Genomic DNA, 62,341 nt, shown 5'->3' on the forward strand with positions numbered 1-62,341 from the left:
GTGCAAAATGGGATTAAAAACATAAACTGTGGGTGTGGCGGAGGTGTGGTCCGGGGCGCGGCTGCAGGGGAGGAGTGGTGCAGTGAGCTCAACGGGGCGATGCTGGTAAGAACAGCTGATGGCGATTTTGGACTGATGGTGGTTTTCCTTTCCTTTATATAGTGAGGTGGAGAGGAGCGGAGGAGAGAGACGCTGGGGAAACCGACCGCTGTCAGACGGTGTTCTGTTGTAATTCAGTGCACACTCTTAATAAATGTGGGATCTGATGACAACGACCTGTGTGTGGGTGTATCTGTGCCTAGCGTGTGTCACAGTGGGATACTGTTATTCCGTGATTTGAACCGGGGGAACAAATCGTGGCAGGATCAGCCTGATATTTTTTGTATCCCACTCTAACTTTACTGTATAAAGAGCTAACGTCTCCAAAATGTCAGGAGTAGTTAGTCATTACAACAAGTGTTTGTGAACTAAAAATCAAGAATGTGGGATACTGTTTGTCCGTGATTTGAACAGCCCAGCGCTGCTCCCGACGAAGGGAAAACCAATTCTGCAGGGGAGACCTACCTCAGCGCTTGTGCAGGTGAAACCAAAGGGCAGATATGCTTCACCATATTTTCTAGTCTTTGGCTTGGAATAAAGTTGGTTTGGAAACCTATTCAGCGATGCTTCATCTCCTGCTTTGCGTTTGTGTAGGCGCCCCGTGCTAGCAGTGTCCAAGCATTTTGTTTTTTTCCCCTTTTCATACCGCCCCCCCTCCCCCCACCCTGCAATGGCTCTGCGCCCCCCCCCCTAGGAGGCGGGCCCCACACTTTGGGAAGCTCTGGCCTAGCCCCATCTTATCTCTCTGAGCTGCTGCAGCCTTATACACCCACCGGCTCTCTCAGGTCAGCTGATCAGCTGCTCCTAAATGCATCTGACTGAGCGTAAACTTAGAGGAGATCGTGCTTTTGCCGTAGCAGCTCCAAAACTGTGGAACGATCTGCCTTTAGAGATAAGACAGGCCCCTTCTCTGCCTGTTTTTAAATCACTCCTGAAAACCCATCTATTCACCCTGGCCTTTCACTCCTTGTGAGATGTTGGTTTTTAGTTTTACTTCAGTTGTTTTAGTTGATTCAATGCTGTTTTAGCTTGTTTTTAAATATAGGGCTGTTTTAATTTTTATGTACTATGTTTTATTTTTTACTGTTTTGTTTTATTCCATTGTTCTTAACTTATTTACTGTACAGCTCAGTTATTCTCCTGACTGAAGTTTGATCTGTTTAAGGCATCCTGCCATGCGATTGCATTTGTCCCTGACCACCAGAAACCCTCATGCTAACTTTTATCGAGTGGAAAAAAGTTAGCATTCATCCTCCAGCTTCACTGTGTTTCTATGCTAACATAGCTGTGTCGCTAGCGATCATGTAGCAATCAATCAATCTTTATTTATAAAGCACTTTTCATACAAAAAAAAAAAAAAAAAAAAAAAATGTAGAACAAAGTGCTTTACATGGTTAAAAGCAGCCCACCCCACCCTCCAACTCACTCCCCACACTGTCATTAACATAAACGATGTGAATACACACACACACACACACACACACACACACACACACACACACACACACACACACAAAGAGTAAAATTGGGCTGGGTACGCATGAGCCAAGTGAGGAAACACTATAACAGGGAGCCGTCTGCACCGGGAGCCGGTCACAGACCGTAGCCTCCAGGCTGGGCACACAGCAGGAGGGAGGCAAAGAAGCCCCCCCAGCCAGGCTGAGAGGACCCCAGAGCCCCAGCAACCACGGTCGATCACAGCCCCGGTGCAGGGAGCGCCCTCTGAGGAAACACTGGAGATATGACACAATAGGATATATACAGGGTAAAACGATAAAATAAATGAGAACGGGATACAATATAAATAGAGTAACAAGATTAAAAAATAAATCAATAAATATTAGGTAAAGCCTAAATTAATAATAGAATAACAGGATAGAATAAATAAGCATAAAATAAATAAACGTTAAGTAAAAGCTAAATTAAAAAGGTGGGTCTTGAGCCTGTTCTTAAAAACATGTACGTTCTCTGCGGCCCTGAGCTCCTCCAGCAGGCTGTTCCACAGATGAGGACCATACCACTGAAAAGCTGCCTCTCCGTGAGTATGTGTCCTGACTTTAGGGACAATCAATAGGCCAGTACCAGAGGACCTCAGGGTCCGCGAGGGTTCATACGGTAAAAGCAGATCTGAGAGATAAGGCCCAAGACCATTAAGACATTTAAAAACCAATAAAAGAACTTTAAAATCGATCCTGAAACACACGGGGAGCCAGTGCAGCGATTCTAAAACCGGTGTAATGTGGGCCCGCCCTCTGGTCTTCGTCAGCACACGAGCTGCCGAGTTTTGTAAAAGTTGTAAAGTTGAAATATTCTTTTTAGGAAGACCAGAGAGCAGGGCATTACAGTAATCAATGCGACTGGTAATAAAAGCATGCATCAGCATCTCCGTGTTTGCCCGAGAGAGAATAGGGCGGACTCTGGCTATATTTTTTAGATGATAAAATCCAATTTTGGTTACATATTTAACATGTGGGATAAAACCAAGCTCAGAGTCAAAAATAACACCCAGGTTTTTCCACTTGTAGCGAAGGACATAGTGAAAATGCCGGTAATTTAGACAAGAGTTTCTCTCTCTGAGCCTCAGGACAGATGATTAAAACTTTAGTTTTGTCCTGGTTAAGCTGTAAAAAGTTTTCTGCCATCCAAGATCTTATATCTAAAATACAGTTAAAAAGGGCATCCATTGGTCTGGTGTCATCAGGAGACACGGAGATGTACAGCTGAGTGTCATCAGCGTAACTGTGGAAGTTCACTCCATGCCTCCTGATGACACCGCCGAGAGGCAACGTATACAAATTAAAAAGTACAGGGCCTAGAACCGACCCTTGAGGCACACCACATGTCATTTTATGGATCTTAGAGGAGCATGTATCCATACTCACCATAAAAGATCTGTCAGAGAGATAGGAAGTGAACCAGTTGTGTACAGCACCAGAGAGGCCCACCATGTGTTTCAGTCTGTTTAAAAAAAAAAAGAAAAAAAAAAAAGCGTGGTCTACTGTATCAAAGGCTGCACTTAGATCCAGTAGCACCAGGACTGAGAGCTTTTGGGAGTCCCAGTTACATCTAAGATCATTTAAAACCTTTAGGAGAGCCGTCTCTGTGCTGTGGTTCACCCTAAATCCAGACTGGAATATCTCCAGGATCTGTCTATCATTCAAAAAGTCATTAATCTGAGTAAAAACAAGTTTTTCTAAGATTTTACTTAAAAATGGTAAGTTGGATACAGGTCTGTAGTTATTAAAATCATTACAATCCAAATTGCTCTTCTTCAGAAGGGGCCTCACCACTGCCGTTTTAAAGGCAACAGGGAAGACACCCAGCTGAAGAAAGCAATTCATCATGTATAAAAGCTCAGCTTCAAAAAATCCATAAAGTGTTTTAAAGAGTGAAGAGGGGATTGGATCTAAAAGACATGTGGTGGGTCTCACTGTGGAGAAAACTTTCTTAAGGTTTTCAGCATTAACCAGGACAAAGCTGTCCAGTGTCTCCTCAGGTACAATCGAGCCCTCAGATGTGTTTAAAATCATATCGCGATTAGATAAAATGTCAGATCTGATGGCGCTGACTTTTCCCCTGAAGTGGTCTGCAAACTGCTCACAGAGTGACTCTGTGGGGGTTCTTTGGGAGCTGTTAAAATCAGGGTTAAATAAATGATCACATCATTATATACCAGCTAGTCCAACTTCAGTAACCCTACAAAAGTTACTGCTGTTTAGTGTTCTGTCTTCATTTCCCATATGGAAAAGAAATAGTAAAAACTAAAAGACTTGCATCAGATTTGGCCTACTTTATATAGTGAGTCATATTCGCCCATCCTTTTCTTCTTTAAATGTGAAGTGGTGTTGGAATTTCCAAGTAAGAAATGCATTCCTGCCCTGCTGCAGGCTCTGTTGTGCTGGCTCCGAGTCCATTGTGTAACTGATAGCATCAACATCAACAGTACATTCGAGCTTCTTTGTTGCGGCTCTTCCAACCAGTGGCCGCGGCAGGCTAAACATGAGGACACCGATGACGCGCAACAATTAACGCACAAAACACTTCTGTATCATTTGCTTCTTTATTTTCACATGCAACTGTCCAAACCACAAATCAGCATATGGGATTAACTATCAAACAAACGCACAGACTGCACAAACAAATAACTGCAACTTACGAATAACTGCACTAGCTACTATGTCAAAATTACAAACTGGTCTATGGCATCAATTAGTGCACAAATATACAAACACCATCAAGTTACAGTCCAAATATATCACAATCATTCAAGCTGCTATCAATTGCGATCACGTTGTGTTCAATTTGCATTCATATTGCGATAATATTACGATCATGTTGCGGTATGTTGCAGTCAACAGAAAGTTTTGCCTCGTGCTCACCCTACCTTCTGCTCATCACATTAGGTGCTGTGAACAAGTGAGTGCAACCACATTTATCTTATACCACACCCATGAGACACGCCCCACACCCATGACCAATACAGTGAGTCCATTTAAACCAACCCACTTAGTCAGACGGAAACAACTCATATGGCTCCTACACTCTTATTACGTGTTTTATTTGGGTTTCCGGCAATGCGTTTAATTACCAAAATTAGAGGTGGGATAGCCTAACATATGAAACAGAAAATGACCGCTGTGTAATCCATTTATTTCAGTAACTGTATTCTAATTATCACCTATTTAAACTGTAACTGTGACGAACTGGTTACTCATATTTTGTACTTTACATACCTAACACCTGTACATGTATTACTCCCCAACACTGCACTCAATAATGTTAATGTGGTTGTGTTGAGTAATACTGCGAGTGCTGATGTAAGAGCTTTGAGATGCATTTGTAGATATTATTACGTGTTTTACAGTCTTTATGGTGCTAGCTTAAAGTTACGGTGTAAAGGTTATCTTATATTGTGGTAAAGCGGTTACTATTTAAATGGTGTCTAGACAGAAATATTAACTCCTGTTATGACTAAGTTGCTAAGTTACTAGTTAATGAAGTTACCAGTAACATGGTTAAACGCATTCACAGATTCACAGTAAATATCCCGATTAGCTTCAATGGATCTATAATAAATTTCTGCTAGTTCTAGTGCTTCATTTAAACCGTATGATACTCATACTTACCCAGAGTCAGTGTAAAATAAAATTCTACCTGTGTGAACAAAGTCTGGCTCCTTTAATCCTGCATGACAAACTTCAGGATGCAGGTTTATTGACCCTCTTTCCTGCTGGCACACCTGTGACACCTGAGAGTCAGCTAGAAACTTACAGGAATGTTTACTTCATGCAAAGACTGATAGACTCTGTAATACTGTAAATGATCAGTAACTTAGGTTAATACTAAACATTTGTGCCTCTCTGTCTGTGCTGAACCATTTAGAATCAGGTTTTGAGTCAGGCTGCATTGAGTGTGGGACTTAAAAGCATTAGGCTTGAAGATGGTATGAAAATCTCTACTTACCTTCTACGCTATATTTTTGTTACTGATTTATTAATACATTTTACATTGTTTCTTTTGTTTATCAGTAGAGAGAACACAGATTTCAGAGGCACAAAGAGAAGCACTGTTGCTTCATACTTAATACTTTAAAGCTGCATTAGGGGAAGACAAGAAGCAGAAGTACTTCCAGGCACAGCCGCAGTGAGGGAGCAGACACCTTACACTGAGTTCAGAGAAGTCAGAATTTCAAGAAGCGTCTGAAACAGCTCAGGTTTGGAAAGAAGCCTTTTATGTTGGGTGTTATAAAAAATATACACATATTTATAAATACATTTTATAATAACAACTATAATATTATTATAAATTGTAGTTATTCTCTTATTATTATAAATAAATATCAAACATTTCAGTTGATTTTCTATCACATATATTGTGTTAGCCCTGTGATAAACTGGCAGCCTGTCCTGCTTTTGCCCTGTGGCAGCTGGGATAGGCTTCAACCTCCCACTGTCACGATCCTGGGTCTTTTGACCCAGCGTTTTAAGTTTTAGTTTATTTTTGATGTTTATGGTTTATTTTTAAGTTCATTAGGTTATCTAAGCTCATTTGTTTATTTAGATTCCCCTTGTGTCTTCTACCCCTGTGTTTTAGTCTCCCTTTGCCCTTTATGTGTTTCATGCTGCGTGTCTTATGTTATCAAGTTTATATTGTCTTGTCTGCGTCTCATGTTTCCTGTTTTATTTTGAAGGTCTGTGTCCTATGTCAGTGTAGTCAGCTTTGCTTCCTTTGTCTCGTTATGTCAGAGTAGTGTCAGCTGTTTCCCCATGTGTTTCCACTTCCCCCTAATCACCCTTGTGTGTATTTATTCTGTGTGTTTCTGTTCATTCTTTGTCAAGTTGTCTGTTGTTCCATGTCTCCAGGAGTTTCCATGTTTATGTTTTTTGCAACGTTCAAGGTTTTGTTCTTTGCCTTTTGTGTTTAGCATTCAGTTTTCCCAGTTTAGTTCTAGTTAGGTTCTTTCTTGTGTGCATCTGCCTTTTGTTTTTGTACTCTTTTATCAGCCACATTAAACGGCTCGCTTTTAACCTGACCATGTTTTACCCAACAGACATTTATTTCAGTGACTCTTTTGAATTTAACGGACTTTGGATTATTTCCTGTGCAGGAGGAGGAGAAGGAGGCTATTCGGTAGTGATGGGCAGATGAAGCTTCATGAAGCACTGAAGCTTTTCATCCAATTGGTTCATCCCAGCGCAAAGCTTCTTGAAGCTTCATTTGCTCTAGTAGGACACCTACTGGACGTAAAAATATTAGTTGGCATGAATTTGAAGAGTGTGGCCTTTTGCACACAGCCTGTAAATGTCAACAACAAAAGGAGTGTGTAAAACATGTATATTGTAGTGATGGCAGTATACTGTGTATATTTATACTGGCAGTATGGAAAATGATCATTTACTGTGAGGTGAGGTGTGGTTGGGGTGTGGACAGTAGTTGTGCTTTTGTAACGTTGAGGTATGGACAGCTACACACTTCTGCCTGTTCACATTCTGTAAAAACTAAATGTTCACTGCTTTTATGACCTTTTTAGTGGGGAGAACATAGCTAGGATTTAATGATTTAACAAATCTTTTGAATCCTTTGTCCTTCACATTGCTAAATGGCTGGGAGTCCTCGATCACCATGCTGACCAGGTCTTCATCTATTTGAGATTGTTCTCCTGAGGAAAGACAATAAAGACAAAGCACAAATATAAATATCACACACATAACTTATAACAGTTGTATAATATTGTTATATCATTTAGCAACATTACTGCATGCTATATTATCATTGCATTTGATGGCTCACCTGGTCTTGCTCCTCAATCGGCGTTCCCCTTATTCTCATGCAAAGCTCTGTAGTGCCTAAGCATGGATGAGGTGTTGTTGTTATATCCCAGCTCCCTGGCACATAGCAAACACTTCACCTTGTACAAAAGTAAAGACAGCTTAACATAAATTGTATTGCACCATCAGTATTATGGAAATACATCTTCTGTAGAAATTTACATACCTTGTTGGGAGGAATAAGATCAAAATGTTCCCACACAGGTCAGGATATCCTCCTCTTCTTAGCTGGCTCCATTCTCTCCTGACTTTCTCTCATAAACCTCCAAACTGTCTCCAAATTCTCACTAACCGCAACTCTCCATCAAACACCCACATTTTTGAATGAAGTCTGAGGGGTTTATATCGCTGTCGTAGCTCGCGGCAAAGTTCGAACCACTTCCTGAACCAGTCACGTGGTACAGCCGGGCAGCGAGGCTTCAGACGTCATCATTTTCAGCTCCTCCCATAAATGAAGCAAGCCTCGATACGCGCATTGCAGAAACGCTCCCTCAATTACTCGACACAAGCTTTGAAGCCTCGATAGAGAACGTCACATCACTACTATTCGGGCTCAGATGACCCGGATAGCCACGGCTAACCCAAGGTTTCTGGATTTTCTTGCCTGATGATTTAAAGAACTTTGTTACTGCCTCAACCTCAGTAGTAATATAAAGGCACTTTTTTAACTAGTTTAGGAGCACTTTTCTTTTGTGCTCTGAAAGACACAGAGGCTAGTAGTTTTTAAAACAGAGTACCACAAACAACATGTATCCTTTTAGAAATAAACTTTTCTTGTGATACTTCTAAAAACCACATATTCTTAACTAGCCACAATAGCACTGTATCGACCCCCCAATGTTCCTTTAATGCAACCTATAATTGTCTAGTAGCCACACAAACGCACTGCAACAGTAAGACTTGATGAGACAGAGGGGGTTACAGGTAGGGCCCCAACAGTCAGCAAAACAAGTCATAAAACAATAAAAGCTGCATACTTATCAAGAGCATCCCAGCACACACATCCCAACTGTAGTTCCATAGTTTTTCACCTTTTTTCTTTACAAACTGCTCTTTTCATCTCTCCATGTCAGAGGTCAACTGAAACCAAGTCCACCTATATAAAAACACCCCATCAGACACACAGTATTTTCCTCAGCACTTCACAACTTTCGCAAGGTATATCGTTTTAACCTTTTTTTTTCGGACCCCGGACACAGCGCTGTGAGGTAGTTAGCACACAATTTGGCCATGTAGAAAGCATCGTTTGTTTGGAACGCGTCATCACTGTTCATACGAGTTTAATTTAATCAAACCTCATTTTAGGATCTACGTGGCTCCTCATCACTCGCCGATTCATCATTTTATTTAAATATCAGAATTTTCAGAATGGTGATCCAAGCGGGACACAGAGGCTGCTAGTTTTAACGCACCAGAATGCCGCAAATATAAATAAAAGCCTGACTATCCCGAGAGCCTAGCCGCAGCGACACCTTTCTTTCAAATGGATGCCTGCAGGTGCGTTGGAGCCGACTTTGCTACCCGCACAGAGCGTTTCGGACAGTCGGGCACTGCTTATGCAATAAAGAAAAACAACAATACAGCATGTTTCTCTGCTCCAAGACATCCGCGGTCCTTTCACACGGTAAGCATGTCTGTTATACCCAGCGCATAAATGTCTGTATGTCAGCGCTGATTAAACCCTGTTTAAAATGTGACACGTTTGTTGTCCAAAAACATTTCCTCTAAATTTGCAAAGTTACTGATTTAAAATCTGCTCTAAGAAATATTTCCTGTGATCTAAAATTTGGCACATTTATATTTGTGTCTGGTAACAACAGCAGCAAATGTGCTGTACAGCTGATTCTTTTGAGGGTGTAGCGCCTTCAAAGGTTGACGTAGGCACCATGTAGAGTTATAAAACGGGGTTTATTCTGGTCTCGGGAGAAATGCTCAAAGAAGAAAACGATTTTTTTTTAAAAACATCACATCAAAATGCATTCTTCTACTTTGTGTAAATCAATCACAACGTAATTAATCACAGAAAATAAAACATTTAAAGAACACAAGCAAAGTAAGCTGACCTCCAGGAGGGGCTAAATAGTCCTTTGTGGCCTTACTATCTTTTTCTAACTTATTTCTTGCACTTATTTAATTTTGAACATTACTTTTTCCATGTGTGGAGCTAACCATGTGTGCTAGCAAAAAAGGGGTTGGGTGGAGACCCAAAAATGCAACCAACTCTACATTCCACTGTTCATCACCAGATGGTGCAAAAGCGCAAGATCCAGACATAAAGCATCAAATCCAAAAGTCCTTTACAGAGGGTTTTTATCATTATTATTATTATTATTTATTATTTAACTAACTTTTTAAATGTTTCACACATTAAACATTAATGCATGAATGGATGTGTATTTTAAAATGAAATACTTACAGAAGACATTGTTAATTATTAACAGCTTAATTATTGTGCTTTGTATATGCTACATGTATATATAGTACATGCAGTATGACAGGAACACAGAGGTTTAGTGCCAGACTTCACATAAAAAGTAGCAACTACACATGATTATCATGTGTGGTGTTAGTTTACATTAGTGGCTCCTCTCATGAAGGTGTGTGGATCTCTCACCTCTCTCCAAATTGTGGTTGTGTGTTTGATGCTGAAACAGATGAAGACTGCTGATTGGCTGAAGTAGGGTACAATATATATTTTTGGTTTTTGGTTTGGGCAGTGCTCACCGCTACATTAAATAAACTGCTGCTCGTGTGTGTTTGTAGGTTCTCAGTCATCCAGCTCATGGTTGTCTAAGGAGCCTGGAAACACTTCAGCCACCTGGAAATACCCAGCCTGCAGAGTACATCATATGATTTATTGATTTATTTTGTGTTCATGTCACATGGATGGATGTGAAATTAATTTATGATTGTTTTGTTTTTTGTCTGTTTCTAGAGGAGACGTCGTTCAGGTTGCAGGACTTGGTGGTTATAGAGTAAATGCCACCGGCCACACACGTAAGACCATATTTTGTTTGATTATTTCACAGTTAATGCTAGAATCTGATTTCGGTTTCTGTGACTGTTTTATACTTACATTTATGTTTTTTGTTTAATACTGAATGAAGAACAAGTTTTTTTCTTTTTGTAAATTTTGGAGTAGATATACTGTGCGCCAAGTTCCTTGTTTAAAAATCATTTGGAAACATAAGAAAAGATGAAACATCATTCTACTCACAATTTTAGCTTTTGAAAGATTATGAATAACTTTTGTTCTTTTCCTTTTTCTCTAGTCCCTGATGAACCACCTAATCTTCAGTGTGCAGACATGTGTGTTGCTGACTGTGAGCCTACCAGATACTCTCAGTGTACTGCATATGTGCCATATAACAACAGGCTGTGTCTGGAAGAACATCAAGTAGATGCACGTGGGGTTAGTTAACTGCTAATATTACTGTATATCATCTGTGTATGTTTTAGATATTTTGGGGAGCACAAACTACATTTCTCTTCTCTCAGGGTGATTCTGGTGGTGGAGTGATTTACAACAACATGATTTATGGTGTAATCAGTTCTGGTTTTGAACGTGTCTGTACTGGACCAGCTGTTACTGTGAATGTTTGTTCTGACATGAACTGGATAAATCAGAAAATTGCTCAAAATAATGGAAAATAACTGAATGAAAATAACATCCAGAATAAACAATCATCTCTACATGAAACTTGTGTGCTGTGTGTTGTTTCTACTCTAGAATATCTTCATGTTAACTGCAAATTGTGAACCTTTTTCTTTGGTCTAAAATATTGTGTCAGATTTGCAGCTTGTGTGTGTTTGAATGTGGTGTCAGGTGTGTAGCAGCTCATCCTGTTGTTCAGAAACTCTCAGACTCACACTGTGAAGATGCAGAAAGGCTTTCTGATCAGACATGCCACCAATCAGCTGCAGGGCCTGAACATGATAGACTTCATAAATCTGAGTTGATTGTTGGGGGTGGAAATGTTTACGTGGAGGCTGTTGGCCTCCGTGCACTGAGGGCATTAAAATAAATACAGTAACCATCAAAATAAGTTTTGTTGATAAAATACATTTCTTGAAACCGTCCATTGTTTTGTCCGAACTCTAAAAACTGAATCCAATTTTCAAACTAAAAGCAGTGCTTTCAAAATTTACACTAAAGCAAAAAACCTACAAGAACAAAAAATAAACAAAATAAAATTATAGTACATAGCGACATATGTGTTTTATTTCTCATAACACATCATTTCCATCTTGTCTTCAGTCCTGCATTTTTATACTTCTAAGACCAAAATGAAAACTAAACTCTTCATATTCACAAACACTATTTGTTTCAGGATTTCATCATGATTCATTTTCCATATGAGGCAGTGCTTTCAAATTACTTTTGAAGTAGTACAGAGAAATTACTCTTCTCCTCGTCTTTTAAATTGCATCAATATTTTCCAACTGAGCAGTAAAAGGACACGGAACTCAAACATGAAGCATCAACGTGATGTTTAGATGTCAATTAATATTACAATAAGAGACTAAAGTAACTCGATTTGAACACTTCAGTTTTCTCTCTTGATGCTGCTGTTTGTTTCCTCCCCCACTTGTATTTTTCTGCACTTCAGTGAATGTGCATAGCGCCCTCTGTTGTATGTTTGGGAGAACTGCACTACATTGTCATCAAACGAAACTGTGCAGAGGTGGAAAATGAGCAAAGGAAGCACATCAACTGAAGAAGCTTCTTGGATCAGAAGTTAAACATCATCCAGAACCTTAAAGAAGTAAAGTCGCTTTCTTTCCAGGCTCCTTAGACAACCATGACCTGGATGACTGAGAACCTACAAACACACGAGCAGCAGTTTATTTAATGTGGACCTGAGCAGTGCCCAAACCAACAACCAAACAATTTTTACTGAATCCTACTTCAGCCAATCAGCAGTCTTTATCTCTTTCAGCATCAAACACAAACCACACCTTGAAGAGAGGTGACAAATCCACAAACACCTTCAAATGTAAACACACATCACACATGATGAACATGGATCCTAACATAGTTGATACTTTTTTTTGTAAAGCCTGATACTAAATGTATGCAGGCCACCTGAACTGCTTTTTCTCGAGTGCCGCCCACTGGGTTGGTCACTAGAACTGTGTGTTGCCATCACTGGAGCTGTGGTTGGTCTTTTAGATTATTTAGACTGGGACTGTTTTTTGTTGATTAGGCGGCATGGTGTCCTGACGGCTGCCTCTGTTGTTTTTTTTCCCAGGAGGAGGAGAGTGGAGCACAGGTGGACAGCAGCCATGGGAGCAGAGAGCACAGAGTTTTGGGTGAAGACATGACACAGGAGTCGAGGGAGCTCAAGGGATTATTGTGTTGTCTTATTTACTCCACTGTAAATAAAGAGCACTGTCCATCATACGAGTCCTGCTTTTGGGTCCTCCTTCCCCACTTCACAAACACTGAAACTAATTATACAGGTAATAATAAAGGAACCAGAAGTTCACATCTATAGCTTTAAATTTGGATAAATCTGTCAACACAACCATCAATAATAGAATAAAATACAAACAAACACTGAAACTAATGAAAAATTACACATGATATATGAACTGTGGAAACTAACTGAACAATAAAACTCAGAATAAACAAATTCAAACATTATATGAAAGGTATAAACTGATTTGCATCTTATTGATTTGCAGGCTCACTTTGCTCCAGGACTTGACGACTGGCCCAACCCGTACAGTCTTTGGCTCTTAATACTGAATGTTGAAAACTGATACTCATGGACACCTTATTTCAGCCTCTTTACTTTGCATAAGAGACCCAAAGCATTACATTAACATGATGTTGTCTAGTGGACCAGCACGTCCATTACATGTTTTGCCGTTATTGCTGTTTGTTACGAGTTCAAATATTGAGGGTGAGCACAAAACAATAATGGTCCAGAAGAGCTTCGGTCAAACAATGATTTTAATGAACACGGGCGTGGGGAGATGAACACTGCCCACAGACAGCATCGATCTCCGCCCAATGATACACAAGCAGTTGTTTTATACCATCAGGGTTTACGTTTATGACGCCCCCTCATGCGTCAAGCAGATACAATACATGCATAAGTTTCAAAACCACAAATGTTCTGTTGACGACTTTGGACACATTTAAAAGGACATCTTCTCCGTCTCGAGGCCAGGTGCTTCCTATTAATCTTCTAACTCTCGCTTATCTCCTGGAACAAACTGTCCCTTAGGCAGACACAATTTTGCAGTCACAAGCTTTTGCAAACTATTATTTGAACTCTTACCTAAATATGAGTCTACTGTTTGTGTGTGTGTGTCTCGACCTCCAACGCACTCAGCCTCACCCCGCCCGTTGATGCTTCTAACCTTTTACCAGACAGCTCTCTGTGATAGGTGTAATAATCTTAACTAAGAACATGTGTAATCTATTGAATAAATGCTTTGATGAAATGATAATTAATGTAATGGTAATGATGATGGTTATGAATAGTAGCAGTAAAATATTTCCCTGATCTCCACACTCCCGCTTTTGACCTCTTGACCACAAGAGGTCACCATACGTTGCTTGTGTCACTCCTCGGCCCACTCAGCTGCTTCCATGTCCATCAATGGCATCATGGGCCCGGGTCACCGTTCCCTCTCTAGCCGTCCTCTGGCCCAGGGAATGAGACAACACCCTCTGAGACATCAGACAAAAACAAACACCTTTCCCTACTACGCCTCCCACACTCATCTCCTCAATTGGTCTCTTAATTCTTCAAACTTGGTTCAAGCTATCATGTTTGGGACTCTCTAATCAAAAGCGAGCCTGACTTATGGCCTTGGGTCCCTATTTCGTCTACCTTTAACAACGGTGGGAGTGAAGCTCCCGTGGAATGTGCTCTCTGTCTCCTCTATTATCAGAAAAAGCAAGGTCCTGACTCTCTGAAAACAGTATTTCTTATAACTCAGCAGTATAATGCATCATAAAACAATATCATTCATTCACAATAAATCAGCAGCCTAATGTAATACAAATCAGTTTAACAAATGTAATAGTTATCACCTTCTTCTAATTCAGGAGAATAATGCAAACTAAAACTACATAATAATTTCACAATCATTAATCAGGGGCATAACGTGGCATAAGATAATATAATAATCTCACAGTCCCCCTTTGATCTCTTTTAAAAGAGATCACTTACACCCTAGAATCCAGGTTTGCGAGGTCCATTTCTTCTTCTTAGTCCTGAGGCCCTGTGTCCCCGTTTAACGATTGGACCATATTGGATGACCTCTGTGTTTGCACAGTTCAGATGCAAGAAAAACTATGATTACAACAACAATAGTAGTTACAGATGACACTCCCATCGCTCTCCAGTTCTCCCACAGCTTTATCTTGGTGCTCCAGTTTCCCCAACCTCATTTTGGTGCCACCTTGTACCTTTCAAACGTACTCAGACTAGAACCTCTGTCCAAGGAGCTTTTAACCTTTACTTTATTGCTGCAGCTATCAGTGTCTTCCAGTCGGGTGATTCTCTGCTCTTCTTTCTTCGACCTCAGGGGTTAGACCACCCTTCAGTCGTTGCACAGATCAGGGGATTATTCTGCCCCGATTTTCAAACAACGATCTGTGTATTCTGGGGTCACAGCCGTGTCCCCCTTTTTACCAAGAGCCTCTCGAACCTCGTTGGTCTGGTGTTCCTGGTTTTTTGCCAACCCCTTCATGGTTATTGCTGTGTTTATGGGATCCATCCTTTTGAGGTGACTAGCTAGAGCCCAAACTGCATGACCCTTGGCCCCAGTTGCTGTCTCAGCAGTCTCCACGCCTATCTCTGCTGCGAAGGATCCTCATATCTCCGTGACCTCGTCTGGTGTCTGTTCCTTTCTCTGTAAGACAGAAAACCAAAACACCTCTCTGCCTAGCCTTAATAATCTAATGTTGTTATTCATTGTTCCTCGAGTGATTCAAAATTGGTTTAGAATATTCAGAATGTTCAGGACTCTCTGGCCCAGGGACTTATTCTAATCATAATCTATGTGTGTGTAAGCGTGTTTGCATTTAGCCCTCTGCACTCAAAGTCAATACCTGCAATATATCAGTCCGGTCCATCACGCCGAACGAAGCTTATGACCTTCTAAAGACTGAGTGCCAACTCATTATGAGCACATTTGCAATGCGTATATGAAAATAAAAATAACCACTTATTTTAGTAAAAGAAATCAAAAACAAATTAACCATTTTTACTTCTAATCTTTGCCACCTTTTTACAAAAATCATGTGTTTCTTTCAGCCTTCCGTCCTACGATTTCCTCTCCAGTGCGATGCTCAGCTTCTCATGAACACAGGGATTTTATCCTCTAAACCAGGGGTCACTAACAGGCGGACCGGGGTCCGAGTCCGGACCCAGTCGCCATCCTATATGGACCCAGACCTATAGTTAACAAAATATTAAATTATATTTAATTTTGACGGGGCGATTCAATTTTAAGCGGTAACCTTACATTGTATTAGACCAGGGAACATACTAACCAATTGTGTGCGAGTTACGCCACCCACGTGACACTACTTAGCCAATCACATCTGCGCATTCAAGGCGATCGCAACGCTGAGTGCAGACACAGACAGAGGAAAGACATGGTGAGAGGTGAATGACAAGCGAGACGATTAACGATACAGTGAGACAAGACGTGAGCGGGAGTCACAAGAGGTAAAACAACTATGGCGCTTTCAAAAAAGAGAAAAGTAGACACCGAAAATAGAACTTTCAAGACTGAATGGACTGACGCATATATGTTCATTCTTCCGGCCGCAAGCAGCAAACCAGTGTGTCTCATATGTTCAGAAACCGTGGCACTGATTAAAAGTGGCAATGTCAAACGCCACTATGAGACAAAGCACAAAGCTTTTGAACAATCATACCCACCCAAGTCTGAACTCAGGTCCCAGAAAATTAGCAGTCTCAGAGCCCAATATGATCAGTCCACAAGGATCTTAACCAGTTCTTTCACCGCCCAACAACGTGCTCATGAATGTTCCCTCAGAGTTGCTTGGATTTTAGGTCAACACAAAAAGCCCTTTGCAGGTGTTGTCAAAGAGTGCATGAGTGCAGTAGCAGAAACATTACTTGAGGGTAAACAAAAAGAAGAGCTTCATGACAAAATAAAGCAAATACCTATGTCAGCATCAACAGCCACAAAGAGAAGTGAATTATTAGCTCAGGATGTGCTATCCCAGCTGGAAGAAGCTATTCATAAGACACCATGTGTAGGCTTGGCTGTAGATGAGTCCACTGATGTGTCTGACAATGCTCAGCTGTTAGTTTATGTAAGGTTCTTCAACAATGATAAGAAAGAGTTCTGTGAAGACCTGCTAGGTGTAACTTCCCTTCACAGCACTACAAGAGGAGAGGATATTTACCTGGCCATTAAGGAAATGTTAACAAAGCGAGGAATAGAGCCAAACCAAGTGGTTTCAATAACCACAGATGGAGCCCCTGCTATGATGGGGAGAGAGAAAGGAGCTGTAGCAAGAATGAAAGAGGACAATCCCGAGCTAATCTCTTATCATTGCATTATTCATCAGTCAGTGTTATGCTCCACCCTGTCAGACGAGTATGCTGAGGTGATGAAAACAATGATGAAAATGATTAATTTTCTCAGGGCATCTTCTTCTTGTCAGCATCGCATGCTCAGGGAATTTCTCAGAGAAGTTGATGCACACGCTGATGATCTTCTGCTTCACAACAATGTGAGATGGCTTAGCAAAGGCAGGGCATTGGAGCGATTTTGGTCCATCAGAAGTGAAGTAGCAGCTTTCTTGGAAGAGCTGGAAAGTCAAAAAGCAACAAACTTTTCTCTCTTTTTAAATGATGGGAAAAACATGGATATTGTGGCCTTTTTGGTTGATATCACTTCACACCTGAATGAACTGAATTTGAAGCTGCAGGGCAAGGACAATTCAATTTGTGAACTGATGACAGCTGTCCACTGCTTTCAGAGGAAACTTGAAGTGTTCAAAGAAGACCTGCAAGGAGACTATGCACACTTCCCAACAGTGAAGGAACAGGTTCAGGGACAGAGAGATGTGTCCTCTTTTGTTGACTTTGTTGATAAGCTGATTGAAAACTTCAGCAAACGTTTTGATAGCTTCAGCTTTGGACAGCAGCTCACCATGTTCATAAAGAACCCATTTGCCATCACTGATGTCAGAGGGTTCTCAAAGGAAGTCACACAGCACTTCAAGTGGGCAAATGCTGGGCCTCTTCAAATGCAACTAATTGATCTCCAAGCAGATGTGGCCCTGAAAGAGCAGTTTGGAAGAACTGAACCTGCCACTTTCTGGCCCCAATTGGTCTCTGAGACAGCTTTCCCAAATCTGAGGAAAGTAGCCCTGTACATCTTGACCATGTTTGGCTCCACATACAGCTGTGAGGCAGCTTTCTCCACAATGAACATAATAAAAACTAAATATCGTTCCAGGATCACCAATGAGCACCTACACATGTGTATGAGAATGGCCCTGACACCATTCCAGCCCAGATTTAAAATCCTAGTAGAGCGAACTAAAGCTCAGTTCTCTCACTGAATAACAGAAAGTTGGGACGTGGAATATAAGGGGGAAAGAAAGAGAAACTGTAAAATTGTTAAAATGTTTTGATGTTATCTGTTGAAAATGTATTGAGACTGTTTAGTCGAGATGTAAAATGTAAAGAAAAAGGGAAACTTTTTTTTTCTGAAATTAAGCACTTTGTTTTAAGATGCACAATTTAGCCATTTTATTTATTTTCTCTAATTCATTTTAAACAGCAGCCCTATTTCTAATGTAGGCCTACTGTGTGTTTCAGTGTTAACAATAAATTTTGTTGAAATGTTTTAACTTGTATTTTCATTGATTTGACAATCTATTGTTCATACGTTCAGATATAAATTAAAAAAAAAAAAAAAGGTTGCTTCTCTATCACAATCATAACGTAAGTTAGACATTATGATGTCCCGGACCTCTGCTTGAGAAGATTTTCTCCAACTGGACCTCCTCAAATTTTAGTTTAATACCCCTGATCTATAGGATAAGATGCACTTGTATGACCATTTGTTTTGTTGCGGTAGGATTCCAAAATAACATTTCTTTTCTATAAAGTAATTTAGCTTAAAGCTGCAATGACATATTCCCATTTTAAAAAGAAAATGAACTATTGAAACAAAGGTGCAGGGTTTAAAAATGTAAATCCTTACTATACGTCTTCCTTTTCTGACCTGTTTTTGATCTTAAACTCCTCTTATATATCGTTGTTCTTTCGAATGAAACATCAAATTCATCAAATTTTAGGAAAAATTCATGTCTTATAGCCAACCCCAGCCCTCCAGCTTAATGTCTTCCACTAAGTGCTCATATAAACTACCGCCGATAAATGAGACGTGTGATGTCAAGAACGTGATCAGCAGCAGCACGCCCACCTGCAAAAGTCCTTATTATTTTTTTGGCAGAGTATAAAAAGCCAACATAATATTTTCATGGATAGAATCATTTTTTTCTATCACAGTCAGACTAAGTGCAAGAAAAAACTGAAAGATGTGTATTTTCATTTCATGAAATGACACAAAGTTCAAAGAGTCCTTGATTTATTCTTTTTTTTTTACTATTTGAAAAAAAACAACAACAAACACACACATTCCTGGACCCAAATTGGCCAAAACTTAAAAAAAAAAAAATCCTAACATGTATTAGAAATGTTTTTAAAGAGACAGCTTTGTGAGTCCTGGAAGTCATACAGTGGCAGCAGCACCAAGATAAAGAAAAGCATTTGTGTATGATGAAATAATATATTAAATACATATCACAACAAAAATACACATTTCTGCGAAACAGTTTCAATTTCTAATCATGGAAAACTATAATGTTTTCAGTGGATTATTCATTCACATAATGAATGTAGTTGATATTTTATCACTGATTGCACATTTCCTGCAATAGCTGTGGAGTGTGTGTTCATTTGAATCAGTCACTTCTACAGTTTAGTGTTGAACAAAAAAATTCAAAATGACTAACTCGTGATTCTTCGTTTAAGCCTCTATCAAATACGCTTCCTATACGTTGATTCAGGAAGCCTGAACCTCATTGCATTAGTCCATTGTTGCATTGCTTCAAAAATATTGCACACCTGTGTAGGTCCTACCTTCCATTTTGGACAGAGATACACAAGCAGGCTAATAATTTCCACATGGGGCCAAAATGTCATTTTCTGTGTCCATCGTGACTCTGTATGCTACAATAATTTACCTCAAAACTGATTTTGTTTTTTGTGCTCACAACCTGTCAGTTTTCCCCACCGTTTTTGAACCACTTTCATCCACGGTGTTTGAGTACGGGTCCTGTTTTATTTCATTGCCTTCGTAGCTGATGTTATCATAAACTTGTCTCATGTGGCTGTTCGTCTCCGCCTTTTCCCTGTCCTTTTCTTTTTCCTGCTGGAACTGGAGCAGCACCGCTTTATTTACACCGGGACCTGAGAGAAAGGAGCACGACACAATGCAACAGCGAGACACTTAGTCTTCACCTTCAGTTTTAATAGTTTCTCTACTACACATAAAGAACCCAGAGGAAAATGATGTACGTACCGAAATAACTGAGCACCACTGGGAGGAATATAAGTCCGTGAGCCATTCCCAGGAGTGTAATGACGAGGTTCAACCGGAAGAAGAAAATCTGGATGAGCTGCGCTTTGGCAAACGCCAGCACGATGATGCCTGGCAGGTTAGTCATAGCAACACCAGCAAACACCTTGAGGGTGCAAAAAAAGGGAAAATTCATTTGAAAACATGTCTTTATTTTCCTTTTTTTGGTTCAAATTTTTCTTTAATGGGTGATTAACAACATCAGCTCTTGCTTTACTTACTGCGCTGCCCATTTTGGCTGTAGCCTCGATTGCTCTTTCCACACGTGTGGGCTTGGTGCTGAGTGCAAACGATCTCGTCATATGCGACACAAACTCAACAGAGATGCCCACCGCCTGCAGATTGCACAGAAGATGTGAGACTTTCACTTTCATTTAAACCATCAAAAATGAATCTCTGCAAAGCACGGGAAAAATACAAAAGGCTAGCAAATTTAGTAAAAATATCCACACTCAGTTGATTGTATAGGTTGGTCTCCAAAGAAACCCAGTGATGCAGCTAATCAGCACCTGTTATTAGGCAGACTGGTCAACACAATGTCTTTCCATAACTGTGTCCGCACTTGAGAAAATGAGCCTCCTTCAGTCCCAATGATCTGATTTGCTCTTACCGTGACCAGATTGATGAGAGCCACTGCGTTATAGTCGATGCTCCACAGAGTCATGACACCGACTGTATCCACAACGATCATGACAATGGTGAGCAGATTGAGCAGGCCGGAGCGCAGATCCAAGCCGAGCAGCAGACAGCAGACCACGAAGGTCGGCAGCAGACACAAGGAGATGTTGAAGAGTCCCTCATTCACAATAGTCAGGTACTGCTCATAAAATACGTAGGTTATCCTGGAAGGAGGAGAAACATAAAACATTGATCAGAAAATACAAACCGCTTAAAGACGAAAACAACTTTCTGGCAGAGTGGTTGGAGCTGAGTTGCAGGGAAATGGGGAAAGCACATACGTGTAAGGGAACACTTCAAAGTCAGGCGAGGTGCCTGGCACGAGCCTCATGCCTTGGGTGATCTTGTCAGCAAGCTCCCTGGCCATCTTCAGGGCAGCGGTGAACTCCTGGGAGTTGGTTAGAGGTGTGTGGTAAGCCATGAACCGAGAGGCTGGAGAGACAGGGGGGTAAAAAAGGTTTTATTTCCTATTTTTTAAATCTGTTTTTGAATGAATAGAATCACTTCCACTGCTATGCGGTGTTTTTGGGGACCTACCTATTATTTCCCCACTTTCATCTCTTACCACTGCTTTGTCATACGCTCCTAGACCGCTGTTTAAAAAAGACAGTAAGCCATGAGATTTCCGTTTTGATGCTGGGATTTATTAGTGTGTATGCGCGCATTTACAATACAAACCCTTTGGAGCACTGCAGGTCAGGCCTGTTAGTCAGAAAGTCAGGAAGGTAGCGGTTGAATTGTGCCACAGTGGGCCTCACCGTATCATTATCAGGACGTGCCAGACACCTTTTAGCACAGATTAAACCAGCTGTTAAGACAAATAAGAAGAGTAGGGGTTATTGAAGTCATGTCTTTGTTCATGTTTAGACAGTAACATCAAAAACTGCATGCAAGTATGTTTTTTTAATGCTTTTTTCATTTAAGAAATGATTCTCACATTCATTTGCAGGACAGAAATGTCCTACATTGGGACCGTTGGTGTACAGACGACAACATTTGGATTGGGGGTTCAACCAGTCAATGAAATCATCCACCCACGAGTTCGCAGGGATAGCCACATAGGATCTAAAGTTGAGATCATATAAATAATTATTTATTCTCATAATCATCAAATTCAGAAAAAGGTAAGAAACAGCAATACCTTGTTAGTCTGTTGCATTAAAAGTAACATTATCCAGCACTTCCAAGCAATAATTGATCATTTTATTCAAAATTGAAGTTTAAAAAACCACTTCAGTTTGTGTTTTAAGGGGTTCTGTGCTTGAATATTTGGCCATTTTTCTCTGTCTTTCTCTATGCTCAGTATGCTTCAGGAAGCTAACAACCTGTAGCTACTTCAAATGTAATAATATCAGTCTCATACTTAGTAAATTTCAAACCATCTATCTGGATCTGGGATTATGTACTGAATATTTCTAAATAACTACAGCTGTGTTTAAGAAGGCTCAGCAGCACTTTCACTTCCCGAGGTTGCTGAAGAAGTACTGTGTAGATGAGAAACTGCTGGTTTGCCTTCTTTCGCTCACTGAAAGCATGCCAGCGTACTGTGTTACAGCGTGGTCTGCCGGATGCTCTGCAGCAGATAAAAGAAGCTACCCCCAGGGTAATAAAGACAGCATGAAAGCTCACTGGCTCCGCTCTTCCCTCCTTGGAAGAGACTGAAAAAGCAAGATACCTCTCAAATGTCTTAAAAACCCCTAAAAACAGCTGTCACACTGGATACTTGCTATTTGACCTGTTCCCCACTGGTAGACGCTACAGCTCCACCAAAACAGAGGCAAACAGCTCAAGCCCTAACTCAAGCAGGGTTGCTGTAATGCACCATGACACTTTCTATTTAATTCTTTGCTCCTTTTTCATTCATAATCATTCATTGTCTTCTACTGAAAGGCCTGACTTTACTGTGGGAATGACTTTGTTGTTTTATTGTGTGAATGGCTTGTTTTTATGCTTGGGGCACCTGCACAATTAGCATCTCAATTTAACTATTTTATAACACAAAGATTATTAAAGGCGTTCTGATACAAATCTTTCAGTTAAATTTATTGGAGTTCTTAATGATAGATTTATTGTTCCTGTTTTATGAGATGCTGTTTGCCAGCTGATAAGGCTGCTGATAAATACGGCTCCATAATTCTGCTTATCTTGAGGAAACAATTGTGTTTTGTTACCTAAGACGGTCTCAGTCCGATCGAATATATCAAAATGTAAAGTGTTTAGGTGAATCACAGGCAAGCTGGGAAGATTATTTTGTGCATCAGAAGTTTCAAATCTGTCAGAACACAGTTTCTGATTGCAAGCATATTTCGAGAATAATTATAGGGGATATCTCAGTGATTGCTTTCACTAACTGGCACTATCACTCAGAGACACCCTTCATCTGCTCTGTGGCAATTATGTTGCTGAGTTTATCATTAACTGATCTGACTGGAAAGTGTGTAACAGGTTGCTACTACGATATCAGCAAGGTCAAGGATATGTTGTGATGTGAAGGACACATGCAGAGTATCAGAACTGTTGCAAGCAACTGGTAGATACAGAGTTTAAGTGAGCAACAATGGTACAGAGTTTGCTTTTAAAGCTTAAAGTTTCCCGTGTTCAGATTATAAACAATAAATCCACTGACTCACCGTTCAGGGTAGTTTGTGGCGTACTGGATCTTCTGAGTCAGCGAGAACTGATCACAACCCACGCTGGAGCAGACTGCATTCATGCCCTCCACAGAGGTGAAGTTGAACCCCTTTTTTGTTACAAAATAAACAGGAACGCCAACTTCAAAGTACTTGTTCAGGTACTGGAAATAGGTCAGCATGTATGAGTCCTGCATCGAAAACAGAAATATCTTTGTGAACAGGTTTAACAGGAAGAAAATAGTGTCATTGCCATTTATACATAATTGTGCTTACTGACCTGGGGCATAGCCAGCTCCTGATCCAAACCCACTTTCACATTCATCATGAGGAATAAGGCTCCACAGAACATAAAGATGAAAACTACTATCTGAGGAGAACATAGAATAGAGTGAATTTATCAAACATCTGTTTAAAAACACACACATCTCAATATGAGTTTGTGTTCATCTCATTAAATTTCATCTCGCAAGATTTAACATCAGTGAGACAGCTGAGGTCAGCGGTTTAGAATAACTGTGGACTGAACATATTTTATGTTGTTGGTGAGGCATTACCACTATGATCCTGGTGTAGCGGTGCAGTAGAACAGGGGCATAGTATTTCTTCATGAATGGCATCAGAAAACCCTTATTTGGCTTTTTTGGACGCTGTTTTGACACTTTAATGCAACAGAGAAGTTCACAGCGGTTGTTGTCTTGGCGCCGGGCATCCAGGGACAACAGCGCAACAAAAGCTGTCATCTGGAGGGCAAAGTCCATGAGCACAGCCAGAGCAGCATATAGAGCAAAGGACTTCACTGCTGGCATAGTGGACAGGGCCCCTGAAACAAACATGGATAGAGGGTAACGCACCAGACAAAACACCAAGTCCAGCTTGGTGTAAAAAAATTTTATTACATTTTTAAAACTAAGGATTCAACTAAGGATATCAGATTATATACCTAGGAAGAAGCAGACAGACTCAGAAAGACTGCACAGGAGCATGCTGGGAGCCACGTTTCCAAGGACACGCCCGATCTGCTCCTCTCGCGTCTCGTGAGGCCTCCGCACATCTCTCTGGAAGACAGGAAGAGTAACTTAATAAAAATTCCACCATGTTAAAAAAAATGGCACCATTGTACATTTATGGCACACATAGATATACAATACCTGGTACTCCAGAACAAAGATGAAGATGTTGTCAGCTCCCACGGCGAGCACCAGGAAGGGAACGACCTGAAGGATGACCAGTGAGGAGGGTATGCCAATCCAGGAATAAAAACCCATTGAGGCCAGGACAGAGCAGGCGACCACCAGGATCCCACCCAAACCAACCAGAAACTTAGAGTCCACCTACAGGACAAAGAGATGCAAATGTACAAACGTCTCAGTGAACCCATTGACATTTCTTTATTACGCTGTAGTAAGAACAATAATCCTGACATAGGCATACTGTATCAGCTTCTCCTTATCACGTACAGTAGGTGATATATACCATTCTATCATTTTTTCTCTCTGTACAGAAGCCAGTATAACCCAGGGGCATATTTTATGCTCACATTTTTACAGCAACAACTAAATTCATGTTTTAGCAACTTAAAAAAAAAAAAAAAAGCTCCGATCATAACGCTTTCAGCTCTTGGTCAGAGGGTTTAAAAAGCATGTTGTTTCTAGTCAAATATGGCTTTATTTGCCATGTTATCAAGGTTACTGCACACTATTATCTAATCTAGGTCAAATGGACAGCAGCTAACAGTTGCATCCAGCACCACACTTAAATGTTAGCAAAAAATGACATTATTCTGATACCAAATGAATGCACATTAACACTTATGTTAAATCCAAACTTAAGTGTTAAAGTGTAAGCAAACCTAACCCATAAGTGTGTATTCTTATGCTTTGCAGTTACTAGTTAGCATCAACGATGTTACCGAACATTTTTAGCATGCTAATCAGCACGAAACAAAACATACAGCTGAGGCTAACTGGAAAGTAATTTCTTTTGCAGATGCTAGATTTGGAAAAATGAAAATACTGACATAACTGTGCTACCTAAAAATGTTTGGGCTCCATCCTGGGCAGACCATGAAGGTAGGTGTTAAGACATTTCACCTAAAACCACACAAGTGAAAAGGCAGAGTGTGGCAGGGTTTATGAACACCCGTTCAAAGACTAATGGCACTAAAGGGATTAACTGCTGATTTGCAAGTTGCAATACCCGGGAATACCTGATGCTACCCATTCTGCGGAGACGTACCAGTAAGCGTTTCCATGAAGAGTGCTCTCCAAGTGCCACAGCGATGTAAACGAAAATTACAGCATAGCTGATCATGAAGATGGGGATATCTTCTGCAGTTGTTCGATTGATCTCGTCCTCCAGAGATCTCTATTAACAGAGCAGAGAAGTGAGTGATTAGCAGAGGTGGGACCAAGTCATTGTTTTGCAAGTCTCAAGTAAGTCTCAAGTCTTTATCCTCAAGTCTCAAGTCAAGTCTCAAGTAATGTCAGGCAAGTCAGAGTCGAGTCTCAAGTCACTGGTGTAAAAGTCCGAGTCAAGTCACAAGTCTGAAACTTTGAATTTCAAGTCCTTTCGAGTCTTTAAAAAAAAAAAAGAAAAAATAATGTTGCAGTTATGCTAAATGTAAATATTAGACCATGTAATTTTAAAATCTGTGTTTTTCTCAACACATGACAAAATAGTGAACTTAGAAAATATACACAAATTGTGAAATTGCACCTCTTTAAAATGCAGCTCAATTAAACCTAGCTCCAAGAATAATTTTCACCGACAGTTCTGAGATAAGCTGCATGTTATTCTTGGATGCGGTTGTAGGACCAGCTTTAAAATCGCATGACAAAAATATCATACACATTAAAAAAAACTGTATCACCAACGTAGCCTGGACAACATTTGCTAGTTAGATGAAGTCAGCTATCTCATCGTAGCATATTTATATGCATATTTATAATCATACGGTTCTTGGAGTGAGTGCATACACTCATGAAGTTTAGTAACTTCAGGTCACTGCAACAAGCCCAGGTACAGTTTACCGACGGATGGGTACAGGACCTTGAAATGCACCGTGTAGAAAGTAAAGACCATCGTACGTATCATAAGTTTACCAGTCTCACAAATTGTCGTCATAAATACACATTCCTTAACCGTTTATTAATAGGACCTTTGAGCTCAACGGTAATTAATTAGTAGTGGAAATAATTTCTGGTACCCATCACAGAAATGTAGCAGTGACAATAATATTGTATGCTGTAATCGTACTGGGCAATTAGTGATACAAAAAACCTGTTTTATCCTGTGAATAAAAGTATATGTTTTTGTCAATGTACCATAATAACAGAAGCGAAACGCAATATTGTGTCAGGATAATTTACTATTTATGCACAATAAATAAAGGAGCATAGCGCGACAATTTCTGTTCAGCGCCAGACTTGCTTGTAACCTATATCACCAATTATGTTATGAAAGTGACGCATTAACTACAACAGCAGACTGACCTTTGTGTAAATGCTTGGAGCAGACTAACCTGTGAGCTGGAGTGTTCTGGGATGTTATATTTGATCTTTGAATGGCTGCGATCCAGGCCATCCGTCGCGTCTTTGTTACTTCGGAAACATGGCTTGAACAATTTCTCTTCAACGACGTAATCCGATAACAACCGATCTCTTTACCCGTCAGCTTCTCGTGGCTGTCATGCGACCGGCTATTGCAGTTAATAATACAACAGCTTCTTGACATTTTTGTGTTTCTTTTTATCGCTGTATAACTGATTTTAATTGAAAGCCTGCGTGCGCTAGTACCGCTTGCCACGAGTTCCCAGAATCCTTTGCGGTTCTACCCGTGAATGACGTCACATTTTCAATCTCTATATAATATGCATGTTAAATTTTATATTTGGGGTAAAATATCAAGTCTTTTCAAGTAAACCGGTTCAAGTCCAATTCAAGTCCCAAGTCATTGGTGTAAAAGTCCAAGTCAAGTCACAAGTCTTACAACATTTTTTCAAGTCAAGTCTAAAGTCATAAAATTAATGACTCGAGTCTGACTCGAGTCCAAGTCATGTGACTCGAGTCCACACCTCTGGTGATTAGATGTGTTAAAGGTCACAGAGAGGCCAACTTAACGTTTCTTAGAAAAACAGCAACAGCAAGTCTTTGTCAGTATGCCTGGTAATTGCTTCATTTTGCTTTCTTGAGCATTTTGATCTTTATTAGATAGGACACGACTGTGAGCAGGCAGGAAACGAGTGCAAAGATGGTGTAATGACACGTACAAAGGTCCCTGGACCACCTCAGACAAGTGACACGCGGCCAAGGCCTTAATGGAGCTTTTCTACTCTGCTTCATCACTCAAAGCATTTTACACCTCATTCACCGAATCACTTTTTTCTAAGTGATTCATTTCTATTTCACATTCACACACATGTGCGATTCTTACTCAGCACAAAGCATTGGGAGGAACTCAGAGTTAATTATCTTGCCCCCAAACACTTTGGCCACAAACCCTCAAACCTGCCAATTCTACTTCTTGAGCCACAGTGACTCACGTAAATCACAGGTAACTGCCCCAAAATCCACACAAATTTCTCATTTGAACTTAAATTTTGTAAATATACGAATAATGCATACTCATAGAGTTTTTACCTCTGCCATGTATGCAAAAGTGAAGCTGTTTTTCCGGTCTTTCTGGTATTCTTGGACAATTTTAAGAAACTCTTTCTCCCATTGCATAGCCACTTTGAATTTAGGGTCACTGCGAGCATAGTTGTTCAGGGAGAAGGTCAGGATGAAGGCCTCAGCACTGCTGAATGCATCATCTGGGAAAAGTCAAGTGTAAATTGTTCAAGTGAGTTAGAAGCGCCTTTTTGTGTGTTGTACAATAATTTCAGGGATAAAACAGTGGTTCTAAAAGTCTCTTACCCTCATATCCTCCCACAGCCAGGAATGGGAAGACTGGAGCTCCATAGTCAGCCATGCAGCTCATACCTAAATCTGTGATGTCTTTGAAGGACAAAGGAGAGCTTGAGGAGAAGTGGAAAAAGGGGGAGAAAGGATGGTTTTATGTGCCGGAAGGTGAAGTTTATAAAAATGAGCGGTGTTGGTTGCAGTTTTTTTTAATGAATGCTTACCCAAGGCAGTAGATGAGGTGGTCTCTCCAGTCCACCTCTTTGGTCACTCCCAGCTCAGTCATGTTCACTTTAGCGTTAATGTGGTCTAGGCTGTTCTGGAAGTACTGTGGCAAGCTGTTGACTGCACAGTCAGTCAAGGAAGGGTTGTTGGGATTTAGCGGCGCAAAGCACACATCCTTCAAACTTGCTGTCCGGTTCAGATCATCTGACCAAAACTGAATATTCTAAAAACAGAATGAGGGGGGTTTCAGTTAGTCAACATGGAATGATGCACCTTTTCAAACACTGTCAGCAGTCAGCTTTGACTTTGAGTACCTGTATTCGTGTCTGGAGTTCCAGCAGCTCAATGATGAGCTCTTTGGACATTATCCCACTAAAGTTTTGCGGTCCAAACAGCAACGAGTCATAAATGTGGCTTTTTCTGCCTGGTGCTGTCAAGATTACTTGATTTGTCCTGTAGAAGGGATCAAAGTACGTGTCGTGGAATTCTTTCTCTTGGCGAGCCCGGCTGTTAGGGGCAGACCAAAGTTCAACTGGATCGGTGGTGAGTTTGATGTCTTTGAGGCCAACAGATAAAACAGCCACGACAATAAGAGACAGGAGGAGGACCTTGAAAAAAGATCAAATATTCTTCAGGCGTGGTGTCTTCGTCTGGCTAACAATATACTTTCTCTTAAATCCACTGTGTAAGGTAAGGTTAACGCAAGAAGTCAGAAATGTGCAAATTCTTTGAAATGGGAACATATCTATACTGAATTAGTAAATAAAATATAGATAATAGGGAATTATTAGTATTCTTTATATTCCAAATGTCACTTTGAACAATAAAAATGTAATCTTCCTCATTTTAGTCCACTCAGAGGATTTGTTGCTATAGCATAACTGGGTTTGGTATGAACAGCATTTATTTTATTTAAAATAAATGCTGCAGAGGGCTCAGGGGTGTGTTCTGAGCCCTCTGCTATACACTCTCTTCACCCATGACTGTATTTCCTCCTGCGCGTCCAATCTCATTGTTAAGTTTGCAGATGACACTACAGTGCTCGGACTTATATCCAACAATGATGAGACAAACTATAGGACAGAGGTGCAACAACTAGAGTCATGGTGCCACGACAATAACTTGGTCTTAAACACCAAAAAGACCAAGGAGATCATTGTAGATTTCCGGAAGAGGGGTCATAACAACCATCTGCCTCTCTTCATTGGCAGTGAGGCGGTGGAGAGGGTGAGCAGTTTTAAATTCTTGGGGGTAACTGTGACCGAGGACCTGTCCTGGGGCAACCATATCACCTCAGTTGTACGGAAGGCCCAACAGCGCCTCTACTACCTGAGGAGACTGCGGAGCGCACACATTCCCAGATCTCTGATGTTGAACTTCTACAACTGTGCCATCAGCAGCGTTCTGACGTATGGATTTCTAGTGTGGTTCCCCAGCTGCACCAAGGCCGATCAGCAAGCACTCCAGCGGGTGGTGAAAGAAGCTGGCAGAATTATTGGAACAAGTCTGCCAGAGATCAGTAATATCTTCCCCACTCGCTGTCTGCGGGACCAACATCACCCTGCGCGCCACCTTTTCCATCTGCTGCCCTCAGGGAGAAGGTACAGGTCTATACAGGCCAGAACATCCAGACTGGCCAACAGCCTGTATCCACAGGCTGTGAGGCTCCTGAACTCTCTGCCCCCCTCTCACGGACAATAACCATATCCAACTTCTTAATAGCAATGAACTGGTCTGCATTGGTGCATCATATCTTTATTCTCTTCCCCCTCCTGCCCCCCCCCCTCTTTCTTAAATAGATAACTATCATATCTGATATCATATCTCACAGTACAATAATATTGAATGGGTTGCATTGTTGTATTTTGTCATGTTTCTCAGGTCTTTGTCTGAATTTCTACGAACATTATTGCTAAGGATTGTCTTATTGCATTGGAGTCACACTGGGTTAAATATGTACACTTGGGTTTTAAGGGGTATTTATTATTTTCTTCTTTTTTTTTGGGTTGTATGGAAGCCCCAAACGCAATTTCATTGTTCTTGACAATGACAATAAATAAATAAATACTAAACAGCATCTTATGATTTGACTTTAATTCTTCCACTAAAGCTAAAAGAAGGCCTAGTGGGTACATACGTCCTACTTTTACTGGATCAAAGTACTTACAGTGAGGGGATAAGAGGCCATGATGGTTCCCCAAATCCGGAACTGTGAGCTCAGGTAAGCCTGAGCAGCCAAGCTGTTTGTCTCAGCACATGTCTCCTCTGAGGGATGGATGATCTTCTCAGTCACTTTATCACTGTCCTTGTCTTTGCCTTTACCTCTGTGTATTCCTTTCTTTTTATTTTTTTGAGATGCCACCCACCAGGAGACAGAGAGGTATAGGACAAAGGAAAGTATCAGGAGAATGAGCAAGATGATAGAAATTACAAGGTAACCATTGGTGCCCAGCAGTGTAAAGGGGCCAGCGACCGGTGAAGGAGGTAGCACACTTGGACACGATTCTTGGCAGTCCTGGCAGGAGCAAACGTCCCCTCCTGTAGGTGTGGTCTCATTACACATGAGAGCGACCCCGTTGTAGGGAATCACACCTTCTGGCAACCCTGTGGTGTCTCCTTCTTGTATTATTTTAAAGTCGATGTCCAGAGGAGCCAAACCGTTACTCGAGTCCCCTTGGAAATCGTACCAGCGCTGGGGAGTGCATAGCTTTGACCCATAGCGACCACACATGGTGGCAATGGCATAGCCTCCAATCGTGGCAGGAATCCGGACATTTTTACATGACTGGAAGGAGGTATCAGCAAAAGTCTTGCCGATGAATGCCTGGTAACCCAACACGGCCTCCCTCGTCCTATTCTGCTCAGTGACATTCATCACCCTTGTGACCTTAACTGTTTGGCTCTGGTTAGGACTGCAGGTGTTGATGCAGTGCAGGTGAGCAAAGTTGTAAGCACAGGAAGGGCAGCGGACGAGAACAGCCTTGGACAGGGTCAGGCTCTTTTCCAGTGATCCCAGCTGTTTGATCGTACAACAAGCATATGTGCTGCTCTCTCCCTGGTCAAACATGGGGCACACCTGCAGCAGGAACAAATGTAATTATAAAAGGATTGTAACACGCACTTATTGAGAATAGACAGAAATCTACCTCTGCCACACTTCATTCAAACTTCTTCTCTTACAGCAGTTCACTCCACCAAGAAGAAGGATATACACACACCTGTTTGAGTATCTTGTAGTGGTCTCCAGTGACGAGTTTGGCACGAGTGTAATTCAGACATGGGACGATGGGATCAATGAGGGTGTTATTTAGCAGCGGGTTACGACCACACTCATCATAAAAAACACAATATCCCGGCTCATGCTGGGCCTCTGATAGACTCTGCGTGGACGAGACGAGTTTTCAAGAGTAAGTACAATAAAGGCAGCAACAGCGCTTTTAATGTAGAGTCTGCTTAGAAATCAAAAACTTCTCAGCACAGATGTTCGATTATAAAAATTATTTTCCTACTCACAAACATTACAGTTAACACGAAGCGATAAGCTCAATGATATGTTTTCCAAAAACTTGTATAAGTTTGATAGTGTTTATTATAATGCCTATAACATTTTCTAAGGATAACTCGTAACATCTCACAGCCCTGTCACAATGACTCAAACGCTACACGGTGTCCTGCCAGCTCAGCTTCTTTATTGCCAATTTGCAACAATAAAATGGAGATTGTACTAATAAATTGCACACGTTCAAGGTTAATTATAACCACAAACTACATGCGTGCCTACAATACAAGATAAAAAAATGTAAATACTAAGTACAATAAACTTTTAAAACTAGAGTTTGATTTCTGTTGGAATATAAATTGACTTTTATTTTTTATAGCCAAACACAATGTATTCTTGTAACATGCAATGTGATTAAAGGTGACTGTTGCCAAACCTACGGGGCTTAAAAATGTCATCTCTAATTTTTTACAGTTTAAAGCAAAGGCAAATAAAATGTCATGATATAAATTTAATCACCTTTAACACGAGAATAGAAATTTGGGGGAAAGTCACAAATGTGTGAAGGGCATTACCTTTGAAAGTTTTAAATATAATAGAAATAATAATAATAATAATAATAATAATAACAATAATAAAATGTTATATCATACTTTGCATGAGAGTATGTGAGATAAATATAATTGTGACGACTACATTTGAATGGTCAGTGATGTAAAATGTGTGAAACAGCTTTAAAAAATCACCCATATAGAAAAATATTACATGCACATATTTATGTATGCATTATGTGCATATGTTCAACACAGTTTAAATCTAAAACCACAACAGTGATTTTACCTGAGACGCTGTTTGCACACCTTCTTCTCTAACCTCAACTCTGGACATAAAAATCACTACTTACTTATATTTATTTATTGTATTGCTTTTAATTTGGGTTTCTTATCTGCGAATGTACTATAAAAATACATATTGATTGCTTGTTTAAACAGTTATATTCATTTAGGATTTTAATTAAACGTTAATCTTTCTAGTTTTAAGTGCTGATCACAGATCAAATGATTAATACATTTCAAACCCCCCCCCCCCCCCCCATCATGCTGTTAACTGAAAAAATGTACAGTATTACATCTTCAATATATTATAGAAACCAGTGCACAACTGCAATAAATTCCCCAATAAAAAAAGAAGAAAAAACTTACCACAATATTTATAAAAATGACAAGGGCTGCAAGACGCATCATGATTCCTGAGCACGATTCAACAACAGAAGAGTCAGATTCTTAAATTTCAGTAAAATAGGAGTGTAAGGAGTGTTTCACTGTTGACCTATTAGAAGATGCATTAGGAAAGAAGGTGAGAGGTGATGTGGGTAGTCTCTGTTGTCTGTCTGTCTGTCTGTCTGTCTATCTTACAGTGTTAGGGCTACGTAAGGAGAAACGTGTTCTGGTGTGATGTTGCTGCCGGCCAATCACGGGCGAAAGCTACCAGTTGCTCCGTTTGATAATTAACACAGAAAATAGATTTTGATAGGGTTGCTGGGGTGATTCAGCAGAGCTGGGAGAAACAAAATCCCACCCAGACGTCTAAGCCACACCTAGTTCTTCACTTGTGCTTCATCTTACATTGATACTTGAACTGATACCACCTGGAAATTTGTAGTTTTATTGACGATAGATAAACATTCTGAGTGATTTGAATCGTGTCAATCCCTTTACAGCAAGAAGCATGTGTAGGCTGTTGTTGCTTGTTTTCAGGGCAGTGCATGTAGGAAACATCCAAAGTACAGCACACTACTACTGAACCTTTAGACCATCATCAAAGTGACTATCTGATCTATAGGGTACAGTGAGAGAACAATACCTGTGTTCCTGATATGATATGATGGATCATTTTTCTTTAAATCAAAAAGTCATTTAGTGCTTTGAATGGTCAGTAGGACTAGAAAAAAACTAAATGAATACAAATATATTACTTTCAAGTCCAGTGATGGTCTGTAAGCATGCCAAGCCGACATGATCAACTTTGTAATTAATGCTCTTATCATATGTCAAGGTCACAGCTGAGATAAAGAAGAGATCCGATGGTCCAGATGCTATCGTCTGAGCTTTCAGGGTGAAGGTGCGTGAGCATTTAAATTTGTGATAAACAGACATGGTGCAGAAGATGGGAAGAAATGGCAAAGATATGAGGATGTTTATTGTTCTTTCGTGATAAGTGGCAGCATAACAGAATTTTGTAACTATTCATAAAGTTTAGGATTTATCAGCATCTCTATCTATCTACTTTGCGCCGATTTTCAGAGCGATTGCAGCAGTTCCTGTGCAATTCCAGAGTCATAACGGGAGCAGGTTTCATTCAGCAGAACAAATCTATTTCTGATGCTACACCGTCCAAACGTTTATCACTAAATTATTTTATTCTCATTCTGTTATATCATGTTTTTGTGACGTTGGTAGATGCGGTGCACCCTGGCATTTATTCTTTATGAGCGCTATTTCTTAAAGGACTCTGCCCAACCATAAAATGATTTTGCAAAGATTAGCCAAAAATTAATAAGCCTCTCTGTTCTTAAAAGGAAAAACATCTTCATGGAATAGATTTATATGCTGCTGCAATTTAGACTTTTGTAAGTAATGACAGAGTCTATGTACATGTTTTAAGGTCCTATCACATTTTCTAGAATGTGCAGACCTGCAGAACTTACTGAAAAACTAACTTCAGGTAAACACTGTTCGGACTGGAAATCCACTATCACCGCTTCAATTGGTTCAACTAAACTTGCACATGAGTCGGGCTGGAAACAGCACTTTACTTCATATCATTTATGTTTGGTGCCAATCAAAGTGATTCTGTGGTTTGTTTGTTTTTTCAAATCATTTATATTTTTTATTTTGTTTTTGTGTGTTTATTTAAACCTGTTTCTTTCATTAGCTTGTGTTTTTGCTGTGCATTCCCTTGCTTATATGAGAAACAACTGTGCAGACCTTGAGAAATTGAAAACATTTACTAATTTTGGAAATAAAAATGAAGAACATTTTAAAGTTAAAATTATTAAAATTATTAAATTAAAAATTATGATCAATAAATCAGGATTTGAAAGCAGTTCCTTTGCAGGACTGGTTGTTGTGCATGTTTTTTTTTTCCTTTTTTTTTTCAATTCGGTTTCGATACTTTTCATGCACGAAAGACATGAACATAAATGTGATGTTGTCAGTAACCTGCATTTAAAACAAAATAAAACACCAGGACACCCGATTGTCGCATAGAAGGTGACAGCAAAGGACCAATAAATTAGTGGGATGACCCCCACTGGTGGGCAATCCAGCCACTGCAGGTGGGGGAAGATAAGCAGGGGAAACTGACGGGACAGGTGTGAACCTTTTTGCTTCATGCTAGAAAAGACTGAGGACTCTCTGCACTAAATCAACATTTCTCTGACAATCCAAAAAAATAACTTATATTAAAGAAAACAGAAGTATAAAATATAAGTACTTCATACATATAGGTATAAGTATCGCATTATATGTTTGCCTTTATGTTGTTGTTTCAAAACAGCAGGAGAAATGTTTCATTTAACTTCTGTTTTTGATAATGTTGTAACTGATCGCATCAAATTGAATTAGGCATTAAAAACTATCTGTCATGTGACCTAATGTGATGCATTTTGATGAGTATGATTTTGTTTAACTTAAGAACACAAAGCACATCTTTCAGTGTGGGACACCAGTATGCAATAAACAGCTGAATCAATTTTATGCATGGGTCTGTTATATATAGTAGATCATTTAAATACTGTAACAGACTCATGTGCAATTATGTAATTATTTCTAATGATGGCAAAATACTAAATGTTACACAACAAACGTACAAATTTCTCTAAAAGGGTTATTGGAAATAAAAAGAATGTACCTACTGAAGTTAACACACTGACAGTAACAGTATATTATATATTATATATATGTTTAAGTTTTTGAAGATTAATAATATTATCACATCGACATGTACTAATTAGCAACAGCACAGACAGTTGTGAGTTTAATAGTCTTAGATTTTTATGGCATAAAAAGAAAAGAGAAAGAGCTGTAGCATTCAGGGTGCAGTCTTCAAATAATGCCTATCTAAACCATTTTAGAAAACAGATTTTGCATCCAGATAGCGTACATTGTCCCCTTTTTATGATGGGCTCCTTATCATTATTTATGGACCTCATGTTAAGCTGAACTGATCTGGGGAGAGCCAATCATCTTGACTTGTTGGACTCAGATAAAGGTGAAAGGTAGTTTCCTTAGAAAACCCTCAGTATCAGATTAAAAAAACAACTGTATTAGCAGATAAATCTGTTTCTACATGAGGGAGATTCAAGTTGTTTAAGTATCTGCAAATAATATCAGTGTTTTTCCCAATAACAGTAGAAATATATATTTATATTAGCTGTATTATTTAAGATGTTATTCAGACACTGATATTTTACATGTAGTTGATTTTTCCTCCAAATTTAGTGGTATTTTTACTTAAACTGTACCTCACCTATACAAATTTTACTTGTATTTTTTTTCTTTATTCCCACAACCGTGCACCAATGCAGTGTGTGCATATATATGTATATATATATATATATATATATATATATATATATATATATATATATATATATATATATATATATATATATATGTATGTATATAGTACTTGTAATTTACGTTTGTTTCATTTTGTTCAACTTTACAGATCTGCTTCACTACTCTCATAACTAAATATTTCTCTTTTTACTCCACAGCTTTACCCGTTCACTTTTCAGCTCATAGCCAATGAAAACCATACATATGCAAATGTTATATTTTCATTTTTCTGGATAAACTGAAAGATTAGATCTTCTATTTTTCCCTGAAATTTCTGAAATTCTTGTTTAGATATCCTCCTGAGGACCGAGGAAAAAAGAATCTTCCCATTGAACTTTCTTTGTGATTTTCTTCCTCGTTGGAGTTGAAAGAGGCCACCCAAACACATGAATTATCGATGGAAAGCCTGGGATGTCCTCTATTTAGTACATCAGGACTTAGTAGGGTAGTTCAAATAAGTCGAAAGATATAGACCAAAAACAAATGTCCATTACAGAAGACAGAGAATAAATGAATAGGCTGGTTCTCAGGAGGATATTAAAAAATGAAAAGATTCTGGAGTCGCTGAAGGATTGTGTTTCAGTGCCTTTTAAATATATTTGGTAAAATTTATTTGTGTATTTATTTATTTTATTGATTACATAAATGTGTTATATTAATATTACTTTTCTGGGGACCACCAGAGGTCAGTATTCAATATACAAGGGTTCGTCAAAGTGTTTCTATAAATTATGGTCTACTGTGCTTATTTTGTTCTTTATATCTTTGGAAAAACCTCATGTTACATACATATGAAGTATTAAGATTTGATGCTAGAAGACACATAGTTGTAACACCAACAGACTGTAATGACATCAGGATCATAAGTTTGTGCAAACTAACAAGGAATTTGACTGGGCTTCACTTTGTTATCTTTGTGCAAAAAAAAAGAAAAGAAGCGTTTTTTTTTTAAATACGCAGTGAAGTGTGATTATATGACCTCAGCTTTTTTAACTCCTGTAGCTGAAGCTACAAAGTGTTGTGGAACTTAAAGCAATTTCACTCCATCAATACAGCCCTTACTGACAAGTCTGATTTTTTCAAACGAAGAAAGTTTACAAGACGGTTGTGAGGCCTGCTATGATGTAAGGTTTGGAGACTGGAGACTTGGCTCTGACAAAAAGATGTGAGGCTGAGCTGTCGAGCTGAGATGGTCACCTATTAAGACTGATGTGGACAAGGTTAGAAATGAATATATCAGAGTGACAGCTCAGGTTCAGCAGTTTGGAGACGACTTTAGAGAGATTGTTTGGACATGCGCAGAGGAGGGATAGTGGATATTTTGGACAAAGGATGTTGAATATGGAGCTGACGTGGAAAAAGAAAGAAGATTACGGAGAAGAGAGAGATGGAGGCAGACAATCCACTGCAGTGACCCTTAAATGAAGCAGCTGGAAGAAGAAGAAGAAAACAGATGAAGAAGTTTCTTTATGAAACAAAATCGCATTTGTTTCCATTTAGACTTAAATAAAAAAAATACATGGCTGCACAAAGAACTTGTTACTTCTGCATGTTTGTATCATCCTGATAATAAGAATGTTTTATTAAGTATGACACAAACCAAATGAAAAATATGTCAAAATCAGAAACACTTTCTGTTGTATTTTCTAACTGATACTGGCCTGCCCTCCACCCTCCCCATATGAATCAGTACCATTTACAGCTCTGTTCACATGTAGCTTTGCTGTGATTCTTCTCAAAGGGTTGTTGTCCTCTGTGCCGTTTCACACTGCGTGGGCATGAGTGTTTGGACTGTGCTTTATTTGTCATTGAGCAGTCATCAGTCCTCTGCTTTCTTCTCGGCTAGTTCAGTGATTTTATACTGGGGAGCCACTGAAGGGAAGCCGGAGACAACCAGGAAAATGAAAGGGAGAAATTGCTTTTAAAAGGTATTAGTTATTTACAGAAAAAACAAACAGGAGTTTGCTGATTTTTGTGTTTACCTTTTCTTGCTACTGATAGGAGGAGGGGGAAAAAAGCTTGAATCACTGGGCTTGGCAGTGGATGAGTCACAAACAACCTGTGTAGATTACAAAATGGTGAAATCCCCATGCAGGGAGTTACTTGTCAATTAATAAAACACTGTGCTCATAGGGAAAGAAGTGTTAATTATTAAGTGTGATAACAGCTCTTTGCCACACATAATGTTTCAAAGCAGATTTTGTTATTTAAAGGAAGAGTGGTGAAACAAAACCTGTCTGCATTTCTGTATGTCAAAATGCTTTTTCACTAATACTGATGTAACAGATGCTCTCTCTATCAGGCACAGTAAAACTACGATGTCAGTAATTAATGTGTAAAGTTAATTTCCACTGAAGCAAATATCATGTCTTCACTAATAGTGCAAAATCAAAACAGCAGTTGCTTCAAGCTGCTTGTATTGTACAGTAAAGATCCTACAATGAAAGAGAGAAACCCCCAACAATCAAACAGCCCCCGATGAGCAAGCACATGGAGACAGAGGGAAGAAAAAACATTTAACAAAAAGAAACCTCCAGAACAACCAGGCTCAGGGAGCGGCAGCCTGCACAAGGGGGTGAGGATACGCCTTCACATTACCTTCACATCTGCGAGGCTAACCTGTGTTAGATGGCGAGTTTGAGAGCAGAGAGACAAAGAGCGCCAGTAGCGTAATCTGCAGGTGGACGCACCAACACTGCGTCGAGGTAACTGTACACTGTATACGGGGATCGGTCTAAATTATATGTATTATAGCGCTGCAAAAATCAGGTCGGGTGAACCTAACTCACACATAACATAATAACATAATCGCTGCGTTTACTTTTGAGATTTATACCACTGAATGTTGTCGCTAAGGTTGTCTCCTAACCAGCTGTCTGATCATGGAAACCAGTTGACTACGTTAGCTGTAGCGGTGATGAAAAGCGCCTGTTATTGAAGCGGAAAACGCCTTTTGGAACTCTTATCTATCTGAAACATGAACATAACATAAACCACTTTTTTACATTTATTATTCCTGTTTTCAGCGAGGAGGCTGTTGTAACTGTAAAGCCTTGAACTGATCAAAAACGCGCTGCACCCACAAGACTAACAGAGGCTAAAAATAGACATCGTATTTCTCCTGTATCAGCTTCTCCTCGCTGGCTCTCTGGTCAATCTAGAGTTGAATTTAAAATGCTTCCCCTCACTAACAAAGTATTAATTATAATCTGGTTCAATCAAATCTGAAATGCGTGCCCATGAGAGGAGCCTGGCAGCGCTGACTCTACCAAGATGAACATCTCTTAGTTGAGCTGCTGTCAGGATGCTTGGGGACCTCCCAGGATGCACTGAGCATTTCTTCTCTACTCACCTTCCCCCCCCCCCCCCTCACTCTCCAGGTATTTATAGGCTGCTACTACAAGTCTATGACTTCTATCTTCTCTCTCTCTGAAGATTTGTCTCTCTGTGCTCCCCCAACATGCTTCCTCATAGGGGATCATCACCTCATCAGGGTTTTCTCTTATACTGAAGGGTCTTTACCTTGCTATATAAAACGTCTTGAGGCTACTTGATGTGAATTACCACTATAAACAATTAAAAAACACCAACTGAAATCTGTCAATGACTGTGACATTACCGTTTCCACTATCAGTGGGAAGCCAGATTTGGGTATTCAGCAAAACATGCAAGAAGTTCTCAATATGTGTGAGGCATTTTTTCCCCCTAGTTATCAAAATAAAGCAGAAAAACGACCGTGCAAAAGCCCATGTTTCTCGCTTAATATTTAACTGCAACCTATCAGTAAGACTCAGGTTTATGGAGCTTCAAAGCTGTGATAAGATGTACTTGCTATAAATTGCTGACATTTGCATTTCACTTTTTGGTAATTAATAAATCAGGCACAGATGACCAATAATCAATATTGAGTGCCAGAAATGCCACTCTTTACTTTGTTAGTGACAATACTACTCACACTACTGTGCAGACAAAAGTCACTATTGTGTGCAGTCCTGAGCTTGCTGAGGTGATTCTACTCTGAATAAACCAAAGCCTTTATTTAGGGAATCAGGAATTTATTCCAGAAAAGTTATCATAACCAGGACAAAAGCCCTTTCTACCCCTATGAAAATACATTAATGTGAGAAGTAAAGTAAAACACATGGCTCATTTTGGAGTTTTTACATTTCAGAACTAAAAATAATCAAAAGTACAAATAGGCAGGTACAAAAAAATGACATGCAGTTTTCCAAGTTCAAAAGTTAACACTAGCCGAACTTAAAAGTACAGTGAGTATGAAAAGGATGAAAAGGAAGGGGGGGGGGGGGGGGGGGGGGGAATTAAGCTTGCAATTCAAAATCTGCGTTGTTTATTGGGAGGTCCATAATCTCCAGGGCCGGGGAGGCCTCTGGGGAAGCCACCCTGACCACCTCCAGGCATGCTGTTGTTTCCTGGCCCTGGCAACATTGGTGAATTCTCTGCAGCCAAGCCAGGAGTACCAGCTGGACCAGAGCTGCCCCCCAGAGAGTTTCTGTTCATGGGCATCCCATGACCACCCATATGCATCCTCATGTCTTGCTCCCTGTTCTCAGAGAAGTTGCCCCTGAAGCCCTCCTGCTGCCTCTTCATAATCTCCTCATTGCGCAGCCTCATCTCCTCCTCTCTCCTGCGGCGTTCCTCCTCCTGTCGGAGCTCGGCTTGTTTCCTCTTCTGCACTTCCTGATTGTGGAGCTCCTCCATCCTTCGCAGCTCTTCCTGCCGCCTCAGGAGGTCCTGCCTCATCAGCATCACCTGATGCTCGTGTCTGGCTGCCTCCATCTCAGCCTCCAGCTTCTCCTGCGCCTCTTTCATGTTGCGGTCCACCATCTCATACTGCTGCTTCTCCATCTCCATCAGGGCCTTCCATCGCATGGCATACTCATACTCGAAGGAGCCGGGCTGAGCGAATCGTGGCGGCTGCTCACGCTCTTTGTGATACTGCTGGTTTTTGTTGACCAACTTTTCTGGCAGTCCCTCCTCTTCATCAAACTGTTCCATAGGCTCCACTGTAACAGGCCGGGGGAAAGCTGTCAGAAGATAAGCACCATCAGAGCACTTATCCAAAGCCTTTCTTGCAGCTGGCTTTGAGGTGAACTCCACTATGCCCTTCCCCGTAGGTCTCCCTCGGTCATCCACTATGACCACAGCTCTTTCTATCTGGCCAAAGACTGCGAAGGCCTCCTCCAGGAGCTCGTTGGACGCAAACTCTGGCAGATTCTTCACAGTTAAAGCAGCTCCGTGTGTCGCAAACCTCACCCGTATGGGCCTGCCTCTGAAGGGGGTATCATCTAGCTCGGCTCTGGCAATCTCTGCTATGATTCTCGTTTCGAGCCTAATGAAGCCGAAGCCTCTTTCCTTGTTAATAAATATCTCGCTGGCTTTTCCATACTTGGTGAACAGCTTCTCCAGGTCCTCCTCGGTAACACCCGTTGGTAAATTACCTACAAACAGCCTGCTCCGCTGGGTAAAGGTCTTTTCCCCGGGCTTTCTGAAGCTCTGCAGGTCCAGGGTTAAGGCCTCGTTGGGGTTGGTCTGCTCGTTGGGCTCTGGCTGCTGCCCGTTGCTGTTTGTTCCTTCGCTTTTCAGCTGCTCTCCCGGGCGGTTTGGGCCGCGGTTCTGCTGGGGGCCTCTGTTTCCTTGCATTCTCGCAATGGATTTAAAATCTGAAGTAGCAAATGGCTTGTTAAAAACACAGAAACTCTTTGCAAACGGTAGCGCACAAAGAGCTGTGAAAATGGCGAAGGTACGCGCTACGCTATTGTGACCTCAATTCGTTGCGACATCGGCGACGTAGTTTATGTGCGACGGTACGAGAAAAAAACAACAATAAAACAAAAACGATGCAGTTATTTAAAAAAAATATGTAAAATGTAAGTGTATAAAAATAACAAGGCTGCTTAAAATGTGTTGTATATATGTTTTGTTCCTTACTACGGGTGCTTTAGATTTTTGACTTTTTTTTAAATGTTTTCTTACTTCTCGCGATAGTTTGCCCTCGTACATAGAGACTGTCACCGGTGAGCGGGTGATTTCGCGGGAATTATTCCTGTTGCTCGCAAGCTACTGAAAATAATCGTCGATATCTGAAAATATCAACACACTTGATCTCAGAGGAGTAGCAACTGAAGTGCAAACGTCTATTTTCTTCGGTAAGGTCGTTATATCTGTCATATTATATTAATTTTCAGGGTATTCACATGAAAAGTCGGGGTGTTTAGGAAAAACCCAGACAACTTTACTTGCACTTGTAAGCATGTTATTGAGTTGACTGTGCTTTAAATTGATAGCCTTTGAAATCTAAAATAGACCCATTTCTATGTCTCCTGTGCTTTTATTCAGGACAGTCATGTTCTCAGACCTAAGTGTACAGAAGGAGGGCTCCTCTCTGCTCTGCCGTCCTGCCTCGGAGGACCAGGGCCCGGTGTTTGAGAGGACGTCTCTGGCTTATAGTCAGTGCTCTGAACGCTACAGAGTTGGGGAGCGGAGCTTCAGCCGCCAGTATGCTCACATTTACGCAGCACGACTCATGCAGATGAGGCCTCTGCTGTCAGAGAGAGCTCAGCAGAAGTGGGGTAAGCTCAGAGCAATCTTACCTACCTACATCAGGGACACTGAAACATTTGATTTCTATTTCTTAATCTGTTTTTTTTTCTGTTCTGTATCTGTCAGGATCAGATGTGGTTATCAAGAAGCTGTGTGATCTAGAAACAGCGGAGCAGTGTTGCATTGTAGGGACTCTGTTCAAGCGTATGGACTTGCAGCCATCTATTCTGAAAGAAATCAGTGAGGAGGTTGGAAGTAGTGCTAAATTCACCCTACACATTGAAAGCAGCTACTGAATTGTACTTTAACAACTTTCTTTTTCCTTGCTCTCCAGCACAACCTCCTGCCCCAGCCTCCACGAGCAAAATACATTCATGAATCAGATGAGTTGATTCTGGAGGATGAACTGCAGAGGATTAAACTAGAGGGGAAAATTGACAAAGACAAGTGTGTCACAGGTTGGTAGTTTTTCAGGATGTCAGCATCACATGAGCTGTGGACGTATGAGTCTGATGTAGGTGTTTCTTGTTGTCTTTCTTAGGCAGCGTCATTGCAGTATATGGTGCTGAGAGGAACGATGGGAAGTTCACAGTTGAGGACTTTTGCACAGCGGATCTTCCTTTGCAGAAAGCAAGGCCTGCACTTGACTCTGACAGGTATGAAAACACATCTAATTGGTGTAAATCCCTGCCTGTAGTGATAAACAACATTAATTGCTTTGCCTGCCTTCATACAGGTTTGTGCTCCTGGCATCAGGTCTGGGTCTTGGCAGTACTCATGCTGACAGCATGCTGGGCCTACAGTTGCTTGTCGACATGGTAACTGGTCAGCTCGGTGACCTCGGGGAGCAGAGTGGTGCAGCAACAATTTCCAGGGTTCTGCTGGCGGGAAACCTCCTGAGTCAAAACACTCAAGACAAGGATGCATCAACAAAGGTGGGAAAAATGGTTTGAACCTTGTCATATAGTCACGTTCCTCCCAAGTCACTCATGTGAACTGGTTTACTTAAAACATAAAAATAAATATTTTACCCTTTCTCTGTTTTTTTTTGTTTTTTTCCCCAGGCCAAGTATCTTACTAAGAAGACTCAAGCTGGCAGTGTGGATGCCATTCGTTTGCTAGATGAGTTGTTGCTTCAGCTGGTGGTAAGTCTGAAGATTTTGACACAGTTTACTTTAATGATAAATGTTTATGTTATGATTCATAACATCCAAGAGAGCCAAGGGAGGACCTGTGATACTGTATGAGAAAGTGTGGAAGGAATGATAGATGGGGATGGGATTAAACCAGGGATTGCCTTTGAGCCCTTAGTTTTTTGCAGTGGTGACAGGCTGACATATGAGTTCGGGCACGAATCGAATCTCCATGGAGTATGATATAGTTAGGCAACACTGCGATCTGTAGTAAGAGTAAGGAGCAGGTGGTGGAGGAGCTGGGGAGGTGGAGGAAAGTCAGTCGAATCGAAACAGAACATTTTTTTTTTTAGTCGATTAGTCCATGATTATTTCAATAACTCTTATCTCCGTTTCCTGTGGGCAAACCACCTGTTCTGGGCTCCAGTATCTCATCTGCCCACCAGTGAATATCACCCTGTTATCTCGTCCCACAGCAAATTGGAAGGAAAGCTCCGCTTTGCACAGTCTGCATTTACTTTATTTGTTTTCTGTGAAATTCTTTCACATTTTTTTTTTTTTTTAAATCCCCGTTTCCATTTTCTTCTGTCCTGCTTTGCAGTTAGCACTACTTTCTTCTTCTTTAGTATTGAGTTCAGTCTTGGCAGACGAAATAGGGGATACTGCCCCCATGGCCCCCTGTAGTGTATTGCATTTAAAAAAACAGATTTACGTGGTATTAGACACGTCGACAATAAAATTACATGTCGCTAAATTTTAATTGTTGACGTCATTGATTATAATAAATCGTGGCAGCCTCACAAAGACTACACAAGAGAGGTGAAGAAGAGCAGGTAGACGAGCTGGACATGCTGTAATATATGATGTATTGTATGGAGAGGGTGGTGCTGACAAAAAGACAGGATGTTGAGCCTGGAGGAGGCAGAGTTGAAGATGCTCAGAGTTTCATGGAGAGTGGGCAGGATGGACAGGACTAGAAATGAATTTATCAGAGTTACAGCTCAGGTTGAGCGGTTTGGACACTAAGTTAGAGAGACAGGCTGAGGTGGTTTGGGCATGTGCAGAAGGGTGATGGTGGATAAACTGGACTGGAGGAAAAGAGGAAAAGCACAGATTATTACCGTCTAAACAACTCTACTGTTTTTTTTTTTTTCTTTTGCTACACATTACTGTCTCCTGCTGATTAAGGCCTCGGTTCCTGTGGATGTAATGCCTGGCCAGTACGACCCCACCAACTACACCCTCCCACAGCAGCCTCTCCACCGATGCATGTTCCCCTTGTCGTCCGTTTACCCCACACTACAGCTGGCATCCAATCCATACCACGCCAGCATAGACGGAGTGAGGTAAGCAGCGTCACACATGTTGTTACAGTGGGCATGAAACACTACAAGTATACAGGCTAATTTACACCATAGAGCCCTGCTCTCAAAAACTAACATGGATATAACTCTGTTTGTGTAGCTGGATTTGAAAAATAAGTGCTTACAGTTTAAATTTTCAACGTGTTTAGCACTATTTCTTAAATCCAACTTCACAGACGCACTTAGCCTATGTCAGTTTTTCAGAGCAGGGCTCCATTTATGCCTCATATCCACTTTAATATTCACTTCTAGGTGCAAATATGTTTAGGTTTACATGTATTTGCTTGTTTCCTTGAAGGTTCCTCGGTACATCAGGGCAGAACGTCTGTGACATTCAGAGGTACAGCAGCAGGGACAGCCACTTGGAAATATTAGAGGAAACGCTTCGACTCCGACATCTGGCCCCGACGGCACCTGACACATTAGGTTAGTTGATACAGAATAACACGCAGAGCCTCTGGTAAATCTAAACACACTATTGGTTTATTGACAAGATTTTCTCTGAATTGCTCAGGTTGTTACCCATTTTACCAAAAAGACCCTTTCATCCTGGAAGAGTGTCCCCATGTTTACTTCAGTGGCAATGCCCCTACTTTTGACTCCAAGCTCATCAAAGGTTAGTGCATGCCATTTGCATGTAAACAGAAGAAACTTTGTGGATGTTATCATATGATCTGTTTTAAGCTACAAATGTACTATTCACACAGACTAATGTGTAATAAATAATTAACTGTTGCTGCTCGTATTCTCATCCCGCCAGGTCCGGATGGCCAGGAAGTCCTTTTGGTTACCGTTCCAGAATTCAGCAGCACACAGATGGCGTGCCTCGTCAATTTACGGACTCTTCACTGTGAGCCAATCAGCTTTTCTGCCTTCTCTGCAGATGAAGATGAGGAAAGTGAGATGAACGTAAGCCACTGAGGACACAGCTGATGCTTTTTTTTTTTTTTCTTTTTTTTTTTTTTTCCTTTTGGCCAGAGAAGGATCAAATTAACTTCAATCCAAAAAACACAAGCTTTTCAATAAGATACATTTACCTCATGGGTTCCTTTCAGTGTTTCTGTTAAAGTAACATTTGTGTTTTTGTTTTTTTTTCATTGAACTGAAAGAAAACCAGCAAATGAAAAAGAAAGGAAGAGACCCTCGTGGTTTAATAAGAAGCCTTTATTTGAAAAATAACTCTTCTAACCCATCTGTGTCTGAGAAAACATGATAAAAACCTCTGTACTCCTTCATCTGTTACCAAGTTCTCCCACATTTACTGAATGTTCACACTAAAAATATTTCTGCCATATGTGAAGATCGTGTAAATAACAGTTTTTTTTTATGTGCATCCACAATAAACTTCTTTTCACGAAGCATTCGTAGAAGTGATTGAACGAGTCAGAGAATAATGAAGTGTGATCTTTGGGGAAAAAAAAATCTAAAATGGTTCCATTTCTGTGAAGAGACCTTATTTCAAATGTTGATTAACAGATGTACTATTTTAATATAGCTGATATTCTGTACATTCCCATTGCTTACGTCGTACAAAGACGAGAGCCCTAATTTGATTCTTCAGCCAGCTCTAAGTACAACACGGCAACGTGAACTACAGTTAAGAGAGGACGGTGGTTTACTTGAAACAAGCCACTTGTGTTTTCTTTAATAGTCACTGATCTCGTAGTCATAGTCCATGATGGAGTCTGTGAAGCCGCCAGGAGTTGAGGACTGTCCCTCTCCCCAGACCCAAGATTCATACCAGGATGTGGTGGCCTCTGTTGTTGTGGGAATTGTGGTTGTGGTTGTTGTTGTAGGGGGTAACGTCGTTCTCATCGACATGGCCTTCATTAACTTCCGCTGGCGAAGACGACGGATGAGAGCGATCTTGCGCTTCCGTCGCTGCTCAGGACTGAGTCGAGAATTTGTGGAAGACCCATTACTGGCACCGATCACACTCCTGTGGCCATTGTTGACTGTGGTGTACTGTACTCTGCTATTGCTGTAGGCAATTCGAATTGGCTTGTTGCCGTGGAGGGCCATAATCTGCAGAGAAATTAAAGAAAAAACAAAGAGGCTTTACTGAATACTGCTAAGATGCACATGCATCGAGGCACTTCAAGTTGGGACAGTCTTACCTGTTTAATGCGGTCCCAGTTGGACTTGGCCAGGTTGAAGCTGCAGGCAGTCGCACCCGACTCATAGCCCACCACACAGAGTTTGGTCAACGAGGAGAAGCCCTCAGCTCGAGCCGTCACGCGGTACTCCCCGGGGTTAAGCAGACGCCAATAATCCCCCGTTGGTGCTACAATGGCAACAGTAGTGTTGAGCACAGTTTGAGCTATGTTATATTTTATTACATCCTGAGTGATGGTGTGGACAGTATACTGACCTGTGGTCACGTCGTGATTTATCCCCTCGATAGATACAGTAGCGTTTGCAATAGGGTTCCCCTGCTGATCTTTCACAATCCCTCTAATGCCGCGATGCACCTGAAGTACACAAATAGTTACATGAGTGAAAGAAGCAAAGTACAAGGTACAGTTGCTGAGTAGTAGTTCTCTTCAACTGCTCAGTAAAATCAGTAGTTTCATTTTTTCATGAGTGGACTTTGGAGTAAAATTGAGCAAAATTATACTTGGATTGATCCAAAAAGCTGTGGTTTAATGATTCAGTTATTCTAAAATGATTCCACTCAAAAATCATCCATTACAAAAGAATCATATTTGATCCTACTCCCATTTTTATGTTGCATTTGGGTCTTTTATATGTATAATATAATAAACTGTTTTGATAAGTGGTATATGAATTTAAACACCTGCGATCAACTATTCAAAGCAACAGACAGTTAACTTATACAGCCAAAGCAAACATTTGCCTCCAAGAGCTCCGCAAACTGTACAACATATGACATCCTCTGTCAGTCGACCCTCAGTGGACAAATCTAAGGATAAAGGGGAGCAACCTCGGGAAAACCAATACAGCGTGGGAAACATCTCGGTTGGACAGAGGAGGAATAACTGCAAAATCACAATGCTGTAAATCACAATTTTAGGTACTTTTATTTATTTTTATTTTTTAGAAATTTTAAAATCCAACATTATATCCAGCAGGATGTTGAATAGTCTTTTCACTACAGACTGAAGCACAGTCAGGACAGGTTACAGTTTGTGTTTGTTTGGGACTAACCTGCTCCATGAAGATGAGCATTGCTTCTCTGTTTTTCTCCCACTCATACGCCAGCTCGCTCTGATGAGGGAACTTATCACAGCCCAGGAAAATGGACAGCTCCAAACAGTTGGTGTGCAGGTAGCTAAAGTCATTCATACCTGCAGGGAAGATCAAGAGCGTGTATTGCAACTACTGTCCACCAGGGTGTGCTATAAACATACGTGGGAATTTAAACGCACTGGTCTCTACTTACTGCCTGTTACTGGCTTCCATTTGGCCCGGTTGACAATTCCAAGACCCCCTCCTGGTGTGTCTCCTTGGCAGGAGCCGTGATGGCTGTGTGTCATGGTCAGGTGTGTGGAGGCATAGGAGATAGCTAGCCACCTGAAGAGGGATTCGTCTGCAGTCACGCGGGGCTCATCTTCAGATTCAGCATAATGGTAGCCTGCACTTCTTCCTCTGTCATCGTCTTCTTCCTCCCTGTGCCCATAACCCTGGTTGTACGCGTGATTGTAGCCATGGTCGTACCCAGGGTCATAGCCATGGTCGTACCCAGGGTCGCGACCATGGTCATAGCCTGTGTCGCGACCATGGTCATAGCCTGTGTCGCGACCATGGTCGTACCCAGGGTCGCGACCATGGTCATAGCCTGTGTCGTGACCATGGTCAAATCCATGGCCCCGCCACTCCTCTTCTGGCTCTGCATACCCTCTGCTTCTCCAGTCTTCCACTGGCTCCTCATGGTAGCCCCTTCCCCACTCAGATACATCAAAACCTTCATCCTCATACCTGCAGACATGATTCTAAATGAATCATTAAGCACTATTTTGGTGGTTCACAGAGGTGAAAAATTAGCATTTGGACAATACGTGTGTACGTAAAGGTACAGAAACAACAACAGAACACAGGTAGGGAAACAAGTCATACTGTCTCTTCTTGCGACTCTGAGGTTTCTGGCTCTCAGCAGGCTTGTTGAGACGTAAGCTGTCATAAGGATAGGCCACAATTCTCTCCCCACCCTGGAAGTTTGCACCCAACACAAATGGATAGCTTTTCATCCAGGAGATTATGGCCCTGGTTTCCACAGCAATCTGGAACAAAAGCAGGAAGATCAGGATCACACAGACAGAGGATCAGAATCTCATGTAACATACTTTTGTTTTTGTTTACCACAACCTGGTTAGTCTCAAAGACTTTATATATCTATATCTATATCTATATCTATATGCGTATTTGTTTGTTTGTTGCTTTACCGAACTATTAGCTTCAAAGTGCTCTGGTATAGGCACATGATGGTTGGGGGTGAGTTTAGGCACCATGCCCTTATCCTCAGCATCCCACAGGATACTATTCAGATCAGGGAAGTTCTGGAAGATGTCAAAGCCCTCATTGGTGAAGTGACCGGTGGTCCAACTGCTCAGCTCTGATCCCTGCAGAGTAGAAATTGGGTAAAAGAGACATACTCATCTAAGTAGCCCACTATGTTTCACAGACATTTCCTCTTTGTTTTAGACAGTATTTAAAACATGTTGTCATTAATTGATTGTTTTTTACACCGACCGCTTCAAAAGCTTCCTCCTGTCCGTCAGGGTTGAGCGAAGGCACCAGGTGGATGCGTATTCCCTCCACCAGGCGCTGGGCTCTGGGGTTTCTGTCTTTATACTCTTTGCACAGGTACTGCATGAGAAGCAGGATCATCTCCCGACCCACTGCCTCATTTCCATGGAGACCTGCCGTGAAGCGGATCTCTGGCTCACCTGTGGGGACAACCGGGGCGAGACTGTAATTGTCTGTCAGCCTTAATCTGCTGGTGTCCGCCTGGTGTTTATTAGGATTTGCAGGATACCACAGTGGTGCCATAAAGACCCAGCGTAATTTCAACGAATCAGCATCCCAGACTGTTTGAAATACTGCACATTACAGCATTTGTGTTGTTATAGCACACATTACAATAAGAACACGGCTATCTGCCCGTTTCCTGCTTGAGATCCCACCTATTTCGTGCTCTGTGGGATTGCCAGAGATTATCATGGCAACAATTTCCCGTCCCTTGGAGCTGCGGCCCAGGCTGTAGATGGTGGTGATGTTAGGGCACTCCTCATTCACTGACTTCATAAGCTGAATAGGTGAGATAAAGACAACAGTAAATATGCAAAGCATTGTATTTGATTACATTACGCACTACAAAGCAGATGGTTAATAATGAATATTATGTTATTGTGGAAATGTCATGTTGGTCTCTGGTGGTTCAAATGAAAAACTGGGACAGAATGAAGCTGCAATTTATATTAGAGCATTTAAAGTGGACCTCCTGGAATTCTATCAGCCAGCAGATAAACTTTGCAGGGAAACTCACATCAACCATCTCCGAGTAGCTGTGGTGTTTGAACTGCAAGTAGTCCACGGGAGTCACCTCATTTAGCTTGTACAGAACATTAACTGGATCTGTTTGGAGAAAAGAGCAGCAAAAATTATTCATTTTCTGTGTTTAAGGTGTGTGTGAGTGTGTGGGCATACGACTCACCAGGCAGGGGGCAGCCTAGGACCTCCAGCCTCATACAAAGAGAGCCGTTCCAGCTCTGTGGGATAATTCGCATGTAGCGGGCCACCACGGGCACCGCAAGCTGGTTCATCACTGGGGTGTCCTTATCATTATTTCCGAAAAACAACTGCACAAGAGAGGACATGTGAATGAGGGGGAGAGGAAGATGAGTATTGGTGCTTGTGGAAGTGGCACAGTTTTAGATGAACTCACCCAGTCGGCGTATCCATCGTGAATGGTGGTCCACTCTCTGCTGTCATTGCTGAAAGCCAGGAAGTAGGACGTCACGTAGTCATTGCTGACAGAAGAAGAGGGCAAATTGTTGGGTGTAGGAATGTCAAATGATGCATATTTATGTCTGCGTGTCTGTTTGTCTCTTACTCATTTAAGGAGTCCCGTCCCTGAGTAATGACTCCGGTGAACTCTGTCGCCCTGCGAGCATCTATCTCAAACCAGTGGATAGCATCCTCTGAATTTGCACACCACGCTCCACCTCTTATGTTTTCCTCATCATCGGAGCCCTGGGAGACACATGCTACTGAATACTCGAACCCTTTTAGTATCTTGAGTGCCAAAGCAACATATCTACTTTTGCATCCATTAACAGAAGAATTTGGATACCCCCACCCGCCCACCCCCCCAAAAAAACACATTGTTGATTTAAATACTGAGGACTTAAAAGAATCCGTCAAGCATGTACCACTAAGGCAGCTCCTGGAAGTGACAGACCCAACAATAACAGTATTTTTCAGTGTTGCTGGCAGCTGGTGGTTATTTCAAGGCCTGCTTGTAGGTGCATGGCCCCGCCCTGATTGTTGTGTACCTGCATGTTTAGGCGCGCCCTCTGAGGTGCAAAGTGATACTGAGACATAGAAGAGGCTGAAAGCTGATCTGGCTCGACCTTGTGAGACTCCATCCCCAGGGGAGGACACTCTGCCAAGCAGAAAGAGAACATTTAAATAATGTGTTAATTACATTCAGCAAAAGCTTATACTCGTATACTCTCCAGATTTGAACAGATGTTGACTTACTCTTTGGCTCTTTGAAGACACGTGGCCTGTTCCTGGCTCTCTCCTCTGCCTCCTTTAGCTTCTGCGCTCTCTCTGTCCAAGGCCAGACAAACAGTCTTAATGCAAAATAAATTGCGCTGTCTTGGCTGAATTTTTTTTTCTTTTACTCTGCCCAGAAATGATGGAGGAACTCAGTATTATTTTACAATTTTTATTTGCCAAAAGTCCTCACGGGGACCTGGAGGGCCAGATTACGGTTAAAAAACAAAGCACACCAGATGTTATGATTTAGCTTCTAGTCCAAGTCTGCTCTGAAACTCATCATCATCATCATCATCCCTCTGACCTGGACTTTTACCATGAAGGAAGATTGCAGAGTCTCTCACCCATTGTCATTATTCATATTCTGACACATACTGGAGCGTGATGCTGGTTACATGGCTGACAGTGAGAATGTAAAACATGTTGTAAGCTCTCTCACCCACAACACACACATGCGCCCATTTACACAGTATCTGTAGATGCATATAGTTGGTTTACGGAAGAATGCAACAACTCTCAGAGACGTCTGCAAAATCATTTCACCTTAGACCTAGTCTGGGTCAAACTGTGCACACAGGAAGAGCCTCATTAACAGCAGTCCTGGTGGTGTTATATATCACTTGCTCTGGGCTTTACCCCTTCAACTTTACGCACGGCAGACACGTGGCACAAAAGAGCTGAAATACTTCTCCCTTTGTTGTCACTCCTCTTCATCCCTCACTTCCAATCCGATGCCGGCACAGCCTTCTTAGCTTATCTCACGCTCTTTGCTTTTGGGCCCAGCCCATATGAGATTTCTGAACTCTTTACAGCCCTAATCTCCGTTTTACTTTGGTGGGGTGAACTTTTGTCCCTGTCATGCAAGTTAAAGCAAGTGCCCGAGACACACACATTTGTATGCATGGAAATCACATCTGCATTCTCTTAGTATGACTAGATATGACTGAGGGGAGACAACATCATTGTTAGTACTTTTCCACTTGGGTTCATGAGGCACTCTCTTTGCTTTGACAGGATTACGCACGGTGGTGCAAATAACAAAAAGAAGAATCCCATGTGGGTCTCCTTACCTCTTTCTTCCCTCTCCCTCTCTTTGGCTGCTCTTTCTCGCTCTTTTTCCATCCACTTTTCATCAGTCTCGTCTTCTTTTCTCTCTGAAAACAACAACAACAACAGAAAAGGAAAGAAAATCACTTATAATTTCATAGAAACAACAATGATTACCACAGAGCCATGCACAGTAGTGTACTGTATATGCATGCTTTTTTTTGTGGTTTTGCAAGTCATTAAGAAATGCAAACAGGTCATCAAGGAACACTTGAAAGCTATTGACCCAACTGTTGTTTATCCCTTTCTTTTGCTGTTTGCTTTATTGGCAGGAAGTTCTCTGTGACTAAACCAATAATAGAAAACATTCGAGTATGGTTGTGATTCACATGTGTGTGAGCGGGCGGCCACATACTCATCCCGTACTCGTCGTAATCATCATACCAGGTCCCCTCATAGGGCGCGGTGGCGGTGGGCTCTTCTGTGTAAAAGAGAACAAACACGAAGTCAGACGATTCGTTCAGCCCCTCGGAGGCGCCGCTACTTTACAGAGTCAAGCTTTATGGGATTACATGCAAAATTTTACAACTTAGCAGTGGCCCGAATTATTCAACCACAAGAGGAGTTTTCTATTTTGATGCTGGTGTGATGCCCGCTGTATAACGTAGCTGTTAAATCTTCAATTCCCCATTTATGAGAAACATAACTTTGCTGGGCTCTGATCACAGGGCTTTTTGTTGCTCTACAAGAAAACTGTGGAAAGTTTTGTTGACTGTGTGGAAGAAATAAACCCACCCACTCCTGTGTGTAAACTAGGGCAGGTCAGCTCATAGATTAGCTCCAGTGTTAATCTCATGTGTTGCATTTCTAATGAAACACAAAGTATGGGCTGGCTATTTCATTTGTATCTTAATGCTTACTAGAGGTTTCACATTAGTTGATTTTGTCATGAGAGTCTGCAGTCACCTGGCAGGATTTCAACCTTAATTTCTGGGCTGACCTCTTTACCATCAGGTGACGGTTGCACCTCATCTGCAGGAAGAAGAATTCAAAAGGTCAAGCTGAGAGGTGATTTAAGTGTAACAGACAGAGAAATGGGGGAATATAAGCAAGAATGCAGAAGGGCCAAGTATGAGTGAATCATTGGAAATGCTGAAGGAGCATAGGTACTGTACAGTAGTGTGGAAACAAAGAGTAATGAGAGCATGCCATTCAAATCCAGATGAGTGTCACAGGTCTGCACGACACACTGTTTCCAGCATGCATTTCATCCCGTGGAAAAAAAGCCCTCTGTTGACTTCAGCTGGAAGAAATAAAGAGCGCTCATAAAAGTTTTCTCCAATATGTCTGAAAATCGGATCCAAAAGATTAGCGGGTATCTGTTATTAAACGTTATTTAATCAGAAGTTTACGCAGTTCCTTCAGCTTAAACAAACCACCGAGTTTACTGAGTGTCCAGCTGATTAATCACTGAACATCCTATTCCTAATCACTTATCCAAATAAGGGTTGGTAAGAGGCAGAAGCCTTTTGTAGTTGACAGAGGACAAAATGCAGGGTACATCCTGGACAGATTGCTGGCCTACTCTCTGTAAATGTCTCCCATAGTGCAGTTCACTCCTTTTTTGTGTCTGTTCTTTGCTTCTTTCCTTCTGTTTCACAAAGAGTAACACTGTCTTAGATCATCTAGTATGTTTCTGAAGAAAAGAAGCACAAGTGACCACTTTCATGGGGAAATTGAAATATTTAATTTTTTAAATCATGAATTTAAAAGCTTCTTGATAATATCATACAACCCAGCACTGTTAAAAAAGACACCTTTGATTCTGTAACTATTTCTGTACACATGACCTCTCAATTAGCATTAAAAGAATGCACTTTAAACTCTGACAATGATCCTTTTTAACCACTACCAGCAGTTTTTATTTCCACACCGCAAAGCAGTAATGATAAAACAAAGGGGAAATTTTGACCTAATTGAGTTCTTGTTGTTTGACTCCCTCATACTTTTAAAGACATAAACTAAAATTTTACTAACTGCCATTATTTTAAATGTCAAGTTTCACAAGACAGAGAGTAAAGCATTTGTCTCGACTCAAGTTTCCACTGGCAGGGGAGTGCCTAGAGGAAGGATGTGGGGTGGCATCCATCCCCTCTGAAGGTGAGGGTGTTTCCTAATCTTTTAATGCTATTGGAGTACATTACTATTAATGCTACAATACTTAACACCATCAGATGAGAGAATTTACTTTACTATTTCATCGAAGTAAGGTTTTAATTTACTTGTACCTTAGTATTTCTATGTTGTTGTCTACTTCTACTCCATTACATCTTGTATATAAGTGTCACATTTTGTACTCTATACCAGTTATTTTCAAGTTGTAGTTACTTGTTAGTTCGAAGTATCTAAAGCAAGCTTTTTAAAGTACAAGCTGATGATAAAAACCTTTACTATTACTTAAGTGAAGAGTCAGATTGCTTGTAAAAGTATTTTTTGTGCAGCATCAGTTTCTTTAATACCAATTTTCTGCATTTCTGATAAAAAAAAATTATTTAAGACAATTGTTTTTCCTACGGGGCCCCTGCCTTAATCGTGCCCCACACCTTGGCCTACCCCACTGAAAAATTCCTGTAAACACCCCTGTCAGTTAAGTAAATTCATGATATTTCTCAGAATTGTTTCAGCGCCCCCCCATTTTGCCACATGGATCTAATTATGCTTTCATCATCTTATTCATGTTACATAAACTGCCTCCACACTAAACATCCTCAATCAAAACAAAGACACGAAAGACTTATACGTACATGTGGCATCCCAGTAATCGCTGTCATCTGTTCCAGGCTTTGTATCAGGGGCAGCAGGCGTTGGGTTTACTTCTTGCCAGTAGCTGTCATAGTTATCGGTCACAGAGGTGTAGAGGTCTGTCTCGTCTGGTTTCATGTAATCATCGTAGATGGCAGGCGCTGAAGTGGGCACTTCTTTCTCTGCTGGTTTCCAATAGTCATCGTAGGCATATGTTACAAGAGCAGCTGGGTCTTCCTCATCTGGTTTAAAGTAGTCTTCATAGGCATCTGTTACGGGGGCGTCTGGCTTCCAGTAGTCGTATGGGGGATCTGTGATCGCAGCCTCAGGCTTTGGCCTGGAGGGTGTGGGCTCAGGACCCCAGTAGTCATCTTCTGGGCTCCAGTAATCAGTTTCTGAGAGGGAAACAGACACAAAAGCTGGCTGATGGTGAGCTCACAAGTCTGGACACAAATATTTTTATGGTTCTCTGGTGTTTTATAATGTTCTGATTTTTGAAATTATTTTTCCTCCTTTCCACTACTACTTAGACATATTTCTAGTTTTAAATTTGTATTTGAATAAAAACAACAACAAATCCTCACAAACAAACAAACAAACACTGTAACCCTCGATGGGTAAAAAATCATAAAAGAGCACAACTTTTTTGCCTAATCGGAATAGGTGCTATATTTACATCTAGGTGTGTGTGCCACATTTCAGTCTTCATTTCAGTGTTGTGATTTAGAGATTTAGGTGTGTTATGTGAGGCTAATGTAACACTGAGCTGGTAGCTGGCTCAGAAATGAGGAGGGGGCTACATTTGATCTTTCTAACTCTAAGTTTTGTCATTTTCAGTAGCTTCTGGGTGCAGAAGCTACTAAGCCTAATGTCAAAGGGAGAACAGCTTTCTGTCTTGACCTCTGTAAACACTTTCCTGTTGAGCTCAGTCTTTCGTTTTGGGTCACGCTGGATAAAAATGGTCTGTTTTAAAAATCTTGGTCATTCCGTGTATCAAAATGGAAGATTATCTGCGGTATAAAACTGCCCTCTCATGAGCTCCAGTTTCACCAAGATGGCAGAAACAGCTGAAACACTCATCTCAAGGCCAGACTTCAGAAACCAATGGGTGATGTCACGGTAGATTCCTCCATCTGTCTACAATCTGGTATTGTACAAAATAAGCTAATGTGGAAGTGACTTAAACTCTCTAATATTCAACAGTGTTGGGACAACGAAGTCATGCTGCATAAAACTTTAATGAGATTAATCATCCCTGTCAAGTTTTTCTGTGGTCATTTTATGGCCTCTGACCCTGGTGTTTGAAATCTTCTTCAGTATTGCATGATCATGATTTGAATGGTCAGATTTTATGTGGACAGTGTCCTCAGGTTCTTACATTCATCCCACACTCCTCTGCAGCTCACCATTGTGTTCACATCCAGCCCTCAAAATGCTTGAGGTTACGGCTTTCAAATCTACAAACCAGAGGCAAATCCACTTCTTTTATGCTCCTGGTCCACCCCAAAACAGACTTGAATGACATAATTTTGCGATTTACATAAATTTTCTCAAAGGTGCAGTAGCACTGACCAAATCCTGTTCAGACTTCGATGCATACAATGGTTGAAGTTTCCATTTATATTGTCATGTTTATATCCCATTTATATTCTTATATTCCCAGCCTTTAAAAAAAAATTGTTAAACATGTTTTTCCAAGCCAGTAGTGGGAGGCAATTTAACACACAGAATATTAACATATTAACATTAACACATATTAACAATATAGTTATATGAACTCAAATTTAGTAGTCAACTGAGTCAATATTCTTCAAGCAGCCCCTGCATGTGTGCCACTCACCGGCATCGGGATAGGGGTAATCTGTATATGGTTCGGTGGGTGGCTCCGTTGGGATCGCTGGAAATATAAGATACAAGATTTAACAACAATCAAATCCAAGTGATCAGTGAAGCAGGCTGAAGGCTTAGTATTCTCTTCTCACTTGTTGTGGTCGGGGGCAAAGTTGTGGTTGTTGTTTTCTTGTCCTTCTTCTTTCCCTTCTTGTCGGTTTTTGGCTTTTTGGTGGCTTTGGGGTCTTTTGGCTCTTTGTTCTTCTTCTTGTCCTTCTTTTTCTTCTTGTCTTCATCAGGTGCCCTCCTCACCCGGCCTAAAATATCTGGAAAAAAGGGGAAAAAAAGAAGCGGCAGAGAGAGAGAGAGGTTTTCCAGAGCCCACTCCTCACGGTTCTGTGACAAAATCTTTTGAAATGAAAACATATTCCTCCTTGCATACAGAAGCTAAAGACACAATTAGTTCTTTTATGAGGCTTGGGTCTGAGATTATGCAACTATTTCTTCACTGCATCACATTGCAGTGTTTCCAAGGAAAGTCCAGACTGCCAATTACATTTCAGTGGCTGCTTGAGGTCCATCAGTATTTCCTTTTGACTTTTCCTCAAGTCCTGTGGCACCTTCATGGAAACCATGTTTCTCTCTTTCCATTAGTTGTGCTCTATTAACCACAGTTCAGCTTTAATGATCCAAAATCAGTCCAGATACTCAATAAATGTACCGCTTTCACCTCAGCAGCATAAGCGAGACTCATCAAAGAGCTTATTTAATGGCTCCAAAAACTGGGCTTATTGCTTGAAGTGTGTTAGCGGGACTGTACAGAAGAGTCAGCATTATTCATGCAGGGCTTGAGCAACTGAGGCAGTGGAAAAGGTACGCGTCATAAAAAAATCTGTCTGCAAGATGCTCGACTCAGTGTCTTCTTCTCTTGTCTGGTGTGAGTTAAACCAGCTCATCTGTCCCGCTCCCTTGTGCGGGGAAGCAGGAGTGGACAGACGAGCACATGGACTTTGTCACGCTGTTGGAGCTGTCAGAGACCGAATCGTTGTGTGTTTGTGTCTGCATTTGCTCCATGTCATGCCACAACTCAAGCAGTACCTCAGCAGCTCTGATATCTTGTCGGCATAACACATCTGTGCTTTAGAAGTACAAAATATAATTTCTTCCACTTACCTGCCTGGTTGGCTTCTGCTTCTCTCTTGGTCTTGATGCCACCCTCCTCTGGGAGTAAGTCTGCTACAAGTCCTTGCTCTCTTTCTGGGTCATCCGGCGATTCGTCTCGCAGCTGATCCCCAGCCTGCCGGAGAGAAACTATTCCCCCGGCGCTCTCTCCTCCTCTAGGGATCATCAGCAGGCAGCACAGGGCCAGCAGAGCCGCAGACGCAGTCACAGCCTGGATCTTCATACCTGCTGCTCTTCCAACTCGCACAATCCTTTGGTTTGGAGTTTGTACAACCGCTCAACACTCACTCCAGTTTAATTGCCAGAAGGTTAAATTTCACCCTTAGGCCCCCTTGTGTGCTCTTTCCTTGTGATCCACACTTTTACTCGAGAAGGGAAACCTCTGCAACTCCACACATACCCACACAGCCACAGTGTCAGCCAGCCTCAGACTGCTCTAGACAAGAGATGGAGTGGGAGGGGGGTAGAGATACACAGGGAGGGAAGGGAGGTGGATTGTAGAGACAGACGGAAAGAAAAGATGCAAAGCAAAGCAGTAATCCAGTCAAATTAATAGACAGGGTTCCTAATTACCCCGAAGCCAGGGTCAGCTGAAAAAACAGCGCAAGGCTAGAGGATCCCCTCCACCTGGCCGACAAGTCAGAACAGGTGCAGTGCTCAGACAGGAGTTGGAGGGGGAGGATGAAGGAAGGCAGGTGAGGGCCCCAGACTGCAGGGTTTGCACCTCCTGGAGTTAAACGCCAATTTTTCTTCGTCCTCGGCTCTGGCTGAATTCCTCAGTCACCACAAAGCAGCAGGAGAGGGGAGTGATTCCTAGGACATTGAATTCCACAAGCCGAAGAGGAGGAGGAGGAGAGAATGGGCAAAAGGGGGAGGATTGAGACAAACACAAGCTAATCCTCAGAGTGAGGAATTCCAAAAAAGAAGAAGAGGAGAAAAAAAAAGGGAAACAGGCAGGAGTAAAACATAGATTCTTCTTTGGTACTTAAAAAAAAGGGGATCTCTGCTTTCCATCACTTCAGTGTGGTGCACTGTCGCTCATTCCTCTGAGTGTTACGTATTTTTCTTTCTCCTTTCTGGAGAAAAGGTTGTGTTACACAAAAGGGTGGGGGGTGGGTGGGGGGGGGGGGGGGGGGGTTGGAGTAATACACACGCTGGGCAAGAGAATTGTCTGAGCAGATGACAGAATTAACATTTGCTGTGTTTTTTTTTAACCATCCCCCATCCTCCTCTTACTCTGTCCACTGTTTGGAGAGCCTGTCAGGGCCTTTAAATTCTGGGTGTGTAGAAAAGGTTGCAGCTAGTCTCAATGAAGAATGACTGATCCATTAATAAGTCTAGGCTAAGAGTTTAGATCATTTCAGTTTCTAGATTTAGAATCCAGATATTAAGCAATGTGGTAAAAAGCATTGTGAAGCCCGCAGAACTCCTATAAACTCTGCTTAGGAGCAGAAAAAGAAGAGATGTCCTCTGAATGGGTTTCAGACTGTGATGAACAAGACAGATACACAGGTACAGACGTCCAAGTGCATGAAAACCTGCTAAAATCATTTAGTTCGTACTGTCTCAGACTCAGAGGACAGTGACGCAGAAAAGGAAAACAGACTGCGTGGGATTTGATTTTAAGAAAACTATGGTGTTGTGCAATCTTATCGATGGGGGATATGACTACTGCTGTGAAGAATGCTGCAGAAATCTCGGACTACAGTAAGGTCAAGCACAGGGCTTCTGAGCTGGAACTAACACAGAGCTGGATAACTTTAGTTATTACTATTGCTGTTATTATTACAGCACAAATGGAATGATTTTATTTGTTAGAAGCTAATATGTTACAACAGTGTAAAGGATGTGAATGATGTTATAGATAATGCAACAGTTCTAGCATTTGTTTTTTTTGGCAGCTATAGTTTCTGAAGGAAAGTCAGTGGATGATAACCACAAAGAGAAGATAGGCAACCCTACAAGGCCTTAAATCAACCTGCAAAAGGTGACATGGCCACAGGTAGTACGCACACATTGTTTGATGTCTGCAGTGCAGACAAGAGAAACCAGAGCACAGAGTCGACTGAAAATGGGGCTGACATCAGTGTTGTACGTGTCTGTAATTTCCTATATGTCAGCATTTCAAGCAGAGTGCTGTGCATTATGTTTAATGTGTGTGCACACAGACCTGAACTGAGCATCAGAAACTATTGGGCAGGAAACAATGACATCAGAGAGAGAGAGAGAGAGAGAGAGAGAGAGAGAGGAACAGAGTTGGGGGAGGGAAGGCGAGAGTGAAAGTGAGAGAGAAAGACTGTAATCCAGCAGGCTCACTAGGTACAAATGGAAACAGATTCATAAAAGTCAACACTGCTCTGTTCTCGTCATTCTGACTTGGATGCCAGAGGCCTTGACACACCGGTAGGATGCTGGATATGTGGCTGAGTTCTCTGTTTCACATTATTAATCCTTTAAAGGGTTTCTGAGTGGAATCATGTCAGTTAGGTTGCTCTCAGCTGAAATCACTCCTTCAATAAAACATTGCTAATGTAAGCATGGAAGGGAAAATAGGTTAGGGAAGGGTGATTTTGATTCAGGTCATAAGAAAAGGGGGGAAAAAAGGCTTAGAATTTTTCTTTTCGTCCTGTGTGTGTCTGCTGTGATTCAGCAGATCCACCACATCCCAGTCATCTGGGACTGTGGGACTGGAGCCACAAGTCTGATTAGGCGCAGATGTAGAGCATCCAGTATCAAGATTCCATTGAGGCATCTTTGTTAACTCAGTACAAAAGTCTCTTTCGTTTGATTTACATTTTCAACACACCAGCATGTAAACAAGCCAGTAATTTGCTTATCTTATGAAAGATGAGGGGCCTGCCAATACTGCCGATTCCACCCCACTGAAGCAGCGCTGGGACTTATGAGGCTCACTAAAAACTAAACACTGGAAAGGCAAAATGAATCAAGATCAGGTTTAATTTTAATAGGAGTTCACCGATGTTGTTTTGAAAACTAAAAACACTGACAAGGAATTGGAAAAACAGATCAAACTTC

The 62,341-nt window shown here is 41.2% G+C and overlaps 5 protein-coding genes and 1 long non-coding RNA gene across 8 annotated transcripts; 2 read left to right on the forward strand and 4 right to left on the reverse strand.

Annotated features, from left to right (window-relative positions):
- Positions 1–5,992: 5,992 nt before the first annotated feature.
- On the reverse strand, positions 5,993–7,709 carry LOC308404325. Its single transcript, XR_013973097.1, has 3 exons — positions 7,594–7,709; positions 7,390–7,507; positions 5,993–7,258 (listed from the first exon to the last, which is right to left on the reverse strand). It is a non-coding gene; the product is annotated as an uncharacterized lncRNA (long non-coding RNA).
- Positions 7,710–8,330: 621 nt separating this feature from the next.
- On the forward strand, positions 8,331–11,115 carry LOC308403919 (beta-fibrinogenase mucrofibrase-5-like; the record flags this gene model as incomplete). Its single annotated transcript, XM_080893712.1, has 7 exons — positions 8,331–8,351; positions 8,554–8,585; positions 8,925–9,051; positions 10,191–10,267; positions 10,363–10,424; positions 10,700–10,839; positions 10,926–11,115. The coding sequence occupies 7 exons, from the start codon at positions 8,331–8,333 to the stop codon at positions 11,079–11,081; spliced, it is 615 nt and encodes a 204-aa protein (XP_080749838.1). The 3' UTR covers positions 11,082–11,115.
- Positions 11,116–19,092: 7,977 nt separating this feature from the next.
- npc1l1 (NPC1-like 1) lies at positions 19,093–33,380 on the reverse strand. Its single transcript, XM_080894740.1, has 21 exons — positions 33,223–33,380; positions 31,740–31,901; positions 30,689–31,597; positions 28,836–29,129; positions 28,521–28,744; positions 28,312–28,412; positions 28,036–28,208; positions 25,634–25,762; positions 24,547–24,729; positions 24,339–24,453; positions 23,953–24,218; positions 23,676–23,765; positions 23,396–23,586; positions 21,703–21,830; positions 21,444–21,573; positions 21,303–21,358; positions 21,047–21,197; positions 20,698–20,929; positions 20,309–20,422; positions 20,031–20,193; positions 19,093–19,918 (listed from the first exon to the last, which is right to left on the reverse strand). The coding sequence occupies exons 1-21, from the start codon at positions 33,262–33,264 to the stop codon at positions 19,719–19,721; spliced, it is 4,053 nt and encodes a 1,350-aa protein (XP_080750866.1). The 5' UTR covers positions 33,265–33,380; the 3' UTR covers positions 19,093–19,718.
- A 7,296-nt stretch (positions 33,381–40,676) lies between these two features.
- On the reverse strand, positions 40,677–42,443 carry nono (non-POU domain containing, octamer-binding). Its single transcript, XM_080893008.1, has one exon. The coding sequence runs from the start codon at positions 42,301–42,303 to the stop codon at positions 40,975–40,977; it is 1,329 nt and encodes a 442-aa protein (XP_080749134.1). The 5' UTR covers positions 42,304–42,443; the 3' UTR covers positions 40,677–40,974.
- Positions 42,444–42,651: 208 nt separating this feature from the next.
- On the forward strand, positions 42,652–46,974 carry pold2 (polymerase (DNA directed), delta 2, regulatory subunit). 2 transcript variants are annotated; one of them, XM_080893006.1, is made up of 11 exons: positions 42,652–42,809; positions 43,000–43,232; positions 43,330–43,451; positions 43,538–43,661; positions 43,745–43,859; positions 43,940–44,138; positions 44,268–44,348; positions 45,525–45,682; positions 45,999–46,126; positions 46,215–46,316; positions 46,461–46,974. In XM_080893006.1, exons 2-11 carry the CDS (start codon positions 43,007–43,009, stop codon positions 46,619–46,621), a joined length of 1,416 nt encoding a protein of 471 aa, XP_080749132.1. In that variant the 5' UTR covers positions 42,652–42,809; positions 43,000–43,006; the 3' UTR covers positions 46,622–46,974. The 2 variants fall into 2 exon arrangements, with proteins under 2 accessions (XP_080749132.1, XP_080749133.1); XM_080893007.1 differs by having other exon boundaries at positions 42,659–42,809; positions 43,005–43,232.
- Positions 46,847–60,241, reverse strand: aebp1b (AE binding protein 1b). Of its 2 annotated transcripts, XM_080893005.1 has the most exons (23): positions 59,879–60,241; positions 59,297–59,736; positions 58,276–58,449; positions 58,134–58,190; positions 56,296–56,688; positions 54,458–54,523; positions 53,907–53,972; positions 53,515–53,598; positions 52,424–52,495; positions 52,216–52,325; positions 51,774–51,913; positions 51,606–51,690; positions 51,375–51,519; positions 51,207–51,295; positions 50,845–50,968; positions 50,411–50,607; positions 50,104–50,280; positions 49,778–49,941; positions 49,104–49,639; positions 48,869–49,008; positions 48,072–48,171; positions 47,818–47,984; positions 46,847–47,725 (listed from the first exon to the last, which is right to left on the reverse strand). In XM_080893005.1, exons 2-23 carry the CDS (start codon positions 59,526–59,528, stop codon positions 47,345–47,347), a joined length of 3,699 nt encoding a protein of 1,232 aa, XP_080749131.1. In that variant the 5' UTR covers positions 59,529–59,736; positions 59,879–60,241; the 3' UTR covers positions 46,847–47,344. The 2 variants fall into 2 exon arrangements, with proteins under 2 accessions (XP_080749131.1, XP_080749130.1); XM_080893004.1 differs by having other exon boundaries at positions 59,297–60,241.
- Between the last annotated feature and the right edge of the window lie 2,100 nt (positions 60,242–62,341).

This window comes from Rhamphochromis sp. 'chilingali' (assembly GCF_963969265.1).
Source record: "Rhamphochromis sp. 'chilingali' genome assembly, chromosome: 10".
NCBI classification, from domain to species: domain Eukaryota; kingdom Metazoa; phylum Chordata; class Actinopteri; order Cichliformes; family Cichlidae; genus Rhamphochromis; species Rhamphochromis sp. 'chilingali'.

What these genes read in the sequence shown, in the direction of transcription:
- npc1l1 (XM_080894740.1), bottom strand. Translation starts at nt 33,264, where the DNA reads ATGATGCGTCTTGCAGCCCTTGTCATTTTTATAAATATTGTG. An exon ending in CACCTCATCTACTGCCTTGG is followed by an intron (nt 28,413 to 28,520) that starts GTAAGCATTCAT and finishes CTTCTCCTCAAG; the next exon opens with CTCTCCTTTGTCCTTCAAAG. An exon ending in TTTCTGTCCTGCAAATGAAT is followed by an intron (nt 21,574 to 21,702) that starts GTGAGAATCATT and finishes TTGTCTTAACAG; the next exon opens with CTGGTTTAATCTGTGCTAAA.
- nono (XM_080893008.1), bottom strand. Translation starts at nt 42,303, where the DNA reads ATGCAAGGAAACAGAGGCCCCCAGCAGAACCGCGGCCCAAACCGCCCG.
- aebp1b (XM_080893005.1), bottom strand. Translation starts at nt 59,528, where the DNA reads ATGAAGATCCAGGCTGTGACTGCGTCTGCGGCTCTGCTGGCCCTGTGC. An exon ending in CCTAGGCTGCCCCCTGCCTG is followed by an intron (nt 51,296 to 51,374) that starts GTGAGTCGTATG and finishes TTCTCCAAACAG; the next exon opens with ATCCAGTTAATGTTCTGTAC. An exon ending in AAATCACGACGTGACCACAG is followed by an intron (nt 47,985 to 48,071) that starts GTCAGTATACTG and finishes TTGCCATTGTAG; the next exon opens with CACCAACGGGGGATTATTGG.
- pold2 (XM_080893006.1), top strand. Translation starts at nt 43,007, where the DNA reads ATGTTCTCAGACCTAAGTGTACAGAAGGAGGGCTCCTCTCTGCTCTGC. An exon ending in GAGAGCTCAGCAGAAGTGGG is followed by an intron (nt 43,233 to 43,329) that starts GTAAGCTCAGAG and finishes TGTATCTGTCAG; the next exon opens with GATCAGATGTGGTTATCAAG. An exon ending in ACAAGGATGCATCAACAAAG is followed by an intron (nt 44,139 to 44,267) that starts GTGGGAAAAATG and finishes TTTTTTCCCCAG; the next exon opens with GCCAAGTATCTTACTAAGAA.